The sequence below is a fragment of the Olea europaea genome, chromosome 13, assembly GCF_002742605.1.
Source record: "Olea europaea var. sylvestris chromosome 13, O_europaea_v1, whole genome shotgun sequence".
Taxonomy (NCBI): domain Eukaryota; kingdom Viridiplantae; phylum Streptophyta; class Magnoliopsida; order Lamiales; family Oleaceae; genus Olea; species Olea europaea.
In genome coordinates this window covers 17228820-17300908 of record NC_036249.1, presented here as the reverse complement: position 1 = coordinate 17300908, position 72089 = coordinate 17228820, and the positions used below count along the sequence as shown (strand labels likewise).

The 72089-nt window shown below is 34.2% G+C and overlaps 4 protein-coding genes and 1 long non-coding RNA gene across 6 annotated transcripts in view; 4 read left to right on the top strand and 1 right to left on the bottom strand.

Annotated features, from left to right (window-relative positions):
• Positions 1-451, top strand: part of LOC111408238 — a 2529-nt gene extending 2078 nt beyond the window's left edge. Inside the window, exon 3 of the long non-coding RNA XR_002705308.1 lies at positions 1-451. This exon is cut by the window's left edge and continues 33 nt beyond it. This is a non-coding gene — a long non-coding RNA (uncharacterized LOC111408238).
• Positions 452-25745: 25294 nt separating this feature from the next.
• Positions 25746-28159, top strand: LOC111407748 (LRR receptor-like serine/threonine-protein kinase GSO1). The gene is made up of 3 exons (XM_023037410.1): positions 25746-26900; positions 27306-27668; positions 27755-28159. The coding sequence occupies exons 1-3, from the start codon at positions 25979-25981 to the stop codon at positions 28132-28134; spliced, it is 1665 nt and encodes a 554-aa protein (XP_022893178.1). The 5' UTR covers positions 25746-25978; the 3' UTR covers positions 28135-28159.
• LOC111407747 (receptor kinase-like protein Xa21) lies at positions 28137-30687 on the top strand. Its single transcript, XM_023037409.1, has 2 exons — positions 28137-29748; positions 30110-30687. Exons 1-2 carry the CDS (start codon positions 28377-28379, stop codon positions 30457-30459), a joined length of 1722 nt encoding a protein of 573 aa, XP_022893177.1. The 5' UTR covers positions 28137-28376; the 3' UTR covers positions 30460-30687.
• A 15343-nt stretch (positions 30688-46030) lies between these two features.
• On the top strand, positions 46031-49105 carry LOC111408494. Its single transcript, XM_023038245.1, has 3 exons — positions 46031-46413; positions 46694-46777; positions 48862-49105. The coding sequence occupies exons 1-3, from the start codon at positions 46031-46033 to the stop codon at positions 49103-49105; spliced, it is 711 nt and encodes a 236-aa protein (XP_022894013.1).
• Positions 49106-52607: 3502 nt separating this feature from the next.
• On the bottom strand, positions 52608-56129 carry LOC111407746 (IQ domain-containing protein IQM1-like). Of its 2 annotated transcripts, XM_023037408.1 has the most exons (8): positions 55717-56129; positions 54915-55287; positions 54648-54828; positions 54242-54330; positions 54017-54104; positions 53698-53928; positions 53500-53601; positions 52608-53403 (listed from the first exon to the last, which is right to left on the bottom strand). In XM_023037408.1, exons 2-8 carry the CDS (start codon positions 55262-55264, stop codon positions 52975-52977), a joined length of 1470 nt encoding a protein of 489 aa, XP_022893176.1. In that variant the 5' UTR covers positions 55265-55287; positions 55717-56129; the 3' UTR covers positions 52608-52974. The 2 variants fall into 2 exon arrangements, with proteins under 2 accessions (XP_022893176.1, XP_022893175.1); XM_023037407.1 differs by lacking the exon at positions 55717-56129 and having other exon boundaries at positions 54915-55333.
• Between the last annotated feature and the right edge of the window lie 15960 nt (positions 56130-72089).

Sequence of the window (72089 nt, the reverse complement as noted above, 5' to 3'; positions counted from 1 at the left end):
GTGATACAAAGTTGGATGGGAAGGCAGTGCAGACATTTCAGAAGAATTTTATTCAAGTCCAGAATATACTCGATCAGAATAGGGTGCTAATCAATGAAATTAATCGGAATCATGAGTCAAAGATTCCTGACAATTTAAGCAGAAATGTGGGACTGATCAGAGAACTCAACAACAATATCAGAAGAGTGGTTGATTTATATGGTCATCTGTCAACTTCTTTCACAAAATCTGTGGATGCTTCATCTGAGGGAGATTCAAATGGTCACAAAAGGGGTAGGCCTGCTTAGATTCATAGAAAGAAATGCAGTCCATTTCTCTGATCTTAATTCTTTTACTTGATGTCTTATTATTGTCTTGAAATCGCTTGTTACAAAATAATATTAGCTCCAAGTTACTCGAGCATGATTCGGTCATTGAATTTCTTGCTTTGTTCGTATTTTAGCATGAAGTTCTAATTTTTATTTTTATTTTCATTTTCGTATGCCCATTTTTAGCTTTTTGCAGTTTGCCAAAAGGCCAAGTCTCTGATGTGGATCTTCTCTAGTTTTCTTGATATGTCTCTTAATCCTTTCTTCTATTTTAGTGGAAACTCCTATTCAATTTTCAGCTTAGCCCAGAAAAATTATTCTTCCTTTGACTCTTTTCCCGTGAAAATTTAGTTCTCTCTCTTTTGCATTGAGAAAATTTGGCTAAATATATTTGGTACGCAGTGCTGTAATAAGATATTACTACTCTCCAATACTGGTGCCGTAACAAGATTTTTATTATACTGTCAAATACTGTAATGTATACATAACAAGAGGAGAAAATTAACACACATGGTAAATCTCTCTGCGAAGATGCTTGAAAGAAACAGCTTTAGATGATCTTTTCAGTTCCCCATCAAGCTTCACCACAAGAACAGAATCTCAGATAAGAGATAATTTTATTTTGACCAATTTTTTTCATACTTGCTGATGTTTTTGTTTGTTCCATCCAATGCAAATCTCGTGGGTGCCATTGATAGGGAAAGAAAATATAAAGAATTCAAATTGGGGAATAATCAATAAATAGCCGATATTTGTAGATAATATAAACAACCAGCAAGAAAACAAGGGCCCAATGGTTCACTTTTGGATGGAACTGAACTTATTCAGTACAACCTTATCTTTCTCTTAAGCTCTTTTTTGTTGCTTTTCCACTTTTTATTATTTGAATTTCTTAATAAAATTCTGATCTAAATCTACTTATCACCTAGTATTTAATAAAAATTTGAGCGTATTAATTTCAAGCAGCATAGCTTGTGATTAGCACACCTCACTGTCTAACAAAATTAAGATATATTTTCATTCATTATTAGATAATGAGGCCGTAGATCTCGCTTGTAGTTAAAGTAGTTCTGAGCCCTAATAGATGAGTGCAGAAAAATAATTTGTCCTCTCCTAGCTTTGCCCCTAAGTACCACATTAAATTATTAAGTTTAATGGCCCCGTGACAAACATGTTGATACATAGTTTAAACAAAATTCAAAGAAAAAAACTACACTGCTACAAAATTTTTGACACAACAAATACTCACATTATCATGGGACCTACATAAATATAATATTTCCAAAAAGAAGTGGGTCCTCCTCTTACTGTCAGTGTTCTGCAAGGTTATTGGTCACCAGTTCTCTGACAGTGTAACATTCTTCAAATTCAAATATCAAATGGTTGAACAAAATGAGATCTGCTTTATGGCCGAGGCACACGGATAGTCATAGAAAGTACTATGCAATAATCCCTAGTATTCTCTCTCTCTCTCTCTCTCCCTCCCCCCCCCCCCCCCCCCCCCCCCTCTCTTTTCTCTTTCTTTTAGTCACTGTTTTGCAATGAATGGCCTTTTATGAGTGGCTTCCATTTGAACTTTTTTCTTTTCTGTCATTGATTGTGTATATAGGTAACGTACCAAAGAAATTTTTTTTGTTAATTTATTGATCTTAGGAAAGAAAAATCATTGCTGGAAATGGTTTGTTTTTTCTGTTGATGCCATTTTCTTTATGTCTCTGCGATATCATCATATTGTTTTACCCTTTATTCGGATTTCGGCTATGACCTTTTATCTTTCCTTTCAAACCACCATGATCATCATTCTATTATTGATTTTGCGAAGATCTTTGTGTCATCCACCGAGTTTGTGGAGAACAACTTTCCAACGTTATGCATGCAACAAGTCGCAAAGTGAGTCATTCTTGGCCTGTGTTTAGATTATATTTGTAAACTGTTTATGATCGGTCAAATAATATTTTTTATCTACGTATTTAATGAGATGGTAATCTGGACGGACCTTATAGAAGTGCATATAGTCGAAGAGAGCTATCCCATCTTTGTTTGAAGAAGTATCTTTGGCAGAGAGCCAACGGCTTGTTTTTCCTTTTATTTATTTATTTTTTTTCGAAATTCATTTTCATTTATATTTTAAATCCAGATTGTTCAATCTTATTATAATGCTTTAATTTTCACTTTAATAGTTTATCATCTTTCAATCATAAGATGGATCGCCTTGCAAGCTCTTTCCTTCCACCTAATTTTCCCATTTCGCATTATTTTCATGCTTTTGAAGCACTGAAAATGTGTTTCGAGAAGAAGTTAGTAAGTTTATTTATATATTTTAGTTATTTTTAAGGTAAACTACTTTCACTCATCAATTGAAAAACATCAAATCTATATTATCCAAATACCAAAACACCTACTTCTATATTATTTGTCAGAGTTCGAAGATTAAGGAAGGTGATAAGAGTTCAGGTTGGAGGAGAACGAGTTCGTTCTTGGTCATCCACATGAAATAAACAATTCTAGAGTTTTGGAGCTAGTGCTGGAGCATGGAATCAAGGAGTTCCTTGGTAATTGCAAAGTGGAGGTTAGAGAATAGTAAGAGTTAATCAAGTCTAGACCATACTGTAAGTTTTATCATTTGTAGTGATTTTATTGGATTGTCCTTGGAGTATTTTAATCCCGCAAGGTATTTTTCTCCATCATCAATTCATTGATGTTATTTATTTTCTACAAATTATACCTAGCTAAACTAATTAAGTAGGTATAGGTTTGCATGTGAATTCATTTGGATTAAATATTTACCATGACTTGTTGCATTAAATATTGGTAAATTTAAATTCCGCATAAAATATCTATTCACCCCCCCAACCCCCTCTAGGTGTTGAGTCAAACTACGATATTTCGAAGAGCATGATAGAGATTAGTGCTATGCGGACATCGTATAGGGAGACATCGAGGAAAGTAGTAAGAGTTCATAATATTGATGTCATTCAATGTTATCTTCAAATGGATACTTCGACAAAGAATATTGATAACCTTACTTAGACAGTTCACATGGTGCGCAACCATACTTCGATTTGAGGCATACGAGGCAAAACATTAGATAGCCAGTTGTCTTTTAGCGTCTACTCCAATTTCCAACTCCGAGGAGATAATCTATGTGATCACGAAAAATATATTTCGATTTAAATCCGCAAGTGCACACTTTGTAATAAGTAATAAAGTGGAAAATTGAGTCCGAATGTCGTCTCACAGAGATTGAGTAGTTTAATTTTACCTAACTCGACCTTAACTGAAATTGATTTGTCAAAGCTGATTTGTTGTAACTTAAATTAATCCTAACTTAAACTAAATATGCAAATATATATGAATCGAATGAACTAAAATGCAAAATGGATGTTTGAACGCAAATTTATGTAATCAATGAATATAAAGCGGACTAAGACCACAAATCCCCAAGCAATGCTCACTTTTAACCCTAGTTCCACAATTTGAAAACACATTGAAATGTTGAAGAATCAATGTTCCTAAGTCTATCCAACAATCTCTCTCGAGTAATGTTGAACATACTCTCATATACCACTAGCCTATATCTCTATGACGAATGTAAATTTACAAGAATCCATGTGATTTTGTGAATGCTTAAAGATTCATGCAAGGCATAGAGGTTTATCTTTATCCCCTATACGGTTATATATACCCTGTCAAACTTATTCCCCTTCTTTCGAATGCATGAAATAAACCTCACTACACTCATACAATTACGTGCACATAATCATGAAAGAAATTAATTGTATATAAACCATACAAAAATTCCATAATGTGTTTCGATGTCAATATTGTAAAATAAGAAATAAAAAATTTACATTAAAAAGTTCATCGATCTCCTAGTACATAAAAATCTAGCCTAGCATGGAGAAACTAACAAAATACACAAAAATTTTAAGACAGGGCATCATCGGTGTAAGAATTGGCGTGTAATCCTGTTGACCTTCACGTTTCTCTTCATTATTGTGGTGCAAAATCACCTCCAAGATGTGATATTTTCTTCTCCTCCCTTTAGGGACGGCCCCAGGGTTTTAAAATACTTTCTAACATTTGTTCCCATAAAAATTTCAGTCAGTATAGGAAATCATAATTTTTTCACCGTGATTACCCAGGTAAAACTTGGGCAGTTGCCCAGGCTAAAGTTTTTATCTCAGTAATTGTTCCTTGATGTTGGGTAGTCTCCCACTCTAAATAACTAGGCAATCGTCCAGTTATAAAAGCTCCCAAATGTTGCATTTTGATCCCCAAATTTAGTTCTCGATTCTTTCACATCGTCGTTTCTACTTTCGGTTCATCTTTTGGCTGTTTGCACTTTGGTCCTCGAACTTTCGTTTTCTTCCATCTTGTTCATTTTTCTTCTCTTCTCTCTTGAATTCTGCCATATCCATCAATATATTCCTATAAAACGAAATTATATAGAATTAAGCCATAATCCAAATGCTTTGATCAACAATTAGTCATGTTTTGTAGACCAAAATAGTGTATAAAAATGTACTTATCAAACCTCCAAACTTGAACTATTGTTTGTCCTCAAACAAGATAGTGACTTAACTATACGCAAAACATGGCTTGACAACTTGCTGTGTCTCAGGATTGGAATTCAATAATCATCATAATAAATAGTTTCAATAGTGCAAGATTAAAATCAACCCTTACCTGTCAGATGCAAAACTCAACATGTGTGTGTGAACTCATGTCAACATATAAAACTTATGATTGGTTTATCCCCGACCCATGGTAGTCAAATATATCCTTTCCCCGCTCGAGAAATGCACACCCCCAAACTTATTCCTTTCCCTCAATCATCGTAGGGTGTGTTCTGAAGTTAGGAGTTTAAATAACTGCAATCCTTTCCCTTTCTTTCCATGGGTAGGTTTCACTATTACAAGATCACATGTCAACAAGTAGAGGCTCTCCTAATTTGATTGCTTCAACATTTAGATTGAACAAATCTACTAGCCTCGTATCAAAGGTATAGTTTTATCAACCAAATGTACAAGGGCTTCCTTCATGTTATTGTGTCTTTTATTTACTTATTTATAGATTTCTCCTTTTTTTTAAATTGTCATCTCTCATTTGCTTTCTACATAACCCCTGTAGCGAGTTTTAGGCTGATAACTCCTAAACTAGTTGGTTTTAGGGCACTAGATTTTAAACCCTTGTAAACTTATTCACTCGAGTTATAAAGGCTCGATCAGATGACTTTTTATTAACTTCTTCCATTTTTGCTTTATATATTACTCTTGTAGCGAGCTTTAGATCGGTGATTCCCAAACCAATTGGCTTTAAAGCACCAAGTTTCAAAATACCCTTACATGCTTACTAGCTCGAGTCATAAAGGTTTTGAGAGAAGTGTTATTTTCACATCAATTAGTTTTATGTCCTTTCTTGTTTTTCTAGACATTCAGTTTCCAATACCAACCCCCAACTTAAGACTTTCAACCAATCTTTATCTCACTGGTCTATGCAATCCACACGGTCAAATTCATGGACGGAACCCCCATTTATCTTAAAGTTCTCCTGTAATTGTTCAAACGTCTCTAAGCTACTCTAAAAATGATTTATGGGTTAATACAGTTGAGGTTTTACGATTTTCTCCTACTTTGTTCACGATCCCAATCAATAATCTGACATGTAGAGCATGAGTGCATGCGCAAAGAATGTCAAGTATCACATCAATAAACACAAGTTACTCAAATTCTACACCATATCCACTGTTCTTATGCATACCTAGGGATGTCGACGAGCCGACTCGCGAGCCGAAACTTTCGTCTCGGGCTCGACTGGGGCTTTTTAAGGCGAGCTTTTTTGGCCCAAGCTGAGCAAAAGCTCGATTAAAAAATTAAGGCTCCACCCGAGCTTTCGGCTCGGGCTTTACCTAGCCGAGCTGAGTGGGTCAGTTCTTTGGATTTTTTTATTTTCTTTTTTCTAGGCAGCTGAAATTGGCTACCAAACAAGCTAAAATTGCTGCCAGTTGGGCAGCAAACCTATTGCCTATTTGGCAGCAGTTTAGCTGCCAACAGGCAGCAGATTTTTCCTTTCTATATCTTTTTTTAAACGGGTCGGCTGCCTAGTTGCCAACAGGCAGCAAATTTTTCCTTTCTATATCTTTTTTTTAAACGGGCTGGTCGAGCCACATTGGCCGGCCCGGCTCGAGCCAACTCCCAGAAATGGGGCTCGGCTCAAGCCTTGGCTCGGTGCCTCCAAGCTTCGAGTTGAGCTGGTTCGGGCTTTTTTCGGGCCGAGCCACTGGTGACACGAGTTGACGAGCCCGATTGCCATTCCTATGCATACCTATTCCAATATTCACATCATAGCTGGCAAGGCTACCAAGCCCATACAAGCAAAAAAAATTATAAACAAAATATATAGAATATGCAATTTTTTTCACACGACAATCACACAGAAGGCAATAAATTATAATTAGACACAAAATAGTGATGAATATCAATGGTATCGAGAAAACTATGCCACCTCCCAAACTTATACATCACATTGTCCTTAATATACAAGCAAAAATAATCAAAATAAATTAGTAAGGATCAAAAACTCCCCGAGTAGCTGCGGATAGGTAGAAGGATCAAGTTGGCCCAACTGGTAGACATCATGACAACAATCATCTTTCCTTGTTGCTATGCTTTTTTTTTTTTTTGCTGTTTTGAGAATTTAAAAAAAATATCAATAATAAAAATTAAAGATTAAAATATGTGCTTTGAATTCACACTATGAAGAATTCTAATCTTATAACTTTAAGAAAAACTATCTAACAGAGCATACATCCCTGCAAAAATCCTATAACTAAGAGAAGATAAGTTTTTTCTAATTCTTTTGGAGATTAAAATCTAAGTGCAACTTTAAGAATGCATATCACATCAATATAAGCTCAACATGATGCTAGGATGTTAATGATGAGCCTAAGTAAATTGAACTCGATAGATAAAAATGCCTAGGTTATTAATGCAAGTCTTAAAATACTACCTAAAATGTATTTAAAATCATCTACATGCACGCGTTCCTAATTATGGCCATAAATACTAATGTAATCCCTAAAATTCTACTTGTAATGCAATATGTAATCAAAATAAGTGAAAAGGGATAGAGGAATGAGTTACCTTCCATTAAACGCTCGATTTATAGTCTAGAGCTCGACTTTTGGCCCAAGTGTGTCATGGCACTTTGAATATGGCTTTGGTGGTCCTGCTTAACTTGCTTAATATGACTTTGTTCCATATTGCAACTTTCCTCCAAATTTTAACTTTACCCTTCTCCAAGCAGTATGACTTTTCCTCATCACCCGTTTCGAACTCAACAACGTAAACTTCAATATCCTTTTAAGTTTTAATCACAAAATCAATTTTTGAGCAAATGATAATGTTGAGGGGATGCATGCTAATTTTCTCTTCTTTCAATGCTTCAAGTTCTTTTCACCCGTTATGATTTATTTCTCAATCTTTTCATGCTCCTCTTCTTTGATTGAAGTTTTTCCGAGTTCAACGTCTGTATTCAAAACGTTTGGCAAAGAAACAATGACATTTTCATGAAGAATCGTCTCCTCTTGTTGTACTTGTAAGCAGTCTGGTTGACTTGATTCCCTTAATTGATGTCCATTGGTAACCGGTGGAAGAAATAGTCTCGTAGGTAAATCACCCACATCAAATTGTGGTAAGAAAAATAATGCAACAGGTAAATCACCCAAAACAGTTATATCAAGTTCACATTCTGCTTTTAAAGCTCATAGTCGCTGTCAAATAATGAAATCTCCTACAAGCATATCCCCCTTATCAATTTCTTGAGCAACGAATTGTTGTTGCCTTATGATGAAATCACATATGAGCATCTTGTTGAAATCAACCATAGCCATCTTTTGTCATGCTATTTTTTTTTAACTTGAAAAAGACAGAGAGAAAATTGGAAATGGAACGAAAATAACAATATTAGAATACAGGTAGAAGTCCAAATGGTGTCAAAAACTTGTTCACAAAATATTAATTTCAATTTAAATCCGCAAATGTACGATTTGTAACAAGTAATAAAGTGGAGAATTGAGTCGGAATGTAATCCCACAGAGACTGAGTAGTTTAATTTTACCTAACTTAACCTTAACCGAAATCGCTATGTCAAACTTGATTTGTTGTAACTTAAATTTACCCTAACTTAAATTAAATATACAAATATGTATGAATCGAATAAACTAAAATGCAAAATGGATGTTTGAAAGCATATTTTATGCAATCAATGAATATAAAGCACTTAGGATCACGAATTCTAAAACAATGCTCACTTTTAACCTAGTTCCACAATTTAAAAGCACGTTGAATTTTTGAAGAATCAATGCTCCTAAGTCTATCCAACAATCTTTCTCAAGTAATGTTGAACCTACTCTTATATACCACCTGCCTATATCTCTATGATGCACGGCAATATACAAGAATGCATGTGATTTTGTGAGCACTTAAAGATTCACGCAAGGCATAGAGGTATATCTCTATCCCCCTATCGGACCTTACGATGATTTTACCCTGTTGAACTTATTCCCCTTCTCTCGAATGTATGAAATAAGTTACCACACTCATACAATTACGTGTACATAATCATGGAAGAAATTAATTGTATATAAACCATTCAAAAATTTCATAACATATTTTGATGTCAATATTGTTAAACAAGAAATTAAAAATTCACATTATAAGGTTCATCGATCTCCTGGTACATAAAAATTTAGCATAGCATGGAGAAACTAACAAAATACACAAAAACTTTAAGAAACGACATTACCAGTGTAAGAATTGGCATGTAATCCCGTCGATCTTCACGTTTCTTTTCTTTATTGTGGTGCGAAATAACCTCCAAGATGTGTTATTTTTTCTCTCAATGCCTTCTCCTCCCTTTGAGGATGGCCCTAGGGTTTTAAAATACTTCCCAAGATTTGTTTCCATAAAAATTTCAGTCAAAATATGAAACTAGAATTTTTCACCTCGCCCAGGCTAAAGTTTTCACTTGATGCTGGGTAGTCGCCCAATTATAAAAACTTCCAAATGTTGCATTTTGATTTCCGAATTCAATTCTTGATTTTTTTAGATCCTTTCTCTTTTTTTCTTCTTGCTTAAGTTTTTCACTTCATCGTTTCTACTTTCGGTTCATCTTTGATGAGGCCATCATTAAAGATCTAAATACTCGGTACATTATAAAAACTATCAAAGCGTTGCAGCACTAATATGATTTTATATAGAACTTGGAAAATTAGATGGGGGTATATAGTAATTGCATTACTTGACAGAACACAAATTTTTACCAAGTAATACTGAAATGAATATGAAAGAACTAGTAAAGGTCACACTACAAGAATTGGAGTTCAACTACCAGATATTCATGTTAAGAACATGTTCAAGTCACAAGATACCTATCATGAATGAAGAGCAAGTGGACTCTGAATAATCAACAGATGTGTGATTCCATCATTCCGGATAAAAACAGGAAAACTCCACATGTTAGGGCTATTGTTCTTGTAAACACATAAACGCGTAATTCTTGATCTTAATGATGAAGAGACCGGGATAATAGATATGCTAACCAAAAATAATTTCATCTTTCTTATAGCGTCAAATATTGAATTAGAACTGGTAAAACTTTACTCAATAAACGTGCGGTTACCCTTAAAACATCTTCAACAGACTCTCTAAAAATATGATACTCTTTATTTAAGGAACACATGCTTGAAAATAAACTAGATACTCTTTATTTTTACTTTATAATGATTACATTTAAAAAACTACGAATTTCAATAGTTTATTTCTAAATTATTGGATCATATTTGAATTAATCAACCACCATTGACATATTAAAAAATATTTTAAATAAAAAGATAAATAAAAATCAATGAAGTTTTTAAAAAACTAAACTGAAGAACAGGATAAAGAACATCATTAAAGTGTATTAAAAAATCTACTCTTTAAATTTAAGGATGTTTTATGCTATACATAAGTTACTATTTATAAATTAATTGTGTCTTGGAAATGCTTTGACCTTGGTTGTATCATTGATTACTTTGAGTTGCAATCTTGATTGCAATTAATGCAAATATGTGCTGACAAATCAACCCACAAGTAGCGGACCGTATTTCTACATTTTCCACCCACTTTTGACAAATTCTGAAAAAAGCTATTAACTTATTGTGGAAATTTGACAAGGTGTCAACTTTTAACTTTTCATTTATAAAAATGTCACTTTTTTAAAGTCTTTGCAAGATTGTCAATTTTTGACATTTTTGCCCTTCTAGATAATTCAAATACCCTTCATATCCTTCGTTAAATATAGATTTGACTAAATGAAAAACTAGTACAAAAAATTTTAAAACATCACCTCTCATCTCACTGCTCAATTGTTGACAATTTATCTTCTAATTAATGAAAAAATTGATGGAGATTTTCATTTTCCTCTCAAATTGACTCTAGCTCTCCTCTCTTCTAACTTCTTGTTTCTCTGCTCCATCTGGATCGACGACGATGATGGCCACTCCCTTTGGCAGTTAGGCTACTTCTCTTCTTCTTCTCTTTCCTTTACTCTTCACTCTTTCACAAATCAAAACTTGTCGGCCCTATTTTTCAACCCTAACCATGCTGCCACTATGCCACGTCCGTCATCTGTGCGATAGTGTTTCACTCGCACCTCCGACCAGCTACCTACTGCCAATAAAGGCGAAGTGAAGATTGTTTGTCTAGCTCTCCGACTTTCTTTAAATCTACAAAATCGAAAGGAAAAGGCAAAAATGGTGATGTTCAAATTAGGTTTTTGTTCATGTGTGATATTTTAGCTTTTTACACAATTCATTTTAGGTATGTGGTATGTTTGCATGTGAATGCTTTTGTTCTTCAAATTTTGATTTGTTTATGGATTTTTAGTTGTGCACATTTTGCAACATATGATGGCCATGGAGGTTGGTTAGCTGTAAAGTATGCTGAGAAGCATCTTCATGTTAATGTTCTTTCAACGGGCTTATCGCGTGAGCTGGTTTGTTTGTTTGTTTGAGAATTTAGTGTTACAATTATTGCTCGAATTTTTATTTTAGAAAACTGCTATATTTTACATTCCATTTTGTAATTGTCCTTTCATGGTTTGGCGTTTGATGAAAATTTTCAATTGGATGTTAAGTGTTCAAAGAAGGCAGTTTGATTTAATTGTCCTAACGTTATAATTCGAGTAGTGTATTTTATGTACTCCGATCCAACTATCGAGAATGACAGAGACAATCTGTCGGGAACGACATATGAACTGCCGGACTATAATGCTGTATGTCGTAAATGGATTCGTAATTTGCTTGTAAAGTTGAACGTGCATTTCTCTGTCCGGGAACGAAGTAGGAATGGTAATGACGATGTAAGTTGAATATAATAATGTAAGTCAATAATTTGATGGGGAACACTGCACGTTGAGCGAATGTTACAAAATGGTGTTTATCATGCGCTGTTAATTGAGTCTACTATTTACAATTTTGCAAATTAGAATTTATTTGGTGGGGATTGAAAAAAAAATTAAGTGGACAAGAAAAAGATACAAGATTTTGCTTCCTCCCTTCAAGTATTTTGAACGACCATAGAGTTAGAGGGTTAATTGTACTATATCAAAGACATTGTGGTGTAAATTTTTCCTTATGTTTATTTTTCTTCATTTCTTTTGCAGTTTACCATTTACATTAACCTGATCTTTAATGCTGTGCACTTTTTCGTTAACTGTGAGAATGAATAAAACATCTGTCGGGACCGACAGTTGAACATATCGGGATGTTGTGCAATTGAAAAATGAAAATTGGAACATTTTATAAGTTTCTCACTTTCCAAAAATGAGAGAATTGGTATATTTTATAAATTTCTCGCTTTGTGAAAAATGAAAATTATAAGTTTGACCAATACAAGTGTCTTAGTTTATAAATGGAAATTATAGAGATTATAAGTTTCTCATTTTTTGCAAATTACAAGTCTGACCAATACAAGTACACTTAGATATTCAAGGTATCACACCGATTGTCTATCAAATTAAATTTGAGATGTGGTGGAAATAAGTTGGTAGTTGGAAACTAATTGACCTTAATCAACCATCCTCTTTGCCCAATTATAAATACCAATGCAAGACTTCATGTTCATAAACCACCCCTTAAAAGACTAGAGGTGCTATTGTGAGACTCTCATATTGAAACAGTTAGTTGATACGAGATAATGGGTTCATTCACTTCCAGTAGCAAACCATTCAACCCAATATGCATCCACCGATACTGGGTTCATCAGCTGAATTTCCCATGTTTTATTGTTGGACGACGAGGAGGTAAGCGTTGAGTATCATGAATCTCAAATTATTACTCATACCTGAAATGTTGGAATTGCAACGATAAGAACTTAGAATCAATATGTTGACATTTAATAGCATGAAAGTGGCACTGTATAATACGTAAATATGTACAATAGCAAAATGTCAAATTAAGGGTTTACATCATTTTGAAGTGTCCAAATTGCCAGTAAAACTATATAACCCGACAGTTTGTAAATGTCAGATTCGACATTTCAAACGTCTAACCCAACGGTTTGTAAATATTAAATTCGACAACTAAACTGTTGAAAATGTCGGGAAGCAAACGGCAGTGGGTGAAAATCAGGCTTCTTCAGCACAGCACATTAAGTACAGTTATTACTATTGATCTACTAAATGATAAAATAAAAAGGTCAGATTGACCTTATCATTAAAGAGACATTTAATGAAAACAGTATTTGGTTTGATTGGAAGAAATTACTAAAAACATTAATGGTGATAATAACATTTTGTGAAGGACTCCAAAACCAAAAAATCAATGCATAATAGATTCAAAAATTTCAAATAAATATGTCCATGTTGTATATAACATTTACAAAACAAAAAGCTATAAGAGTAAAGTATAAATAATTTGTAATTACTAACCTTTCAAAATAGATGAAGAATGTAACAAAAATATCTTCTTGATCAATGAAAATGAAGAAAATAGAGAAAAGTTAGGGTTTGTAATTTATGTTTCATTTTTAAATTTTTTTTACCCTTTTTTATTAACAAAAATTCATATTAATTAATAAAATGCACATTTATCCATGTTTTGTATATAAAAATTAAACCATCACATCAAATCAATGCTTTTCCTTCAAATCAAGCATTAAATGCTACTAAAAATGTGTCATTAAGGGTAATTTGGACTTTTCACCCTAAAAAGTGACATTTTTGCTCACATAAAGTGAAAATGATAATTTTTTTGGAACTTTCATTTTTCGTGACATTTTTGTAAATTCCCCTTAATTATTTGGGAAAATTGCAGTCAATGCACCAAACTTTTCGTTTATTAGTAGACTTTATCTGAACTTTTCATTTCTACCACCGTGAGTACCAAACCTTTAAAAAAATTGCAGCTCAAATTTAAATTGACATTTTTCGTTAGTTTTACCCCAAAAACTGTCAGTTAACCCTAGAAATTAAAAGTTTAATAATTTGACCATATAAGACAAGGGCATTTTGGATAAAACGTATTTTTCCTATTAATCAAAAATTAAAACAATAAAATCACAACCCATCCCCTTCTCCTTGTCCCCAAATCAAAACTAGTCCACCCAACCAGCCATTCACCTTCGACAGCCAGCACTACCCACCGGTATCGCCAGCACTACCTACCAACATCACCACCACTACCCACCCAACAATACTCATCAATGAGAAAAGCTTAATGATCTCATAAAAACCTCGATTCAGGTCGATGAGAACTGGAGGTGCTGGACGAGACACGACGCTTCATGGCGCGAATGAGGGTAATAAATCCATTGGTTATAAAGGCCAAGAATGTGCGATTTGATGGACCTTAAAGAGGTAAATCCATGAAAGCTGGCGGGCACTACGTGTCCAGTCCTTCTCCGACATCGACATTGCCGCCGTCGTGGAGGCACTGCGGATATCAACCATAAAAAAATTGGAAGTTTCTGATGAAATTCATAGTTCGGTGAAGGAGGCATATGTAAATGGGTATGGAAAAGTAGCAATTGGTTGGATTGGTGCAAATTCTCCCCCATAGTCTATTGCCTTACACAACTCAACTGCTCTGTGACTTCCCATTTTTTAAGTCGGATTGGTCGATTGTATGGATTTTGAGGAAGATTTTGTTAGATTATGGGGAATTTGTAGATTGAAAGTGATATATAGGTTTTGTGGAGTTTAAGGTTTTGAGAGAAATGGATGGTAGTGATAGCGGTGTTGGGTGGGTAGTGGTGGCTGCCGACGATAAATGTGGTGATTGGTTGGAGTGGTTTTGATTTGGGGAAGAAGGAGATGGGGATGGGTCTTCGTTTTATTTTATTTTTATTTTTTTAAAAATTTTAATTTATAGGGTCAATTGACGGTTTTTGGAGTCAAACTAACGGAAACTATCAATTTAGACTTGAGCTGCAAATTTTTTAAAGATTTGGTACTCACGATGACGCAAACGAAAGATTTGGGCAAAGTCTACTAATAAGCGAAAGGTTTGATATCTAGTTGCAATTTTCCCTAATTATTTAGACATTTCAAGTCTGCCAAGAAAAACTTGCATCCCACTACAGAATTATCGGCCAGCTTCATTCGTCCTTTCACCTAAAGACTTGCATCTCTAAATAGACTTTGACTTGAGATTTTTAATAATATTATAAGAATTGTTGATTTTGTTTAAAATTTATAGTAAATTTTAGTCTACACCAAACATGGACTAAACTTAATGAAATAAATACGGTATAGATAGTTTAATAATAGTTTAAATTTTGTTTAGATGAAATAGTTATCGACTCTAATGGAAGCATTTCAGTCACATAAAGAATGTAGGGCAATACAAGGAGGTGGAAAGCTATCATAGTTACAGAAACAAAATACATAAATAGTAAAATGGAAATTTTTTAAATTTTATTTACAAAATAGATGAGAATAAAAATTTTTAAATATTAACAAAAAACACTAAATTCTTATCAATGATATGTGACTTGGTGCTCGTACAGCAGCCAAAAACTAGGACCATTTTTGCAAATATTGTTTCATATATGTGAAATTGACATTTAACACATTGAACAATTTATTGAATGTCTTTAAATTGTACTCACCCCGTGTCATTTATATAGACTAGTTTTATTTTTCATAAAGATTAAGAAATCTTATTTCATTTTATTAAAAAATAATTTTTGCTAAAAACATTCCTAGTTTATCCTTATTTATATTTGTAAATTTCAAGATTAAGTAAGAAAAAAATTATTATAACTAAACAAATTGAATAAGAGTATATTAATAGATAAACAAAACAAGATATTTTTTTTATAAAGAAACATGACTAAATGATTAGAACAAAAAAATAAGGAAATGTGGTCTATATAAATAGAATGGAGGGAGTACAATCTTATTCACACCGTCTATAACAATTCAGCACGCCTATCTTGATAAAAGTCATTGTCCATTTGTCATAGTTGACTTTCTTGAGGGAAGCAATTATAATTCAATTACCAAATACATGTATAAATTAAAATAGGTGAAAATAACGGATCTACAAAGTTAGAACATCTTGTTATCATTGACTTTGGCCATAAGAAACTTAAGGGTTTATTTTTTTTATTTTTTTATTTTTTAAAGAGTGCTATACCTCTTGTTGAGGACTCCTAAAATGAGGATAATCCTATACCAACTTAAATATATCGAATATGCTTAATTGTAGAAACTTACATAAGTCGAACTCTTAAATCGGAAATTATTAGGACTTCACAAAAATCGTGGAAAAACAAGACAATTTAGGAGAAGAAAAATATAATGTTATTCAACATTGTGATCATCATCGCTCTACGTGATAGTGGGTCGCTTGATTCATTGTCAAATGCATTAAAATGTATCACAAGCCCGTTGGATAATGAATCAGGTGTCCATTGTCATCTAAACTAATAATGATTACCTCTAAATAATGAATAGCATTACTCGAAGAAAAAGCACATCCAGGCATGTATGAGTTTATGATTTTTTATTGTAGTTTCTCCTCCAAATTTTTAACCCAAAAAATTAATGGTGAGAAGCGTTTCTTAGAGCTGTAGTTTATATTTGTCGAAACATTCTCAACAAATGTTCAAACACGCGATTAAACTTGGTCTAGATCACTGGCGGAAGGGGAGTGGGGCATGGTGGGTCAAGTGACCCACCAACATTTTGATTTTTTGACCTTTTTATTTTTATTTTTATTTTTTGCCTTTGAAAATTGTGTATTTTCTTTGAAGAAATAAAGATTCAAGATGAAGTTCAATAAACTTAATGAGTAATTTCATTTCTAAAGTACTCCATTTTTTACTTTAAAAATTCCTCAATAAGTTGTTCAAAATGTAAGTTGAGACATATTTTCAAAGAAAAGCACTTGTAAAGTAAATTTTATACTCTAACCAAATATAAACTTGTCAACTATTGTATCGAATCCCATCTAACTTAAAAAATACATTTTTAAAATATTCATAAACAATTGAGATATGCCTACATGTCTCCAATATTGTCTAATGCAACACCACCTATAGTTTGAAATGTTGGCTTTATTGAAAATTCTAGATAATCTAGGTGTATATTCTCTTTGATTTTAATTATCTTGCGTCCTCAAAATTCTTTTCAATTGAAGATTTTATTAGAGGCTAGAGGTTTCTTATTCAGAAAATCCTAAGCTTAGTTTAGTTGAATTATCGTGGTTTTAGCATGGTATTGTTGCAGGAGAATCAGATCCTCTTACAAATATGGAAAGTATACTCATCATTCTTAAAAAAGATCATTTTCATAATCTACCCATTTATAAAAGGAAAAATTGTATTCATCCGCTCTACATAATTCATGTTGCTGCCTTAGTTTAAACTCAAGACAAGTGATAGAAAAAATGAGTTTGGATTAAATTTATAGATTGTTTTCATTGTGTTTAAATTGATTTGGAATTATTATATTATTCACATTTTTTTTTTTAAATTTGATTGTGCCCCCTAACTCAAAATGTTTGCGTCTGCCACTGGTCTAAATTATATTCGTTTGGGTTTGACCTGTAGTAGCTAGGGAGTTTTCAAAATAAACTAGTATTGTTGGGAACAAAGAAATTCTCAGCGATAAGGAAATGAATTATCATAAATAAAGGAGTCTTTATTCAATCAATGGTCGAGAAGATTTGATTACACTCTTGGGGTAGCATAAACGTCAAGGCTAGCAAATTTTGTGCTTTCTTACTACATTATGTTGATATCAGAGTGCAACCGCAACCTGCGATTTGTGAAGTTCAATCATCAAAGGCTAACATGGTGATGCTTTACGAGAATCTCTTCAATCCTTTCATTCCTTAGAGTCGAATGAGTGATGATTCGGATGGGAACTACTGTGACACCTGTTTTTTATGATGAAGTTGAAATTGATGATTATCTGGATTTTGCTGACAATGGGCAAATCAAATGGCTGGAATTTTTCATTCAGAATGTTTCTTTAAATTACTTTTTTCTTTATATATTTCCTATTTTCCATCTTTACTTGCTTAGATTTTGCTTCAATTAAGACTATTCCCATCGAATAATTTGACATGTTTGATTCCTAATGGGTGATAAATACCCCCTTGTCTATAGGAATTAGGCATTGAAGATTGGGATCCGGTTTAAAATATTATTGATAATAGTAGAAAATTTGATATTTGTTTAATGAATCAACGAAATATTGGCTCCAAAAGTTCAAGTATTTGTAGAATCAACAAATAAGTAGCCTTGTTCATCATTTTCGTATTCCGCTGCATCATATATTGGTGCAGGGCAAAAGCATAAAATGAAGAAACAAACACACTGTTAAAGTTCCGTTGACTTCAAAGAAATAGCCTAAAATACGATCATCTTCTAATTTTCATTGAATCTAGAGAATATCATAAATCTACAAATAAAAAACTCTTTCATTCGCGGACGGACATAGAGAATTCGGACTTGTTGGTTATAAATATCAAATACCAAGAATTTGATAAATTTGAGAAAATCTCTACAATTATAAATTTTATTACAATTCAAAAACAACGACATGCTAACAAACCTTATTTAAAGCAATAACTAAAAGTTGGATAACGATCAAACTCTAGATAATGACTAAAATTAAAAGTTCTCAAAGTTGTATTCCATATTTATTTACTAAAAAAATACTAACTAGAATATAATTAAAAATTTCCAAGTATAACTGAAATATGAAACATAGATAAAAATTGCATAAATTAAACGGAAGCCTTCTTCATTTTATCTTTAACCTCATCAATACCTCATTTTGCAATTTAAATTCTAGTCTAATCCTCACACTTGTTCTGGTCATTGCTTGCGTACAACGTTGGGAATTAAGTAGGCATGCAAAGCAAAAATTTAAAGTTTTGACTTTATAATGTTATTTGGGATAACAAATAAATATCATTGGTTATCTAATCTTACAGATTTTTTTTATTTTTTTTCCTGACACAATAATCTTACATTATTATTTTCTTTCGTCCAATTAATTTTTGAAATGATCGAGTGACATTGCTTCTTCGTCTCGAATCAAAGAATCTCCTAGATATGATGCAAAACGGATTTTATTCTATCTTTGAAGAGAGATTTCTTTATGAAAAATATGAATATCTTTGATACCGAATAAATGATCAACATTACTGTAACTAGAATTGTCACGAGCCTTCACGCTCCACAGCTCATGCGTAACTCAGTATCAATCAAATAAAACAAGCTCGCCAATCTAACTCCAAAGACTTATTTGTTCCTCTTATTTCTAAATAAGCCGAAAAACAAAAAACAAAAAGGGAAAATAAAAAAGAAAACAAATACGAAAGTTTGTCAAAATATTTGCCCTTGTTGGGAGTTTGTTGTACAAATTGGTTTGATAATCGACAAAAATTTAAGCGACATGCACCAAATGTAAAAACACAAAACAATTGTTCACTCAATTCAACAAATGTCTAATATGGGGACTCAAGAATCAGCCCTTTCCATTACGTGGATCGATCATGATTTTGTTCAATCGTTTGCTAATAGTAGAAGACCAAGGTCCATATATATCTAACCAAGGTATAAATCTCAGCCCTTGATCAAATCCAACGGTTCAAAATAGCCATGAACAAGCACCATTGGTGAATGCCAAGCTACCAATTGAAGGTTGCCACGTGAGCCATCCATTGATCCCACTAAGCAGCAAGAGTAATTACCAAAATGTCCCGAATAATGTCATATTTGAGTAACACACTTCTTCAACATTCACCTTGATTCTCTAATACACCTGCTCTCTCTTGTTGTATCAATATGGAGAACTGATAAGCAATATCTAAACTTACCAATTGAAAGTACTTTAATGCCCATATTTGATGGATTTTTAGCCATATGAATTTTTTTGGCAGATTAACTTCATTGAGATGTTATCTAGATGAACGAAATTTCGTATCAATGGTTTTAACTAAGTTAATATGATGAATGTAGTGATCATGAATTTAATAAATAAATGCAAGTTAGAAGAATAATCAAGATGAGAAAGTTTGGTGTTATGATTTCACCTATCAAATACGATTTTTAGTTATATAATTATTTCTAATCAATTTTTCCAATTTTATAAGCAAGAATCTTAATTTAATTCTACTTCCTCTCTCAAATGTCAAGTATGAACTATTTCTATATTTTAATTTTAATATCATTATTCCGAATTAAAATCTAAAAATTACCAAGTTCTAGGTTCTTACGTGGAACATGTTTCAAAAGAATTATACTTTCTCTTGAAACCTATGATTTCTTAGGTTTTGTTATTCTATGATTGCGCCTAAATTTCCCTATCTCAAGAGCCGAAATCCAATCATTCAATTAGTGGGCATTTAATTGAAAGCATTAACAATAAATAACACAAATAAACATGATTGAAAAAATCTCTAAGAAATAACTATAATAAAATCAAAGCATAATCTCAAGTTTGTTACATAAACCCTAGATATGGAATTTAGATCATGACAAAAGCCATAGAAATAATCAAATTCAATTAAAACAACATAGAGAAGATAATAGAAAAACTAGTTTTTGTGGATCTTCAATCTCTTTTGCCATGTCGTTCTTGATTTTTTCTTGATTTCTTGATGATTGCTCTGCTGAATTGTAGTTTAGAAGTATTCTGTCAATTGATATTTATCTCATCTTAAAGTCTCTAGATAAAATTGGAGTTGGATTGACATTAAAAAGAGACTAATATCTTCAAAATTCTTTTTCTCGTCCAGAGTGCCTCGGCACCACAATCATGACGCTACGGCGACATGTTATTGTAAAAATTTAGCAAAGCTGGCGTTACGGGTCCTACTTTCGAGTAGAAAATTAGCGTTGCCCATCCTTCAATACTTTTATCATAATTTTTTTCTCCCGATATCCGACTGAGGTTTGTTAGAAAGATAACGCAAAAGGGCTACAAGTGTGTTTTAGATATCAATTCCCAATTCGAATATTTACTATGCCAAAAATGGTTTTCAATCATCGAATAAAAATTTGGAACATACTTGTGTGGTTGAAAATCAATTTGTGAAGATATTTTGATTATATCTCACTCATTTTTTACTTCTAATTGCATTCAAATGACTCTTACTAATCTTCAGTTATCATTTTGTAGTTCGAATCAACTATTGAAAAGTTACAGTTGAGTCCTCAAACTTTATATCTCATTTTTCGTCGTTATTCACTTCTTTCTTTTAATTTAGCCTCCAAACATCAAGTTTCGTCTAATCAACTTCAACTTCACCTTGATTCATGCCAAAATTTTATTTTCTCCAAGTTCTACATCATTGACACCAATTCACCTAACCTATAAAACAATACAAAAACATAAATTAAAATGTTCTAAAACTCTTAGATTCAAATGACATATCAAGATTAAGTAGCGTTAATATGATGAATGAAGCATACTCATCCAAGATTATAGATCTATATGCTTTTTGATTCATATCTTCAATTTCATCAAGTTTAGCTTTGAGTTCATCCAAAAAAAGTTTCAGGATCTTTAAGGGCTTTAGCCACACTTTGTTAGACTAATATAACCCTTATTTTCTGCTTTCAAATTGAATAATCCCTCTTTTCATCAAATTGTGAGCATTTGACCCTCGAACCTATGGCAGATTTTGTAAAATGAAGGGTTGTATTTGAGATCATTTACATCATCAAATAAGCATAATTTTTTTTTTCAAAATAGAAAAACCCTTTTCTCAATTTTAATCAACGAAACACAGATTAATAGAATGAGAAGAATCTTGAACGTCACAAATGATTTTATCAAATTTTAACAAAACAAATATGAATAAAATGATTTTTACAAGCAAGATACACATACCAAATATATCAAATGTTCAAAAGCAATATAGCATAGATCAATTTCAAACAGAGAGAGTCTTGTTTTTACGTATGACAAGAGAGAATTAATTGTTTCAATGGTCGCTGAACTTAGGTCCATGTATTTGATTGATCACTGAAATTTAAAATATCGAGTTTTGGTCATTGAACATTGATCCATATTTACGATTGCTCATTAAAGTTTAAAATATCGAGTTTTGACCACTAACTTTTGAAAAATATTGTACGTTGCTCACTAACATAAATATTGAATTTTGAAAAATGTTGAGTTTAAAGTGAGTAATGTAGTCTTGAGTAATCTGGCCATATTCATCACCAATGTTTAGGAGATGATCTACCAGGGAAGAAGGCTACCAACAATGTAAAGTGAAAATTACTTTCAAAAATCAAAGAAAAAATCCCAAAAATAGAGGAAGGGACACAATAAAAAAAATCAAATTGTGTTGAGGCAGTAGCAAAACAACTATAAGCATTGTTACTGTCAGACTAAGCATTGGATATTTAATTTGGAATTTAGACTTTTGGGGAGGGTTATTATCCTATTTAAAGCTTGGAGATTGAAACATTCAAACTTAAGGAGAATCATCATGCATTATGTTAGTGACTTTCATTGGTGAAACTCAACCAAACTTGATGGGAAAGGGAAAAAGTGCTATGTAATCAACCTTACAATAAATACAACTGAAATGTGATTGAAAAACAAGTCTTGGGGTGTGCATCCCATGAGAGAGAATGAAAATATTTGTCTATTAAGGTCGAGATATAATCAATTAAAAAATTTATGATAATTTGATTGACTATGCACACATCCACACATCAATCAAGCATGTAGCAAGTGAAGAATTAGTTTTAGTTGTATTACTTATAAACTCTTTGTGAAGTATCAAACGATTTCAATACTTGATGTGAGTTTGAAAAAGTTATCTAATATATTTATAATTTTTTTGTTTGCTTGTTGTTAGTAGATAGTCTTGCTCGGGGTAAACAAGATTATAAGTTTGGGGTATTTGAGAAGTGCATTTTGTGTGCTTATTCGGACTTCTATTTTTATTTAAATATATATAAATTGTAGGGCAGTCCCAACTTGGATACAGTTTATATGGAAAGATGCTATTTAGAGCTTAATTGAAGTTGATTCAAAACAATTGAAGATAAAAGGATTGCAAGAGATTAATTGGAAATATTAATGGGGCATATGGTAAAAATTCATAAGTTTCGAGAGTTAAATTTGACATTTGAAAAGTTTGAGGACAAATTTGCAAACTTTGGAACATGTCTAGGGTCAATTATTATGATTTTGAAATGAAGAGGACATAACTGCAAAATAGAAAAAGATGGAGGAATAAAGTTACATGAGAAAAGGAGTTCAATTGAAAAATGAATTTGTTTCCTTTTATTTCTTAAATTCTTTGGTAGAAACAAACTTGAACTTTTTAGTAGAAACCAATTAATTGGTTTGGAAGGATTTTGCATAAATCTTTTCTATAAATACATATCTTAGTCCAACAACTAAATGGTGCTTGTGGAGTTTCATAGTACACATATATTCAAGTCAAGGTTTTGGGATTCATTATACATATATTATTCAAGCCAAAAGGATGGAAAAATCAAGAAATCAATCAAGGAGCCAGGGTTTCAAGGATTTCACAGGAAGGGGGGATTTTTGGTTCAAGATTTTCGTCTTTTTCTCATTTTTCTTTAATACCCGTTGATTTACTTTAACTCCATCTTGTTTTATTCTTTTCCAATGATGTGTAATTAAGTATTTAGTTAGAATGAATAATTGTAAACTAGTTTTGAACCTTAATTTTAATTAAAAAGTTTTAAATATATAATTGATTTTGTGAATTGTTTTTGCTTCTATTCTTAATGATTGGATTAAGTGGCTAATAATTCATTGATTTGTAAATAATAATTACGTAGAGATGCAAATTATTTGTTTAGACATGAAGTAAAGGCCGTTAATTAGTATAAAATATAGAGATACTTATGTTAGTTATTGCGAACATTACATGAATTCATAGAATATAAGCAAGTTTAACAAAGATTGATTAACATAGATCGTGAAATTGATTTAGTTAAATAGACTCAATGAGAATTCGAGATGGGTAAATTAAATATATTAGGAGAATTCGATGGGTACACATAATCAATTCTATAAAACTTGGAAATTGAGATTAAGGGGATAACTATGGTAAAATTATCAATCCTAACACTTAAACCATCATGTTAAAAAATCACTTTTATTTGTTTTAGTATATTTAAAATAGAAAATTACAAAAGAAAGACATAACCACTTTATTTGTTGTCAATCAAATTAAAGTAGGGAATAATTGAATCAATTGTTAGATTGTAGTCCTCATGGAAATGATATCCGAACTCATAGTGTCACTTTATTACTTGTTACCATTCGCAAACTTACGTGATATAAAATCGGCAACACTTAGAAAAAATAAAAGAACTTAGAATAGAACGATCTTAACAAGAACTGTTAAAAAATAGTATAATCCTTCTAAATTCTTATCAAGAAGCCAACGAACTCAGCAAAGCAGCAAAGGGATCAGTGAAATGGTACACTGTTTTTCAATCTTGCATTTGCGATTTCGATATATTTTGGCTGATTACTAACCTTTTTTAAAATAAGAACGAGTGTCTCTTTAATTGTCATAATTCTCAATGATAATATTTCAATTCGTTTTATTATATTGGTCAACTTTTGACAATTTGCATTTCTATGGGTTGAAGTTCTTTACTGTCAACTGAAATATAAAATATTGTTAATGATATTTGAATTATTTGAAAAGATCCTGTGGGACAAGATTGGCTGTCAGTATATTTCCAGCCCAACGAACATGGTGCGAGTTTCTTAATACATCAGGCTTTCACATTACGCCTTGAGTTGGTTACGTAGGTCAACTGAATATGCAAACAACTCATCCATGAACGGGCCATCTCTAATGCAACAAGTTCATACTAAGCTGCTATTTGGTGAGCATTAAAATAAAATTTCCAATAAAATATGATAAAAGTTGATGAAATGTATAGTTAAAAAGTTGTGGATCCATGAGATATGCGTTTAAAATTAATTGTTGATTTTGATTTGAAATTTAATGTACACTGAATAAGGGCTAATAATATTTGCATGGCTTTGAGAAGAACTTTCGGAAGGTTATTGATCGGTCCGAAGCTGGGTTCATGACCTCTGCTACAATTATGCTGAGTTCCATCGAGGTTATGGGCAAACTAGACGACCCTCCTGGTTTCTTGGCTGTTAGGTGACTATTTTTGCAACTGGCCAAAGCTAGCTAGGTTAAAGTTCGACGTAGACAGGTCATTCTACGTGATTTCCTTCTTAGCTCCACTTGAGATGGAGACATAACAAAAAAAAAAAATCAGCATTCAGATAAGATTAAATTTTGCTGCATATATTGTTGAATTTTTCATTGAACTCATTTCAAAGCTGTTCGAGGAGTTCAACTGCAAACCACGTCCAAGTGAATTATTGCACTTACATAATTCTTATCTTTTTTAAATAGGAAATTATATGTATGCTTTGGGAGGTGTCCCCACTACAGTATATGTACCAATGTATATCAATATTCATAATAATAATCCATAATCATCCATCAAAATCAAGGTGAGGTCAACGATAATAATTTAATGTGTTTTATTGTAGTGGTGAACTTTCAAGAATTTTCATTTAATACTTTCAAGTTGAGATTTCTTGTACTAAAAACTGTCTCATAATCCGAAAATATAGAGGGTGTGCTAGACATCCCCATGTAATTTTTTATAACTTAACCTCACTATTTCTTTACATTTCAGGGACAGAGCCATTTGAATTTTAATTTTATACTGAACTGATACATAGAAAAAAATAAAAAAAAATAATAATAGTAAAATGAGCTTGGAGGCAGGCCTGCGCTTTATTCGGCCCCTCCCTTCGCGTGTTCTCTACATCGTCTATCTTGTACATACGACCTACATTTAATGCATTTTACTGTCTAACTGGAGATATTCTTATCTACATTCTCATTTTGCTTGTCTAGTGCATAACAATTCACATTGTTACGCTGAATATTATGCAACTGAAATAGGAAAACATCAGCTGACAAATATATACACAAATTGTCAATGATGCCTATCCTACTTTTCCTAACTTCAGTTCCCCAAGCTCTCTGAACCCAGAAAAGTCAATATTTATCTATTATAAAGCCTTTTGGCTGCAGCAAGAAGGAAATTGTGATCATGGTAGCCATGCAGACAGCTTATCGATTTCCTCCTGCAATTTTGTTAGTCCATTTTCTAATGGCCTGCTTGGCTATGGCAACTAACAATATCACCACCATGGATCGATCTTCTCTTCTCTCCTTCAAAGCCCACTTGAATTTAGAGCCTTCACACATTTTATCCAATAATTGGTCGGTTTCTACTTCTGTCTGTGTATGGATTGGAGTTACATGTGATACTCTCAACCAAAGAGTGACTGCTTTGGATATTTCTAGCATGAATCTTAGTGGAAACATACCTCCACAATTGGGGAATCTGCCGTTTCTTGATTCTCTCAACTTGAGCAGAAACTATTTTAAGGGGAGTCTGCCTCGAGAATTCATTCAACTTCAACGAATAAGAATAGTTGATTTTGGGTTCAATAGTTTGAGTGGACGAATTCCATCTTGGTTTGGTTTCTTACCTAAATTACAAATGTTGAATCTCAGAAATAACAGTTTTACTGGTTTCATTCCACCTCTTCTGTCTAATATATCGACTCTGCAGGAGTTAGATCTCTCTTTCAATCCTCTACAAGGGAAAATCCCAGAAGAGATTGGAGATCTTCATAACTTGAGAACACTAAAATTACAATATAACAGGCTCTCTGGCATGATACCTTTGGCGATTTTCAACATTTCGACTATGGAAATTCTTGCCTTTACAGGGAACAGCTTATCTGGTAATCTTCCTGTTGACATATGTCATGGAGTTCCAAGACTCAAAGGGCTTTATTTATCTTCAAATGGATTTGATGGTGAAATTCCTTCCAGTCTATCAGAATGTTCACAACTTCATCTTCTTGATTTATCATACAATAAATTCAGTGGATCCATACCAGGAGAAATCAGTGACTTAAAAACACTTGAGATTCTTCGGCTCAGATCAAACTATTTGACAGGTACTATTACTCTTTCTGAGAAAAACTAAGGTGGGATAGTTGATATATTTCATTCCAGCCTTGCAAAATTTCTCAAAATCTTGGTCAATACAACATGCAGATATATGTAGGTTATGTTGAACCGCTAGATCTTAAAGCTTAAACTATTAAAGAATCTCACATTTCTCAAATTTAGTCTTCAACACGTCCTCTCACATGCATGCTGCATCTATTTATTCATCAAAGGCGACAATTATTATTATTAACGGGTGTTAGGAAGATCTTTCTTTTCGACTCTGACTCCAATAGCATTTTTTTTATTTTTTATTTTTTTGGCTTCAGAAGTAACCCATGTCGCCTTAAAACTTTAACTCTTAGATTTGGGACACATTTATTTATCTAAATTTCTATTTTATCGTTTGACAGGTGCAATCCCACAAGAACTGGGTAATCTTCAGAATGTAGCGAGGTTAGCTATTGGAGGAAATTTTCTTACAGGTTCTATACCAGCCAGTATCTTTAACATTCCCTCGCTGAAATATCTTGATATTTCAAGTTGTAACCTGTCTGGCACTCTCCCAACAGATATATGCACTGATGGAACCCACCTTGAAGTTGTTTATTTGCATCTTAATCAATTATATGGCCAACTCCCAACAAGAATACATCAATGCTCAGAACTTCAGATCTTATCATTAACCAACAATTCTTTTAGTGGGCAAATTCCAGGAGAGATTGGGAATTTAACATTGCTCACTGCACTATATATTTCCACTAACGAATTAACAGGTATGCCTTCCAGAAACATATAACAAAGAATTCTGTATCCCTATAATTTCTATCACATTCTAAACATCTTTATGATTTTAATGTAGGTGAAATCCCACAAGAAATTGGCAATCTTTACAATTTGGAGTATCTTGATTTGGGCCATAATTACTTAAGTGGTTCCATGCCAATGGGATTCTTCAATCTCTCAAAATTAATTTTAGTTACACTTTCAAATAATCAATTGTCAGGCAACCTTCCGGTGAGTTTTGGTTACGGACTACCAAATCTTGAAGAACTCTACATGACTGGAAATAGTTTCAGTGGAAGGATACCTGATTCCATCTCAAACTCCTCTAAACTCAGTATAATAAACTTTTCTTTCAACAATTTTACTGGACCATTATCCGACTCTTTTGGAGAGTTGAGATTCCTCGAAATTCTGTACTTGAACGGTAACAATTTGACTAGCGCATTCCAGACTTGAGCTTCATATCTTCATTAACAAAATGTAGATTTTTAAGAACTTTGAGTGTTAATGGAAATACTTTGAGTGGAATTCTTCCGGCTTCTGTTGGGAATCTGTCCAGTTCTTTTCAATATCTTTACGCTGTTAATTGTGATCTGCGTGGCACCATTCCATACGAAATTGGAAACTTGAGCAATTTAATAAGTTTAAGCCTGTTTCAAAATCACTTGACGGGATTGATACCATCAACTGTGGGAAATATGAGAAGTCTTCAAGCATTAGTTCTTTTCGGCAATAAGCTAAGTGGATCTATTCCAATGTCCATTTGTGAGTTAGAGAAACTGTACGGATTATTGCTGCAGCAGAATCAAATGTCTGGTGCTATTCCAGACTGTATAGGGAATCTTACTACTCTGTATTATCTTTATTTAGATTCCAACAGATTCATCTCTGGCATACCTGGGAATCTATGGCAGCTTAAAGATCTTCAAGAGCTAAATCTTTCTTCGAATTTCTTGAGTGGCTTTATCCCCCCTGAAATCGGAAAATTGAAGGCTGCAAACCTTGTTGATCTGTCACTGAATCAGTTCACAGGTGTTATTCCAAGCACAGTTGGAGGATTACAGAAGTTGGTTAATCTTTCTTTGGCAAATAACAAATTGCAAGGATCAATTCCTGACTCAATTGGTAAGATGCTAAACCTGGAGAATCTTGATATATCCCACAACAATCTTTCTGGTACAATACCCACGTCCTTGGAAGCACTTCGATATCTTACATATTTGAATGTTTCTTTCAATCGTTTGAGTGGTGAAATTCCTTCTGGTGGTCCTTTCAGAAACTTCACGAATCAATCTTTCTTGTTCAATGAAGGTTTATGTGGTGATCCAAGATACAATGTCCCCCCATGTCAAACAATTGCTAATAACCAATCAAAGAGAAAAGCAATGTTTCAAGGTGTTTTTACTGTGTTAGGGACATTAGCATTGATACTTTTTCTAGCTTTGACATATGCTTTTGTGAGATACAGAAGGAAAGATACTGTCCTAACTGAAACAGACCCTTTGTCTAGCATAATACCATTAAGAGTTTCACATTATGAAATTTTCGAAGCAACTGATGGTTATAGTGAGAGTAATTTGCTTGGTACCGGAAGCTTTGGATCTGTTTATAGAGGGACTCTTAGAACGGGAAAACTTGTGGCTGTAAAGGTGTTCAATTTGCAACTACAAAATGCATTCAAGAGTTTCGATGTAGAATGTGAAGTTTTTCGCAATCTTCGCCATCGAAATCTGTGTAAAGTCATAAGCTCTTGCTCCAATCTAGACTTCAAGGCCTTGGTAATGGACTACATGTCAAATGGAAGCCTTGAGAAGTGGTTATATTCACATAACTACTACTTAGATATGAAGCAGAGAATCAGCATTATGATAGACGTAGCAGCCGCATTGGAGTATCTCCACCATGATCACTCAACACTGATAATACATTGTGATTTGAAGCCAAGTAATGTACTGTTGGATGACGATATTGTTGCCCACTTGAGCGATTTTGGAATCGCAAAGTTATTGCATCAAGGGGAATGCATTGCACACACTATTACCCTATCAACGTTGGGTTATATTGCACCAGGTGATTTCCTTTCTTTCTCCCAACTTTGTCCGAGGTTCGTACAGTCTAATTCTATTATATACTTATTCATCAACTGCGATGGAATTAAATTTTTTTTCCACTTTTTAATCACACATTTTCCAATAAATCACTATTTCAAAAATCATTTTTTCCCACAAACTCTTTAAAAGGGAGACAAACAAGGGCTAAAAGATCATTCTATCCTACTTTACAAGGGTCAAAATTGAGTGTGTGAGAGGCATGGGAAAATCAACTAGATGGTTAATAACTAGCATTAATGTTTGTCTTCGGCATTCGGTTTTCAAGCCTTGATTCATTTTCTTGTCAAGAAAATTTGATCAAATTCATAATTTCGTTGTAGAATATGGATCGAGAGGATTAGTGTCAACAAGTTGCGATGTGTACAGCTATGGGATCATGTTGATGGAAGTTTTTACAAGAATTAAGCCAAGTGATGGAACATTTTCCGGAGATTTGAGCCTAAGAAGCTGGGTAAATGGTAATGTGCCGAATGCAGTTTTTCAAATAATAGATTCCAACATATTGAGTTCAGACGAAGATCATTTCCATGAAAAGTTGAGTTGTTTATGTTCCATTATGGAATTGGCTTTGAATTGCACCATGGAAAGTCCCAAGGAGAGGATCAACATGAAGAATGTTGTTGCAACATTGAAGAAGATCCAAAATCAGCTTCTTGCATATTATGCATAGACCTTGTGTTAAAGAGAAATGTTAACAAATCTTTTATCCTTTTGTTAGTATTTATCTTTGAATATTTTGGTTTATAAAAGCATTGTAGTTGAGATTAGGAAAGCCTATGTAATGTATAAACTATTCAACAAACATGTGCTAAAAAGGGATTTTGATGCTGTTGTAAGCATATATCGAAGGTGTTAGCAATCGTGTGAAATAATATAAACAATTGGATATTGATGCTCATTCATTCTCCAAATCCTAAGTACCTGAAAAGTTTGTCTTTCTTCCTCATCTAAAATATTGAGTATGTCGTCAGAAAAATACCTAGTTAATTCTACGACATTCTATTTGAACCTATATTTGTACATTAGGTAAGTGAAGAAGTATTAGAATATTGATTAACTTTACAAGCAGTAATATAGTTGAATAATGATAAGTCATTATCTTCGACTTCTTGTGACGATGGACAAGTCCTTGGTATGAGATGTCGTCCAACATTTTGGCCTACATCTTATACATTTCATATAAACTTTTCTGTATATTACTATGTAGGAAAGATACATGGCCATGAGGCCCTGGCCATGTAGCATCTCTCTACTGTGTAACTAGATATTCAAAATTTAACATGTTTAAAAATTTGTTTGTAACAAATTTGTACACTTTCAAATTGAAATTGGAGTCCATTACGTAGGCTAAAGGAAACAATATAGGGAAATCCTCCCAATATTTTGTAAACTTAAACTCTATCGCTACTATGATATCAGATAAAATGGATAATGTTCTACGTGTTTTGAAATTTTTAGCAATATAATAAAAGTGAGTGAGAAAGAGTAGACTAGTGAAATATCATACGTTCGAACGTACATTCATAACGTCAAAAAATATTTTCAAAAATTTTTCTCAGTAAACGAAATTTCTCAATCATGTTATTGTAAATGCGATTCTAGATCACTTGAGTATCAGGTATTGTAATAAGTAGTATTAACATTTTTCATTGCCTTCACAAGAACATAGTATAAGACAAGTAGAATTTCATCTATGACCTTCATTCGTGACAAATACTATAGCACTCAATCTATTTTCTTCACATAACTAATTGAATAATTGTTTTCTACAAGGAGAATTTGCAATACAGCTAAGAGTTTCCCTAGATTATTTTTTTTCCCTTCTAACGTCACTTTTATTCAAGTATGACAATAATATAATTATTAAATTTTTAAATTTTTTGTTAAAAGTTAAATTATTGGAATATATTTGGTAAACTAATGTTTTTATTGTTTATCATATTACTTAGATAATCTTAATTGTCATCTTCTATTAAAATTAATGAAATGTCATGGAGTTTTCCATCAAAATGATTGAATTCTTAAAAAAAATAAAAATAAAAATAAAAAATTGGGTGGGGCCCTGTTACTTGTCCCAGCCCCTACCCAACCAGAATACTCAATTAAGTGAGTAATCTCTTCTCCATTTGGGGTAGGGTCGCGAGTATCGGGTCTGATAGGTATTTTTGTCATCCCTAAAATGTCGGACTAATTTATCAACTACTAAATTTTACTCAGTGTGTAATCGAATGTAAACTAGGAATTCTATTTTCAAAATTAAATTCTCTAATAATGATGAATAAAGAATTAAAAATATTTGAACCTTTATGAGAAAATTTAATTACTTTAAAGCAATATTTTTTGTACACCAGCTACTTTTTGTTTAGGTGGTGTGCATTAACAACTATGTAAACCTATGATTATGACTGGGACCACAAGTCACATGTAAATGATAAAACACCGGTAGATTTATTTAAATCATTTACTATCCAAACCTTTCGTATTTTATACAGTAATAGCATCAAAATGAATAGTATTTCTATGCACGTTCAGATGAAATGTATCGATACCCCTTTTTTTTTTTTTTTCAAGCTTTTAACTTTATCTATATGGCATTTACGTTGTGCTCTAGCTTTTCATCCACTGCACCCCTGATTACTAGTTCAAAGTGCTTCCAACACTTAACAATTTCTTTCTTCGGTTGTTACTTACATTTCTTCAATATCATTCAAATCAATTGGATTCATGCTCTCATGCCTATGATCATTGTCCAAGTCATCAAGAATTGAATACCATTAATCCAACTAAAATCGTGATCTAATAACGAAGTGAAAGCTGATTTACTTTTTGGTTTGTTAGAAGCACCATACATTTTGTTAAAGTCACTTGTATCAAACAATCCACTATAATTTATCTGAAATTGGAATAATGATTGGGTGAAAATAACTTATATAAGAACATTTAAAAATTATAATTACATATTTAGACAGTATGAATCGCGTTTTAGAATATTATAAGGGTAATTAGCACAAAAGGTCCAATAGTCAAATCTTATTTTGTAATGTTGATAATTGAAAAGAGAGAGAAGTTTTGATGGAATAATGAAATTATGCAAAGTTTACTTTAGGCAAGTTAAAAAAGATAGAGCTATGATGGAGGAATCAATATGAAAAAGAATTTTGTTAATGGTTCATAATGAAATGTTAACTAATAGACTAAAGCAAATATTATAAGAAGCAAACGAAGGATGATCTATATGTTTTAGAAGCTGCCCTCGTTATATCTTCATAATCAAGTTAGAAGCTAAAGCATTATGAAGCTTATTATACATTGTTGCTAAGCTCAAACTTCATGGAAGAGTTTCACACAAGTAGTGTTTGAAAACAAAACAAAGTTACAAGTTAAAAGTCTCACAAATTATTGTTATCTGTGCTACCAAATAAAACAAAGCTTTGGAGGTGGTTATAGTAGAATCATTTAGATGGAAAAGACAAAACGAGCAAATAAAAATTTTATGTTGTGGCTTTGATGTTGTCTTCAAACTGATACAGCACTAATAGAAAAATTAATGAAGAAACTGAAATTCAATGAATCAGGAAGAAGAAATCAGAGAAAGAAAAGGAAGAAAAAGAAAATAGGGGAAGACGAATGAGAAAGAGTTGGAATTTCGCCACAAGCCACCAAAAGTCTTTATTCAAGCTTCAACTGAAAAATTACAATGCCAAAATAGGTTTAAATAGTAAAGCAAACCCTAACGAGACTGGACCCGAGCCCATACAAGTCAAATTCTCTAAATAAGAGTCCAAGATAATAAATAAAGTTTAACTAGAAAATAAAATAAATAAATATTGGATGTCCTCATCAACTCTCTCGGGGTGGGAGAAAACTCGACCCTGTCGAGTGAATATCACTATAGGCTGTCGTCAATCTCTCAACCATAAGCTAAGTGGCTGGGAAAGCGTCTTCCGACGTCTGTAGAAATATGACAATGGAAATCTGAATCTGGTGTCCTCACCAACTCCTCCCGAGTGGACGGGATCCTGCTGACTCCGATAAAGCTCCAATAAATCTGGATCCAATGCTGTAGTGTCTCTCTGGAGATCCATATGCAGTCATAATCTGGGCGACCAACCCAACGAACAAGGAAGCGCTGAACCTCTCCATTATTAGTTAACACGATTTCTTCATCTAAAATAGCATCAATTTTATCTTTGTGTGCTGTGAGAGGTGGTAGTGGTTTAGATGGAGCTAAAGAGTCAGGATCAAGGTCCACAAAAGGAAGTAACAGAGGATCATCTGAGGGAATGAAATGGCCTTTATAAGCAACTAAGTCCTCAACATTGAAAGTAGAGTTGTAACTAAGGTGTGGTGAAATGTCAACAATATTGCATTTGGACCAACTTGCTTTAAAATTTTAAAAGGACCAGCACTACGGGCTTGCAATTTGAAGGCGGGTCCATGTAGACACCGCTCAGGCCTAATGCGGACCATAACGTAATCCCCAATGTTAAACTCAACGTGTCATTTATGCAAATCAACTTGGAGTTTATATTTTGCATTACTGCCTTCAAGTTGTTTATTGGTCTCAATATGCAAATCATGAAAATGTTGTGAAAATGCTTCGGCTGACACTGACACTCTAGCCTGCAGATACATGGGAATGAGATCTAACGACTTCCTTGGCTTAGACCCATGAACAGCTTCAAATGGACTCATACTTAATAAACGATTCATGGAACTGTTATACGCAATTCAAGCTATAGGAAAGATCAAATCCCAATTTCGAAGACTTTCTCGGACCAGACATCATAACAAATTACCAACTCTACGATTAACTATTTCAGTTTGACCATTAGTCTAAGGGTGGTAGGCCGTAGAAAATTTAAATTTGGTACCCATCTTTTGCCACAAAGTTCTCCAAAAATGGCTAGTGAAACGAACATCCCTATAGGACACAATGGTTTTAGGAAGCCCATACAATTTAACAATCTTATTAAAAAATAACATGGCAACCTTGGACGCATCTGAGGTCTTACTACAGGGGATAAAATGAGCCATTTTTGATAAACGATCGACAACCACAAAAATAGAATCATGTTTCTTTGGGGTGCGTGGAAATCCTAACACAAAATTCATACTAACATCTTGCCAAGGACAAATGGGGATGGGAAGAGGAGTGTACAGACCTGTGTTTTGCCTCTTCTTTTTGGCCAATTGACAAGTTTTACATGTACTAACGATTTTAGCCACATCTTTCTTCAAACTAGGTCAATAGAATTGGCGTTCAACTTCCTCTATAATCTTATCACGCCCAAAGTGACTGACTAAACCTCCTGCATGAATTTCCCACGCTATGAAATCCCGCACTAAAGTTCAAGGGATGCACAATTAATTGGCTCTAAAAAGGTAGCCCTCCTCAAGTCGAAAACCATCTGCGGTATCTAACTATCCACCTTGGAAATCAAAAAAAGATATCCTTAAAATCAGAACACGTCTCTTAATCCTCCTTAAGCCTTTCAAAATTGATGATCTTAACTCTCATGATTGACAAAAGGGGGACACGACGACTTAAAGCATCAGCTGCTTAGTTCTCCACGCCCTTCTTGTGTTTTAAAATAAACGAAATAGGCTTGCAAGTATTCAATCCAACGACCATGCTTAGAGCTCAATCTTTCCTGGGAGTTGAGGTAACGGAGGGCCTCGTGGTCTGAATAAAAAACAAACTCCTGGGGCAACAAATAGTGGCGCCAATAGCGCAAAGCTTGGACAACCGCATACAGTTCCTTATCATAAGTCGAGTACCATTGTTTGGCCTCATTTAACTTCTTACTAAAGTAGGCAATAGGGTGACGATCCTGACTCAAGACTCCTCCTATACCAACCCTGGACGCATCTCACTCGGCCTCAAAGACTTTGGAAAAATCTGGAAGACGCATGACAAGAGCCTCCGTCGTTCGTTTCTTGACCAACTTAAAGGCCTTAGCCACTTCTTGTGTCTAATGAAACTCCACTTTCTTTATGCATTCCGTAATAGGTGCCATAATATTGCCAAACCCCTTGATAAAGCGATGGTAAAATGTAGGTAAGCCGTGAAAGCTCCTGACGTCATGAATAGTCTTAGGTTCAGGCCAATCAAAAATCATCTGAACCTTGGCAGGGTCAGTAGATACCCGTGTCGAAGAGACAATGAACCCTAGGAAAACGACTGTATCGGTGAAGAAAGTGTACTTCTTGACTTTAGCATATAGATTAGTTACATGTATGGTAGAGAAAACTTCTGTAAGGTGGTCACAGTGTGGCTCCTTAGTCTTACTATAAATGAGAATATCATCAAAGTAGACAACAAGAAACTTACCCTTGAAAGATCGAAGAGTTTGTGTTATTACTCGCATAAAGGTACTCGACGTTTTGCTTAGCCCAAAAGGCATGACCAACCATTCATAAAGACCATCTTTCGTTTTAAAAGTGGTCTTCCACTCATCAACTGGGCAGATTCTAATCTGATGGTATCACTCTTCTGGTCAATCTTCGAAAAAATTGTAGCACCAACCATCATGTCTAGCATATCGTCAAGTTTAGGAATGGAAAAACGATACTTCATCGTGGTCCTATTGATGGCATGACTATCCATACACATTCTCCAAGAACCATCTTTCTTAGAGATCTATAGTGCGGGAACTGTATAAGGGCTTAAACTCTCACGAATGAACCCATTGTGAAGGAGTTCATCTACTTGCCTCTGGAATTCAGCGTGCTCGGTGGGACTCATCCTATAATGAGACAAATTTGGAAGGGACGCCCCTAAGACGAAATCTATGGCATGTTGAATGTCCCATAGAGGAGGTAGATGATCGGGTAAGTCTTTCGGAAAGACATCTCAAAACTCTTGAAGGAACGACTGAACTTCAGTAAGGCTCTCTATTGTGGAGTTAGATGAAACCTCCATAACAACCAAAGCAAACACAATTGAGTCACCAACAAGTGTACGCTCAAACTCCATAGGACTAATGATATGCAACCCTTTTCATTCCACACTTTTCATTGTCTCGTGTGAGCCAACAGGTTTTGGGGACAGTGGGTTAAGGTGAATCTTCTTTCCATTAAATACGAAAGAGCAGGAATTGGATTGACCATAGATGGCTATATCTAGGACAAATAACCAAGGTCGTCCCAGAATGATGTGCCCAACATCCATCGAAATGACGTCACACCATAGATGGTCCTTATACTCGAAAAACTGGATAGGGACTAGACAATGCTCCTTGACAGCTATAGAAGAAGTATCAACCCAGGAGACGCTATGCGACTGAGGGTGAGAAACTAGCTTCAACCCTAGACGGGATACAATAGCAATCGAAACAGCATTAATGTAGCTGCCACTATCCACAATAACTTTACAGCCCTTATTATTAATCTTAATGTACATGTAGAAGATGGCATGACGACGCCAATCATTGACACCCTTAGGCTGGGTAAGAGTGCAATGGACGACACCAACTCTAGGTGTATGTGGGATAGGGAGCCTAGTTTGAATACAATCTAAGAAGGTATCTTCACTATCTTCCGAGTCATCAAACTCTTCCAACTTAGGTTCATAAACCTAGTCCTCTAATGGCTCGTCAACTATACCTTCACGCTCTTCCATAACTAGGGTTCGGCTAGGACACTTAGAAGAATTGTGACCAAAACCTTTATAGTTAGAGCATTGCAAATGGGAGGACGCCCTTGAAATCTCAGGACCTTTACCTTTACTATCCGATGCAAGGGTAGCATTAGAAGGAGGAGGCCCTAGAATAGACTTAGGGGATGGAGTGGATGCAGAAGAGGTTGTAGTGTGGGTGTCACTACGAGTTCTTTACGATGTCCTAATCACCAACTCGTAATCCTGAACGAAAAAGTAGGCACGGTCAAGAGTGGTGATGCCTCTAAGGACAAGCTCATGCCTAAGATCACCCCTTAGGCCCTGCCTAAACCTACTCAAGGTCATCCTCAACGACCTAACATCTCATTCAAAACTCATCAAACTAAGCAATGTATTCTGTCACAGGTCGATTGCCTTGTGTAAGTGCTTTCCATTGATCAAACAAGTTACCCTTATAAGATTGAGGTATATATTTTTCTTGAAGGTGACGCTTCATTTTATCCCAATTCCTAACAGGGTGCGCATGATGACTTTTCAGGAGATCCTCAACACTTTTCTAAAAGAGTTGAGCTGTGCCAGTTAATTTTAGACTGGAAAATTGTACTCTCCGATCTTCTAGGACCCTATACCAGGCGAAGAAACGATCCATATCTCTAACCCATTCATTGTATACACTAGGATCTAGACAACCATCAAATGTAGGGGCATCTAAGACGTTTCTCGTGGTGAGGGCGAGACTGTGTACCATGACGGTGATGTTCCCACTCTGGTCTACGAACCTGATTTCCATTCATACGATCATGTTTGCCATGGTGTCGACCAACTTATGGATGACGGTGAGGTCTATTAATGGGCACTTCAGAGTTTTCAGCTTCAGTCAAATATGGGGTTGGATCAAGGGTGTTCAACATAGCGGCTAGGGCTCTATTCTCCTCACGAGTAGCAGCTACCTCAATTTGGATAGCCGCTACTTGATTTTGTAATTATGCCAACTGTTGGGTTAGAGCCTCAATTTGGGAAGGGTCCATGACAAAGGTACTAGAACTAGAGGTAGTAACACGATCACTACTGAAATGCATATAAAGTAACACTATCCAAGTGAAATGCACTACTGAGATCAATAAACAATAGGTACCAACAGTAAAATAGCAATTTTTTTATTTTTTTAAGTTACTAAAAATAGGGATTACATAGAGCCGACCGTGGCAAGCTAATAATATTGATGCTAATAAAATAGAGAGCAGAGATACAAATGACTAATCAAAAGGTTTAATCATGTGGGGTAATCGGGGAAACAATGGAGGTTAATTCACAAATTCCGATCAAGTGGATTTTAAGGTCACAATTATCAAATAACAGCAACACAAATAATGTAAATGATGCAATTGTAAATAAAGCAGTAGTGTCAACTAAAAACTAGATAAGAGCAGTGGCTCCCTAAGTTCAATTGGTTTGGGTTGCTACGTGTGGATTTTAGTCCAGCTTATGTCCTATGCTCCAACGTCAAATGTCTTAACCTTTTGAAACTACTCCAATTGTCTCTCGTGAAGCAACAAGCAATTGTTTGTAAAGATGGCAGGGATATAAATTTGTATTCGCTGATGTTGATGGATAATTGGCGATGGTTATGGTTGCTGTGATTATGGTCTTCGGCACTAGAAGGGTGATCGACGGTTAATAGTTGGGCGATGGTGAGTGGGGTAGTGTGTTGAATGCAGCTGCTAGTGGCTTCTTGAGTGTGGTGCAGGGTGGCGGCTCGTGGCTTTTTGGAAGTGTAAAGGCGATGGAAGGTGGTGGTAACAGAGGGGTGGTGAAGGCGGTAGGTGGTCGAATCGCTGTTAGAGGCGAAAAGATGTGGTACGGTAGGGAGATAGAAGCACCGGTGCGTCACCGACATGAGTAGTGTCGACGAGTGACACGACAGGGGCTCACCAACAAGGAGGACTGACTTCTGGACAGTGAATATTGTAGAGAGAGATTAGGAGTCGGGAAGTGAGGTTGTTATACGAGTCGGGTAATAGCTTAGGTTAATGGGTACTTTTGAAAGGCTACTAGGCTTAAGTGGGTTAAATAGTTAATGGGCTCAGTAATGAATTATGGGCCTGGGTTATGGGAAGGAGTTAAATGGGTCAGTGAAAACTATGGGCTAAGATTAATTGGTTGGCAATATGGTAATGGATCAGGTATTAGTCATATGGACCTGTTTATATGGTAGGCATTTGGGCTGTAGGCCATGTTATAGAGGAGGGCAAGATTAGCCAAATGAATTTGGCATGAGCAGCAAAAAAAATTGAAACGACAGAAGAATATTTTTTTTCAAAAACTGATGAGAATAACTAAAATATTCGAGCGTGAATAGTACCCATGAACAGTAAGATGAATAGCTTCTTTTTTTTTTTTGGGAACAACTATGAAGAAGTTGGAAAAAAAATAAATCAGCTGCTCACGCTAAAAGTTTATTTGTTTGTGCTGTTCCACAAGTTCTTGGGAAAGAAATAGGAAGAAATTTTTGGATTGAAGATGAGAAATTACCAAAGTTTAGGCTCTGATACCAAATTTGATGCAGCACCAACAGAAAAATTAATGAAGAAACTCAAATTTAATGAATCATGAAGAAGAAATCAGGGAAAGGGAGGGAAGAAAAAGAAAATAGGGGAAGAAGAATAGGAAAGAGGGGGAATTTCGCCACAAGCCACCAAAAATCTTTATTCAATCTTCAAATGAAAAATTACAATGCAAAAATAGGTTTAAATAGTAAACAAACTCTAACGAGACTGGGCCCGAACCCATACAAGTCCAATTCTTTAAATAAGAGTCCAAGATAATAAATAAAGCTTAACTAGAAACTAAAATAAATAAATGTCGGATGTCCTCATCACAAACTAGTATGACGATGATTAGTTAAGGTTTCCTCTTGTTATGACTTGATCATCTATCAGATGGTCCATTGTAATCATAAAAAGCTTCCTACATTCATAAAGATATTTAGAAGGAATTATTGTGAGATAAAAATATAGCAAAAAGAAGATAACATCATATTTAAACAATCATGCTATGATAGCTTACCAAGTTGGATACCATCTCATGGATTAAATTAACATCATATCCAATCTCATTAAGATTAGATCTCACTTCACTTACCTGCATAATATTACATGCATAATATTAGTAAGAGTATAAATCAAAGAAAAATTTAATGGATTTTGTGTGGCTAGGCAAGTATTAACCAGTAATTAGGGTTGATTAAATTGTCCTTTTGATGTCTATTCTAAAATAGAATACAAAAGCAGCAAATGGCACCATAGAAAAATAATGTTATATAATAAATGTCAGTTAAAGAATCACCTCAATGTAATATTATGTTGAAATATAGAGTTTGGGCCTCTTTCAAAGTAATCATCACTAAACTAGAAAGAAGTATCCCGAAAGCAAAATATAATTTAAAAGAATGATCAAATATTTTAACAGAAAAGTTATTGTTGGCCTGAGCTATATCATGTTCATTTTGTAGCTATAAATAAAAGAGAAGTTTTTCATGAAGATATTTGATTGCTCATTTAAATTATGGTAGGCTTTTGGGAGAGTTCTTTCTAAATTTAGTGATAAATATTTTGGAAGAGGCTCAAGCATTATTGCTAATATTTGACTCCCTAGATGTATCTGCAGAAAAAAGTGGAGATACTAAGAGTTGGAATAAATAATTTTGTATATTGTTTATAAAATTACAAATCATAAAATTGTTTACTTGCTTGGAATAATTTTAGCTAGAAGGATGCTAGTCTTCAAATGATGATAATGTAGTATTGCATGAAGTCCAAATGAAGAATATCAACATATAGGTTAATTATAAGTTATAACCTATTTAGAATTAACAGAATTTATAAATTGGGTGCAATCTTGAAGTAAGAACACAAGCGAATTATAAGTCAAAATCCCAATGGATCTAGTTATATAGTGTTCATACGTAAGAGAATAGAACAGATGTTCCATAATAAGTAAACATGAAAGTTCGAATGAAGATGTAAAATTTATGTAAGAGTGAAACTTCCATCAGTGCGACACATTTTGTAAACCACGAACATTGGGATTTCATCGTTCATAAGTTCAAATACACATGTGTCACCTATTTGAAGCCGTTTCTCCCTCACATAATCCGCCCAACCAATGGTGAACCGCTACACATAACCATTGGTTCTTAGATTCGTTCGTACTAGTCAATTATGATGTGAACTATCATGGATTTGAGCACTCTGAACAAATTTTGGTAGATACAATCGAGCAAAAGTCCCATGTACATACTACAAAATAGAATGACAAATCTATAAGTTGTTGGTGACATTAAAGAATAACCTACCAAATGAAAAAGGATAAAAAAAAAAAAACCATCATGTGAAAAATATGTAAACATTTTATGATTTTTTATCAATTATGAATATATGAAAAAAAAAAGTATATCCATAAACAGAGTAGCTATAGGATGTTAACTAAATTAAAAATATGCATACAGAAAATCGAAATATGAACTCAATCACTATATTCACATAAATATAGAAAATTAATGGAAAAAACTTAAAGAAAGCATACAATGAACTCATCCAATGTGAAGATCAAATCCATAGGAACAAAAAGAAAGTCTAGAAAAGATGTTCCATCAAAATAACAAACTTTAGGCAGTTAGAATTCAATTTTGCAAGAGAAGGTAAAAAAATTTGGCGTTAAACTCATGCTTAACAAGAAAAAACATATTCACAGGTCATTTGAAAGAAGTCAAGAACACATACACAACACCATAAATTCTTTAACAGTTCCCAAAGCGCTATTATACATATTTTGGGATCAAAGCGTGCAGGCTGAAAAAGGAATTTCATAGTGAAAACCACATTTGAAGAAACTGAAAAACAAATTCATAGTAACCTAACGATCCTTAAACATTACTGCACGTATTTTGGGGATGGCTCCTTCAAAGATGAAATGAAGAAAGAAAAAGGAAAAACCCTGAAAGCAGCATAAATTAAACAATGCGAATCCAAAATCTAAAAAATGATAAATTAATATACGAAAAAAATAAGATATCGAAGCATTGATGACTAAACTTACAAATTTATGACTCAATTCCTCCAAGATCCGTCAAAGTTGAAGAATCCAATTCCTCCAATCCCTGTGAAAATTGATTCTTCAAAATGCGTAGAAAAATGATGATGAGAAGATGGTTGCAAGACTGAAAGAGAGATATATACGAAAAAAAGAAGAAATCGAGGCACTGATGACTAAACTTACAGAATATGACCTAATTCTTTGAAGGTCCATGAAAATCGATTCTTCAAAATACGTAGAGAAATGATGGGGAGAAGATTCTTCAAATAAAGGAAGAGAGATGACAGTGAGAAGAGTGGAAGAGAAATGATGGTGAGAAGAGAGAGAAATGACGGTGAGAAGAAATAATCTTAACAAAATAAAAGAGGGATACAATTGTGAAGAGATGGGGGAGTTCCGTGAAAGGCAAAAAAAAAATACCTAACACATTTACATTAATTGTAGAGAACCAATAAGGCCGTGTAGAAAAAAAAGGGGATGAACAATACCTCTTTTATTTTGTTAGAAAAAAATAGGGACAAATAATTGAATGAGCTTCAAAAGGTTTTACTTCCTTCACTTTTCGAAGAGTAATTTATAAATTGGAATAAAAAAAATGAAAAACAAATAAATTAGTAATAAAATATTTTTTTCCAAATGAATTTCTATTAATCCAATCAGCAAATAAAATTGAAGAGATATAAATTGTAAGAACTTCTATTGTGATTTTTAAATGAAACCATTCCGAATATTGTAAAACTGCACTTATTGACCCAAAGAGAAAATGACATAAAAAAATGATTATGAAATAAGAAATAATCCCTATTTTATTCTTGAATATCCCATAATATTCCTCTTCACTCATGAAAATCATTATTAATATGCTATTTACTGTTCATTTGTGAAGTATTTTTATTTTCCCGTTTTATCCTTCAATCCTATTTTAATTTTTCCACTTAATTAATATATCACTACTACTACAAAATTAATTTTGTAAATAATCTAATAAAATTGTTGACATGATTTAGAAAATTTCCTAACAAACTTTTAAATTATTTTTGGTGTAAAAAGAAATATCATTCAAAAAATTAGAAATTTTGGTAACAAACTAATTTTAAAAATTCATCGACAATTATACAGTAATCGAATCCATAAATGTTCTATATTCTCTCAAACTTCATTTCGAGAACTATATTATAGACACATCGAATGATCTAAATGAATATCGAAAATAGTTAAACGTATATAAAACGTGTGTGTTCAAAAATGCATATAACTCGTCTTTTTTCGTAAAAAATCAATTATTTTCTTAATGTTATTATTTTTCTGTGATAATTTCTCAATATAATTTACATCATTTTTTAAAAAAAAAGTGTATGACGTCAATTATTTTTTTGATGTAGGTTAAATATTTAGAACGATAGATAAAAGATGCCGTAAAAGGAAGAGAATAACTATAATTGGGGATGTGGAAGGGAAAACAACGGATGTTGTTGGGTGGGCATCATTTTCGAGGTAAAAATCCGTTGTTTTCCCTTCCAAATCCCAATTATAGTTATTCTCTTCTTTTAATAGTAACATAAAATTGAGGCGAAATAACATTGATTTGTTTTATGTATTCTTCTTCTTTTCCAAATTCATTCCTTGAGTGATTGATTTCGTTACGGACTTGTTTTGCTTTGATATTGGCTCTTCTTTAATTTTTTTTTTTTAGAATTTATAACCAATTAAAGATTACATAATTAAAAGCATGTCAATAATTCTGAAAATTAGTGCATATTTAGCCAATAGGTAAATTTTGAAAACAATAATTATTATCTAAAAAAAATAAACAAACTATTTTTTCATTTTACTCCGTATGAAGAAAAATAGATTTGTATAAAACACAAAATCAATTACCCAAGGAAAAACAATTTTTGTACCCGGTTAGGAGTGAATGGCACATCGATATGCATGTAAGGGTCAAATGGGAAATAATGAAATGCTTCCTCAATGAATAGTAATTGACATGATAACAAATTCCTACAATTGGCTGCCATAATTTTTGCCTCACTCACTCATCATGACGCATCTACTGAGCATATGGGTTTTTGTCCAATTTGGCGTTGAAAATGGCTATTTGTCCAAAAACAGTGAACACGTATAGAAACTGGTCCGATCCCCTTTCAATTGGCATCCCTCGACGACCCCAATCTACAAATTGCATTAATCAGCATGCAATTGAAGGTCAAACGACGTTGGATATGGATTTAATTGCTTCAATTAAATCAGCCAAATGCAACAATTTTGGATTTGACCTCACGGAGTACGATCGTGCGACGAGGATAATTCTCTATCAATTCGTGAGTCTAATGTGTCCTAACATATGAATCAACATGGGGAAACTCAAATTCAAGCCCAAAAAAAATCGGGAAATAGTTCAATTTTAGAAATTACAGCACTCATTTGCCAAATTTTGGAGTCAAATGGTGTTGCTTACACACTTGAAGAATAAGGAAAAGAAACTGGATGTCATTTGTAGTTTTTTTAAGAATTGAGGACTGTAGTTGTAATTAGTTATTTGTTATTTCCTTTCTTTTCTTTTCTTTTATTTGAATGGAGGATAAAATCGTTCAAAATTGGTGAAAATGATGTTCAGCACCAAGAATGTAGAAGGTAGGAGTAAAAATGTCAAAAAAATGAAAGGTATGGACGTTTTGTACCAATTACCCATTTTCACAATAATATTGAAATGTATGAACATTTTGCGCTAATTACCCATATTACAATTATATGTTAAGAATGTGGAAAAAATGTGCCATGACAAAAAATGAAGTGGAGAGGGCGTATTTATAGGAAACAAAAATTCCTTAAAAAAACATATTACGATTGTTGGTCAATGATCATATTGTTTGAAAAAAATGATAGTTTGAACAGGTCAAACATATTTTTTGTGCCCATGAGTCAAGCTGGTTCATAGGCAGTACTCCTAGTCTAAGATCGTAGGGTTTCACGAACAGAGAATTTTTTTTAAGAGATTAGCTCAGCCCATGACTCATCCCTATACAAGCTTAGTGACTTATTGACTGAACCTACGAGTGATTCAATCCTTTTGCCACCCTAATTTCAACATACACACATCTCCTTCCAACCATCAAGCTCTATGGCTCGACTCATGGACAATACTCATGGTCCAGGCTTGTGGGTGGGTCAGCCAAAAGAACTCATACTTGGCTTGACTCGTTAAGCTGTAATATGAAAGGCTCGACTTGTGAAAATTTTTGAGTGATTGGCTCAATTCTTGAATCGACCTTACACGAGCCTAAATGAGTCACTAATTGAACCCAAATGAGCTAAACCAACGAGCTGACGAATGGCTCAGTCCATTTAGCACCCCTAATTTCAACATACAAATCCCCCAACCATTCAGCTCTGTAGTTGTCACCACTCCACCGACGCTAAAAACAGCCCCCCAGGCGTCGTCATCACTTGTGTCTTCAGAAGCCGCCACCCAAAAATCAAAACACATTCAGATAAACCTCTCAAACCTAAGAAAACTAAAGCTAAAATGGAGGGTTTCAGATCCAAATCCCTCAACGATGAAAGCCTTCAAATTGAAAGTTACAATCCCAGCAACTATGACTACACCTCCCATGGAGTTCCCAGTTACAAACCCAATTCAAATCCACCTCGGCTTCAAGATCTAAGGTGCTACAGTGCATCATATGCATCATCTTCATCGGCACAAAACAATGCCCAGATGGATATTGTGCCTGCAGATCAGTGGAAATTCAAGAAAGTGAAGTCAACAAATGGAGCAGTTTCGAAGAATTGGAGTTTTAATGACCCAGAATTGCAGAGGAAAAAGAGGGTTGCCAGTTATAAAGTCTACACTGTTGAAGGGAAAGTTAAGGGATCTATCAGGAAGAGCTTTAGGTGGTTCAAGGAGAGGTATACACAAATGGTTTATGGGTATAGATGATCTTTCTCATACTATGAGAACTTCTTTGTTTTTATTTGGTTTAATGCTTTAATTAATCCCTCTTTTGATGAATTATATCAATTTGTGTACTATATATATGTGGTGTTCTTGAATATGAGTGTAAAATTAAGTGTATTGTATTCTATATAAATTAAGTCATCTGTTTGATATATTATTGAAGAAGCATTTTGCACAAAGTGGGGTTCTTTTATCAGAGAAATAATTGATTCTTCTGTCGTTGCATTCCAGTTATAAGTTAGAGGATACATTGATGTGTTTTCTTACTCATTACTGCGTGATAAAAGCAATCTATTATTACTTATTTTTGCTTTTGTTAGTTTTTGTTGTTCAATCTTAAAGATGTATTAGAAATGGAAGGTTGAGCAATGCCTTATTGCACTATCTCCCCAACTTAGCTAAGCTAATATATAGTGTAAGAGAGTTGAAGACTGGCAGCTTCTCATCTCGAGGTGCACACCAATTTAGGAACATAAGGGAGAAGTCAATGGAAAACTACCAAATTCCATAATTGCGAGTTAGTTGTTAAAAATATTAGTTGTATGCTATATGAGTTGAATAAAAGTTGTTAAGCGAGTGCACCAGATGAAAGATTTGGGCAGACCTGGCTTTCTTTTTTGTAAAATCACAACAATATGTATATTCATTTCGAATTGTTACCAACTACAATGTGTGTCTATACATTGTCCGGTATTCATTAAGAATAACGAACCAGTGTAATAACATGACAAATGGCTAAAAACAAACATTGTAGACTTGAACAAGAAAATTCATAGTTTTCAGGTTATCTACTTTTCTAGGAAAGTTTGTGGCTTTCCTGCAGATTGTGGTTTGTGGTCTTTAATTGAATGAAAATTTGGCTTCCCTGTGAAGATCCTATGCACAATATGCTCCATGATTTTATGTTTTTGGCTCGGGTTATATGCAGTGCACAGAATTGAGAGGGATTTGCACACACAAAGTCAAGTCAGGTCAAGTCATCTATTGTTATTCATTAGTGATGCAGTGCACAGACTTAGGAGGGATTTGCACGCACAAAGTCAAGTCAGGTCAAGTCATCAATTGTTATTCATTAGTGAATGTTAAGTATGAGGGACTGAATAGGACTAGACAAGATTAAAGAAGACAGATACATATGAGATTTCTTCCCTTTATCCTGTCCAATTCAGTATATGAACATGCCTGCATATCCTTACAATTCCTTCTATTACAAAATTTGTGTGCCTTTTTTTATTTTTTTTTTATTTTTTTTTTAAAGAATATCTAATAGATTTTGTCAAGAATTGTTACATTCGGGGATTACATTCGGGGAAATCTGTACATATGATATCTGTTAAGGGAGTTTTCTACAAGCTGATTGAATATTTTTCCAGCACATTTTGGTTTCTTCAGTTTAAACATAGCTATTATTCATACTTTCTTTCTTTCAACATTTGAAAGTTCCATTTGACTTTAGGATTGAATACTAAACTGCATCTCTTAGGCCATCTCCAACCACAACACCATTGCACCATTTTGCACCATTTTTTGGTGCAAAATTGCTCCAATCCAACACCAAACTTTGCACCATTTTGCAGCAAGCTGATTGAATATTTTTCCGGCACATTTTGGTTTCTTCAGTTAAAACATAGCTATTATTCATACTTTCTTTCTTTCAACATTTGAAAGTTCCATTTGACTTTAGGATTGAATACTAAACTGCATCTCTTAGGCCATCTCCAACCACAACACCATTGCACCATTTTGCACCATTTTTTGGTGCAAAATTGCTCCAATCCAACACCAAACTTTGCACCATTTTGCAGCAAGCTGATTGAATATTTTTCCGGCACATTTTGGTTTCTTCAGTTAAAACATAGCTATTATTCATACTTTCTTTCTTTCAACATTTGAAAGTTCCATTTGACTTTAGGATTGAATACTAAACTGCATCTCTTAGGCCATCTCCAACCACAACACCATTGCACCATTTTGCACCATTTTTTGGTGCAAAATTGCTCCAATCCAACACCAAACTTTGCACCATTTTGGTGCAAAATGGTGCAAAGTGAATAGTGTTGCACCAAATATGGTGCAACACTATTCACTTTGCACCAAAATGGTGTAAAGTGTAAAATTCCCATTTTGCCCTTATTTTACATTTCCCAAATAAATTTGTTGAGGGTATCTATGTAATTTGTGCTATATATTTTTTAATACAATAAATTATTATTATTTTTATTAATATTAATATTATTTGTGTTTAAAATAAATTTTAAATGTAAGACATAATAATTAATTAATTAATTAAAAGACGAAAAAAATACATCAAACACGATTATTTATTAAAGTTAACACGAAATATATTAAATAGAGCTACATACATACTATAATCTAATTTTATTTTTATTTTTAAAAAGATACATAAAAAAGTGCATAATAATGCATAACATGATTATCGAGGACGAACGTAATGTTGATGCACCAGTTCAAGAATGGACGGAAGCGTCAAGTCCAAAAGTTGAGTTAGTTAAAGACGAAAATCGACATTTTCAGGAATTCCTTGCTCGTCATAGACAAATCAAGGATAAAAAAACTCACATTGCACTTCGAAATGCATTAATCGATCATTTGTGGGATGAACATATGAATTCTGAAAATTAAATTGCAAAAATTTAGCGACTTCGTAATGTCGTCTATCCAAATTCGAAATGTATTGTACTATTTTCTAATGGCATTATTTCATATTTTCGTTGTTGTAGTATTTTTATTAATTGTTCTATATTTTTTATATTTATTAATGAATTTAATCTTTTCCGTAATTTAGCGTAATTATTTATTTAGTAATTTATGTATTTATGAAACAATTAAATAAATAATATTTCAAATAAGTAGATTATAAAGAATAAAAAAAAGGGAAGAAAATGGTTAAACACTATTTATTTGGTGTGATTTTTGGTGTAATGGTTGGAGATGAATTTTAGTTTGGTGCAAGATTTGGTGCAAAATTTGGTGAAAAATGGTGCAAAATTTGGTGTTGGGTTGGAGATGGCCTTAGGCCATCTCCAACCACAACACCATTGCACCATTTTGCACCATTTTTTGGTGCAAAATTGCTCCAACCCAACACCAAACTTTACACCATTTTGGTGCAAAATGGTGCAAGTGTAAAATGCCAATTTTGCCCTTATTTTACATTTCCTAAATAAATTTGTTGAGGGTATTTATGTAATTTGTGCTGTATATTTTTTAATATAATAAATTATTATTATTTTTATTAATATTAATAATTATTTGTGTTTAAAATAAATTTTAAATGTAAGACATAATAATTAATTAATTAATTAAAAGACGAAAATAATTAAAAATACATCAAACACGATTAATTAATTATTTATTTAGTAATTTATGTATTTCTGAAATAATTAAATAAATAATATTTCAACTAAGTAGATTATAAAGAATAAAAAAATGGAAGAAAATGGTTAAATACTGTTCATTTGGTGTAATTTTTGGTGTAATGGTTGGAGATGAATTTTAGTTTGGTGCAAGATTTGGTGCAAAATTTAGTGCAAAATGGTGCAAAATTTGGTGCTGGGTTGGAGATGGCCTTAGCTGCCCCAACTTGTTATGATATTCTATATTGCCCAAGAAATGGATCTTACCCTAGGCAGGATGCTTCAAATCACTCAACTCCAGTAGGACAATTCAATCAGAAACTTAAAATACATGGACGATGCTTCTGATTTGCCATAGCCTAAGATAAGGGGCCAATACATCAACAAAAGATTTGTCTCCAGTCCAAGATTTCTTCTACTATGTGAAATGCTAGTACTCGAATACAGAAATGAAAGCTCTAATCTACAATCAGAATACTACTAATCGCAGCTTACCATGGCATCCTTGCCCAAGGAAATATTAGTAACTGGACTCCTCCTGATAAACTCTCAGCATTTATAAGTTGTCCCAAACTCCTCCTTCGAAAAGGATCTGCTGGTGATCCGCCTTTCCTACCTTCTTCCTCGTCTGCAATGAAGGTTGCAAAATTGCAGAGTGCTGAAATATCTTCTTGGAATTGAAACAACCATTACACTGAGAATATTAGACAAGAATAAGATAATGGGATTTGCAATGAATTTGTTGTTGTTTGCATCTATCACTCTTCTTAATAATATACAGAGAGGATGAGAAAAGACTAAAGAGCAATACTTGGAAATTACCTTACGTAAGATACTATGAAACAATGAAACAATCATAGGAGAAGAGGAAAGGAGAGAGAAGAAAAGAAAGGAAGGGAAAAAGAGGGAGAAAATATCAATTTATTTCATATATCAAAATTGTTTCTATAACAATACGAAAGACCCCCCTTATAAAGATTCTCAAAAATCCTATTCTAAGTTGGAAATATCTAATTAACTCCTATTAAATTAAACCCTAATTATATTTTTTAAAATACGCATCAAAGTTGAAAATTAAATATAATAATATCCCTTTTAATATTCCATCATTTCTTCTTAGCTAATAGAATTCGACTTCAACGAGATAGACTGCAACTTTTTGACCAAGGAGAGTGATCATTTTTTCTAAACAAATAAGGATAACCTTCATATGTCAACAATTGAATTTGAAAAACATTCCCAAGCATTTGATCTGATCAAGGGAGCCGATCTTTTATTTTACTCAAGTAGTGAAAAAAAACTCAATGAGTAACAACATGTGCATCTCATTCACAAAAACTATCACGAAATCCCAAGAGCACAAAGCATTAGCACTGTAGACTAGCTTATAGAAACAAATAAATGCTATAAGGTGGTTTCAATGTTTCCCGATAAGAAAACAATTCTGCTAATTTTTTTAAGTGTAATGACCAATCAAATAGATTAAGTTTAAGTGAGATCCAATTTTGTTCTTACATGTTTTGGAAATTGTACCAGAGAAAATGTAAAAAAAAGCATAAAAATCATCATGAAAGCATATGTGTCTAAATTGTGCGTCAAATGCAAGTTCATAAATATCATGACGGAAAATAATTTGGCTTTGAAACTCGACATGAAAATCAAGAGAAGACGGAGCTAAAGCAATATGGTGATAATTAGTAGGTAACAATCTAATATCGATTGAAAAACTACGTAAATGAACAATGACATTGGAAAATGAAGGCAAGGGATACACCTTATTTTGTTGTAAGGTGTAAGCCTCAAAATAAATACACTAATCCTGGTATAGAGTGGATGATGCTAATGTATTAACCATGTGTCATCTTGGGGCTGATGAACTTTCTATGCTTTGCCCCTAGTGAAATTGACATTCTTCGCACTGATGATGTTCAAGATGTGTGTTGCCTCACCTACACTAAGGTGCACTTTGAGGGCCAAAATTCAGATGACATACAATATTGTTACATCAACCAATATTGGTCGATTCAGAGAGAACCTGATAGAGGCGAGTTAACTAGTTAGTTCCTTTGAACCAAACAAGACATTGACCCAAAAAAAAAAAAAAAAAAAAACGACATTTGCCCGGCAACCCTAAATTAATGGTTGCATTGGTTCGTTTTAAACATTTTAGTTACTGAGAGGTTTGAAAAATATATTTTTTCCAAAAAAGGAAAAAAAAAACCACCTCATTCTAACTACATGGGCTTTTATGTTTTGATCTTTTCACTAGGCATGATCTCCATCTCTCCACTTCCCTTTCTTTAGCTCTCATGTCCTTAGTTTCAATAACCAGCAAGTTTTTATTTTTTCATTTTATTATTATTATTATTATTTTGGATCTCTGATATGAGTAATGCTCGTTGTACATAACCGTGTACACACGGAGAACGGATTTACACCCCCTCACATCTTCGTGTGTACACCTCACGATATACATATAGCATTATTCATCTGATATAGATGCATACTGATGATAGAACATAAAATATAACTATAAAAAGTTTGTGATTTACTATTTTGAACGTGTTTCTTGTTATGTTTTATTGTAATTTGAAATTTAGACCTTGTTTGGTAGTCAATTTTTATTCAAAATGCATTTTTCTGTCTTCTTTTCAACTATACATTCTTTATTAAAATAATATTGCATGTAAATAAAAAAAAATCCATATTTCTCAACCACACATTTCATAACAATTTACTATTCTAAAATACATTTTTACATAAAAATATCTATCAAACATCCCATAAGTAGGAAATTATGAAAGTGAAATTGACTGATTGGTTCAACTGTCTTGTCATCCAATGACCCTCCTCGTTATCCAAACCCAAAATCCTAGCCTCGCTATTTATTTCACAATACAAAAATAAAATCAAAATTTCAACTTATTAATTCTTGACTACTTTGTTTACAAAAGAAATGAAAAAAACAATCAAACCTGACCTCCAACTAGCTAAAATGAGTAAAAAAATGATTTGGCACTTAATTGAGCCATTAACAAACTGAATAAGTGAATAAAATAATGAAGAATTGAGTTAGTTTCCTCATTCGACAGTCAGATTATATCAGGAAGGGCAGCCCCCATGTCCTATAAAAGCTTAGTTACCTACAGGAACAGGTGTCCTCGGACTAGGCAATCCCATGTATGACAATCGTGGAGAAAGTCGAATCTTCGGACTTGGTCGAGGAGACGGGATTGGACCATGGTAGGTAAGTGGTCCATTAGCCACCCGAGGTGAAAGGTTAACTTGTTCAAGTGCTCGGAATTGTAACTCAGCAGGGTATTCCCGAACACATCCAATGCGCGGTCCAGCACCAGTAGTCCATTTGCGGGACATGCGCTTAGACAAGTTAAACACCGGCTTATCCTTTTGATCACAAGATGAAATTTCTCGTTCCGTGGTCAAACCATTGAACTCAGATGCGTTAGTATTTTCCGATAGTTTGGCTTCAGAAGTTGATCTCCGAAGCGATTCCTCATTAGGATCCTTATCAGAAGGAAGGTAATCATCGTCAGCTGCACATCTCTGAACAAAAGAGAAACCACCAAGTGTTAGACAAAATTGGTTAATCAACTAGATTAATATAGGTAAGTTTCAGTTTAGAAAATATGGAGCAATTACCTTTACATTAACAAGATCTACCCGGTGCTCTTCCAAGAAGCTTATGAATTCCCTGAAGTTCTCTTCGGTCGGGTGGTAGTGTCCACTGTATGGCCAAATCGCCTGCAAGGACGTTACAAAATCATCAAACTCACATCTAAAAAAGAAGCACATATTAGTCTGCATTTCGAACTATGGTGATCAAATACGAATATTTACCTCAAGAACTCCGTCATGAACGATTAATCTTCCAGCGGCTGTGATGGCCCCACCAGCTAGAAAACTTGAATGCTGAAAGAGACCTTTCTTCTTCTGCCCAACGTACAAAATTCTTGTCGTGCTAAGAACAAATATCCATTTTGAACCCTCAGCGGTCTCCACAAAGGCACCACTTGCTTTGTACACAAGCTTCCCATCTTCTATGATGACTTCATATGGTTCTCTCTCGTTCTTGCAGAAGAAAAAGTAGATCACACGTCAACTTTACGGCCTATATGCACAACATAACAATATAAATTCTGCGATAATTTGAACTTACAGGTGCTAGATATTTGATGCATTGGCGATGCAATATGGCCCTTGGACACTTCTCAAGATTCACTTCTTTTCCGTCTCCAACATCGAGCCTTCACATAACATAATCAATATTGTACGGAAAGTCAGCAAAAAATATTATCTTTATAACAAATTACAAGAATTGGAATCCATTCTTTAGGAAAGGGAGTCTTTAATGCTTATTAGAGGGGTTGAAGAGGTTACTCACCAATAGAAGAAAGGTTGCGCACTTTCACTTTTGAACCAAACGTCGTAATAGAGATGCAAATTGTGTCCATACCGATGACGTGGATCAATCTACAATAAAAATATAATGACAAATGAGAAACAAAATTAATGATTGTGTAACAACCATTATCCAAAAATGCTTTTTCTCAACATATTCATTTTCAACCACAATTTCACACAATTAAATATTTTGTACGTATACCCACAACTTTTCCAACTTTTTAACTACACACTCTCCAAAAATTTACTGTTCAAGACTTTGTTTTTGCCAAATAATGGCCATCAAACAGGAGTTTAATACGACCTATTGAAATCGTAAAATCAATGATTTTCTTATGAAAACTTCTATTGGATAGATGCATTTGAAAGATTCAGGGGAGACTTACAGCTTCAAGCCAGTGCTGTAGGGCCAGTTGTTGAGCCTTCTCATCCTTTGACAATCCTTTTCCAACCTTGGCCGCTCTCGTCCGGGCTCTAGCCCACCGAGAAACTGCAGTTTCAGGCTTCTCATCGTTGAAGAATGAAACAGAGCTCCGCTTGAGAGCCGCAAAGTCTAAAGCCTTCCACCTATAAACGTCAAATATAACCAGTTAATGGCATATAACATACACGAACAAATGACGATATATTCTAGACTTGTCTTAAAGACTAACCATAGCTCCTCGACCACAACTGCACAATCTGCAAGGTTTCTTCGAGTCCGATAACTCTTGTAGACTTTTTGAAGCTTGACTGCTGCTGCATCAAGCTCACTAACAGGTCTTGGAGAAAACATTATGGCTGGTTCCGGGAGTTCGCTAGTATCAACTTTCTCATTATCAGATTCTGGTTTTCTTATTTCTTGAACTAAATTTTTGAATGAAAGAGTCGTTTCAAGGACTAATTTTGCAGGCTCGAAGTTCCCCAAGTTTATCGAATTCTCTCTAACCATCTTTTTGCATCTTTTTGCCGTTGTGATGGCAATTGAATCCGCTTTATCAAAGCTGTTCGTTCTTAAAGTCATCCCCGGAGTTTCCTGAAGATAAACTGATACCAAATGCCAAATCAAAACAACTTCTTCGTCTGATAATTCCTTCCCAAGCCGAAAAAAGCAATAAAAACGGAGATTACAAAACACGAAAAATGACAAAAACTTGCTTCAATTACAAAATATAATTGAAAATCGAAGATTTAATCCATCAATTCATCTGCAGAAATGTCTGCACCAAGTTATTTTATTTTTTTTCCAGCATCATAAGCAATACATAATTCCCAAGAAATGCTTCCTAAAAATTGACACTTCAATTATTGAGAAAGACCAATCTTCATCAAGTTAAAAGCTAAATTTGACCAAAAAATTTTTGACGCGACCAAGAATACCAATCACAATCATAAAGGCAAAAACAAAACCTTGGCAATTGTAATTAAAGCCATAATCATCACGGGTTTTTACAAAGATAATCATAGATTACTCACCAGAAATGTAAACCCTCTTGCACTCTGGAAAAGATTTTATTGTAATATGATTCTGAATGAATATATCCCCGTTTATATACCCTGCTCGGCTGCTCCAATGTGTGAAATGCTGGAAAATAAATTCAAAAGTAGAGTCAACTGGACCTTTAAACACGGGTATGAATTCTTTCTAGTATCAGTTTAACAAAGAAATTTCTATATATTTTCTTGAAAGAATGGAGAAAATGATGGGTCTGGTTCAAATTTGTACCAATTCAAAGCTTCGATATTTGAATCACTTTTTGTGGAACAAGAAATATATACACACCATCCTATTCATAAAATATACACAAATATAGAGAGAGGAGTGAGGAGGATGGTCAAAGAAAGTAAGCCCTTCAAACGCGGATTCCGGGAAAAAATACAGAAGAATTATTGACAACCCAGAAATCAACAAAAACGTTGGAGTAAAAATTTTATAACATGGTGAAACGAAATTGGCATTTTTGGGGTAAATTTAGGCCAAGTCCCGACCTTTGCTAATTGTGAACATAGGATCCCAATGAAGGAAAAAAGTGCTTCTAGAGGAATATGGTTGTATATTATTCCCCCGTCCCTCCCATTCAAGACGGAAAGCGATACATGATCCCTACTTCCAAATTCCATGAACCCTCTCAAAAAAAAATTAAATTTTATTTTGATTTTAGGTTTTAAAATTTAGAAATTATATTTAAAAAATAAATAATTAATTAATTAATTAACGGAGCTCCAATTTAGAATACTTCAATCCTCGCTTCATCCTACCCTGCCTCTAAAGAATATTTGATTCCAAGGGGAGGGATGGCCACAACCATGGTCAAGCCACAAACCCGAACTCAAATGATGTGGGAATTTCTTGCTTTGTGAGTTGATGGGGGAAAGGATGGAAATCGAGCGCTCTATCCCTTCATGTTTATTATTATTTAAAAAGAAAAGTTGAATTTCATAAAGAAAGTAATAATAAAAATAATAAACATATAATATGAAACCGAGCAATAGACAAAGCAAATGAATGCTTGATTTCACTCGAACTCGTACCTATCCCTCTATTGTCTTAAGAGTAGCATGAGGCAACATGATGGCATGAAATGGCTAGCGGCCCGTGTCATCACTAACGATGAGGGTGCTTCAACACGGACATGTCTCATTACCATCTCTACATCAGTGATTCTCAACTAATCGAAAAATGTTATTTAAGCTATTAAATTGAATAATATTATAGACGATTATCATGTGATGTAGTAGGTAATATAAGATGAAATGCAAATGTTAATTAAATATGTAGATACGTTACTCACTTTATTGACCTTATCATTTAATATCATCGCAAATGAGAATCATCTTTAATTTGTACATATAGCATTACTCTATTGAATTAACATGTGAAACTCACAACATGTCTCCTAAAGGGTAAAAATGTCTAAAGTTCGTGTTATTTTTGTAAAATCTTCCTATAACTGGTCGTTCGTAAAACACATTTATTTTCTAGTAAAACCTATACAATTCATCGCGTGGGTACTGCATGTTAGTTTACTGTTAATATTTTTATTCTTTTAGGAGACATCACGTGGGTGTTGTGTGTTAATTTAATTAAAACATAAAATGATATTTTTCGAGATGAGGATGACTTATGCACACTTTTCATAGGTTGAGTTAGAGATGACACAGTTAGCAAAAGTTGGGACCCCAACTGAAATTTACTCTTTTAACGTGCCAACACAAAACGACAGCGTATGCTGATGCTATGGTCACGTCTTTATGTTTCTCTAGGCGAGTCAATGATTATGAGAAGATCTTTTCCTTTTCTCCTTTATTGTTAGTGTTACCGGGTTAGAAAATCCACATTTGTTAAAGAAAGGTGCACTTCGAGTAGGGGTGTCAAAAAAACTCGGCGGCTCGACTCGAGCACATTTGTTAAAGAAAGGTGCACTTCGAGTAGGGGTGTCAAAAAAACTCGGCGGCTCGACTCGAAAAAAGCTCGAGTCGACCCGGCTCGTGGCTTGGAACAACCTGCCCGGCTCGGCCCATAAAAGCTCGAGCCGAAATTTTTTGGGCTCGTAAAGAAGCTTGACCATTTTAACCGAGTCGAGCTAGGCTCGAGCTCGTTGACATCCCTAACTTTGAGTCGATGCTGCAGGACATAGGATTTTTAATTGTTTTCGAAAGTCTACAATCTAATTATGCTTTAACTATTAGCGTTCTAGTGTTAAATGATACCGTAGTCTTTGTGAAAGAAATAATTGTTGATTCCTATCAGTCTAGTTCCTCGGAATTGGAAAAAAAAAAGTGGCCATAATTTTTCTTCGTTTGCTAGTTCTACCCCAACCTCTGTGAGCCACGTCGATTATATTTCAAATTTTCATTTCTTATACTAGTAGAGATGATGATTCTGTTTAGTAAAATTAACTACTTTACTTTCAATAAAAATTATAGCTTGGTCGTACGAAGATGAATATCCTCTTTTTGAAGTTACTCGGCATTGTCGGTGCTTGATTTCTACTTCTGAAAAATCAATTAATATTGAATTCTACTTGAGGTTGGGCAATAATATTTTATTTATGTATTTATTTTATTTTTTGTATGGTGGCTATTAGATCGAGTCAAAAGCCTACCAACATACTAAGGCTAAATACTAGGGTTTTAAATTCAATGGGCAATTTTATCTATAGTTGATAACTTGATAGAGTAGCCAACAATATTGAAATGAAATAAATAATTAATAAACCAATTTTTTAATACTATAATATAACTCGTAAAATGGTTCAAAAGCATTGCTTTGTATGAAATTTCCAAAAAATGTTTACTATATCAACGCACATGACCGTATTAAATGGGAAATATTGATATTTCATATTCCAAAAACCAAATTGCATTTCGTTGACTTTATACTGTAGTTATTAAATTACTAGTCAATCCAATTTGATTAAATTTTTATTTTAATTACTTATTTTTCTTCTCATATTGCATAATTAATTAATTTCGGATATTTTTTGCCCAAGAAGAATGATAGAATATATAAGATATTTTGATGAGGTTGACCAATGACCATTGCCATCTGCAAGAACTCAGATGTGAACAGAACTAATTTTCAAAAATCACGACTTCAAAGGCAGCAGCCTCCATTCAAATACATTATATTAGAAAATCAGATTATCTGTCTTAAAATTTACTCATTCCTCTATCTAATAATAATAATAATAATAATAATAATAATAATAATAATAATAATGATTATTATTATTATTATCATTATTATTATTATTATTATTAACTAAAGAAATCAAAAATTTTGCATGTTACTTTTTATCATATTCCACTAAACCAAAAACTTCATATCATTTGATAATTGACGAGTCAATTTCATCAATCGAGTGTTCGCAAAATTCCAAGTTCGTCGTTAGATTTTTCTGACCCATTTAGTTGCTCAATTTTATAGTTTTTTTTACTAACAATTACTCATTATAAAAATTCAGGTATAACCTGACATAGTATCCGTTTATATGTGCCTTAAGATTTCTTGAATAAAATGTGGACAATAATCTTTCCACAAGATAAAAACTTAGCTCCCGTTTGGTAGCAATTTTTCATTCCAAAAAATCAATTTTTTGACCTTTATTTTATTATTTCAGCAGTCATTTTTTTATTTCTTCACTCACAGATGAGACCCACTTTTTTTCTTTAATGATAAAAAAAATCAATTCTCATAATCAATACTGAACAGACTATAACATTTTTCACCGTCATTATAGGGAGTTAGGATTATGATTATTTTACATGAAATGTCGAATTATGAATTATGGTTTTACTCCAAAAAAACATTGCAATGTTGGACCATTCTTGTACTCTAATTTGGAATGCCTAGTCAGATAGTATGTTAGTGTTTTTACAAGCGAGTGAACAATGACAGAATCTTTATAAAATTAGATAAAATATTGAATTAGATATACTCGAAAAATTTTAAAATCATTCAAACACAAAAGATTAGATTGTAGGTACGGTAGTAATGAATCTCGTAAACGTGCATGTAACAATCAATAAAATATAAAGACAATAAAAAACTTCGAATATTCAAAAGGTTTTACCGTATTGATCGACATCATTCTCACACGCGTATGAATAAAAATACTAGATATTATATGATAGGTAAAGAATGACAAATTGCAATAATTAATGAAAGAATAAATAGGATTAGTCAACTAATTATCTTTAACTGTTTTCCTAGTTGTCTGAATTTTGCCCTGTTGTCTTGTCTTATTTAACATGTGAACAATTTTATACAAGACAATTGTGAAGAGAAGTCGGATCACAGACCCAAGAAATAGTTGCCGAAAGTGGACACCTTGACAAAAAAAAGAAAAAAAAATACCTAAACAAGACAACAAGTACAAGTCCTTTTTGCTGGCTTCAGGCTAAGTTAAAAAGTATTTTATTAAAATTTAAATTCAGGCTAGCCTTTATAAAATTTTTCGAAAAAGAAAGTCAACCTTCAAATTTGGCCAATTATTAACAATTTGCACGGGCGATATTTGATTATTCAAAGAAGTATGTTACACTATCAGAAAACTGGTGACCAATACCATGACAGAACACTCACAACAAGAGAGGGGCCCACTTTTTTTTGGAATATTATATTCATGTGGGTCCCATGACAATGTGAGTATCTTTCATCCATTGTATCAAAAATTTTCTGACAGTGTAGCTTTTTTCTTATTCAAAATAGAGTGTTACTTAGTTGGTATGTCAAACTTGCATGGTCGTATCTGGATTTTCCATTTTTGGTGTTGTAGGAATTGAATCTTCAATTTTTATTTCTCAACATTTATTAGAATTAAGGTATATAGGCCTCCTTTCTCGACATAATAAAGTAGTTTTATGGGGTAAATAGGGTCATTCTAAGAAGAGATAGAAGATTGAAAGGACGAAAATGATATAACTCCTCGACAGTTGGAATTTGGAGCGACCTAAACCGCTATTTAACAAATTTATGAATGATTTATAAAGAGGAATAATAGTGAATCCTATGAATTATGTGGGCAATAATGAGCAAAAGTTATAAATGAGTAATTTAAATTAATGTTTGATTTTAACTGAATTTATAAATCATTTAAAAGTTTTACTAGTTTGCTCCCAATTTTATAGTTTTTTTTACTAACAATTACTCATTATAAAAATTCAGGTATAACCTGACATAGTATCCGTTTATATGTGCCTTAAGATTTCTTGAATAAAATGTGGACAATAATCTTTCCACAAGATAAAAACTTAGCTCCCGTTTGGTAGCAATTTTTCATTCCAAAAAATCAATTTTTTGACCTTCTTATTGCAGCAGTCATTTTTTTATTTCTTCACTCACAGATGGAATCCATTTTTTTCTCTAATGATAAAAAAATCAATTCTCATAATCAATACTGAACAGACTATAACATTTTTCACCGTCATTATAGGGAGTTAGGATTATGATTATTTTACATGAAATATCGAATTATGAATTATGGTTTTACTCCAAAAAACATTGCAATGTTGGACCATTCTTGTACTCTAATTTGGAATGCCTAGTCAGATAGTATGTTAGTGTTTTTACAAGCGAGTGAACAATGACAGAATCTTTATAAAATTAGATAAAATATTGAATTAGATATACTCGTAAAATTTTAAAATCATTCAAACACAAAAGACTAGTTTGTAGGTACGGTAGTAATGGATCTCGTAAACGTGCATGGAACAGTCAATAAAATATAAAGACAATAAAAAACTTCGAATATTCAAAAGGTTTTACCGTATTGATCGACATCATTCTCACACGCGTATGAATAAAAATACTAGATATTATATGATAGGTAAAGAATGACAAATTGCAATAATTAATGAAAGAATAAATAGGATTAGTCAACTAATTATCTTTAACTGTTTTCCTAGTTGTCTGAATTTTGCCCTGTTGTCTTGTCTTATTTAACATGTGAACAATTTTATACAAGACAATTGTGAAGAGAAGTCGGATCACAGACCCAAGAAATAGTTGCCGAAAGTGGACACCTTGACAAAAAAAAGAAAAAAAAATACCATTATACAAGACAACAAGTACAAGTCCTTTTTGCTGGCTTCAGGCTAAGTTAAAAAGTATTTTATTAAAATTTAAATTCAGGCTAGCCTTTATAAAATTTTTCGAAAAAGAAAGTCAACCTTCAAATTTGGCCAATTATTAACAATTTGCACGGGCGATATTTGATTATTCAAAGAAGTATGTTACACTATCAGAAAACTGGTGACCAATACCATGACAGAACACTCACAACAAGAGAGGGGCCCACTTTTTTTTGGAATATTATATTCATGTGGGTCCCATGACAATGTGAGTATCTTTCATCCATTGTATCAAAAATTTTCTGACAGTGTAGCTTTTTTCTTATTCAAAATAGAGTGTTACTTAGTTGGTATGTCAAACTTGCATGGTCGTATCTGGATTTTCCATTTTTGGTGTTGTAGGAATTGAATCTTCAATTTTTATTTCTCAACATTTATTAGAATTAAGGTATATAGGCCTCCTTTCTCGACATAATAAAGTAGTTTTATGGGGTAAATAGGGTCATTCTAAGAAGAGATAGAAGATTGAAAGGACGAAAATGATATAACTCCTCGACAGTTGGAATTTGGAGCGACCTAAACCGCTATTTAACAAATTTATGAATGATTTATAAAGAGGAATAATAGTGAATCCTATGAATTATGTGGGCAATAATGAGCAAAAGTTATAAATGAGTAATTTAAATTAATGTTTGATTTTAACTGAATTTATAAATCATTTAAAAGTTTTACTAGTTTGCTCCCGCAAAGATGAATTTGCTCTTGTTAAGACAACAAGTACAAGTCCTTTTTGCTGGCTTCAGGCTAAGTTAAAAAGTATTTTATTAAAATTTAAATTCAGGCTAGCCTTTATAAAATTTTTCGAAAAAGAAAGTCAACCTTCAAATTTGGCCAATTATTAACAATTTGCACGGGCGATATTTGATTATTCAAAGAAGTATGTTACACTATCAGAAAACTGGTGACCAATACCATGACAGAACACTCACAACAAGAGAGGGGCCCACTTTTTTTTGGAATATTATATTCATGTGGGTCCCATGACAATGTGAGTATCTTTCATCCATTGTATCAAAAATTTTCTGACAGTGTAGCTTTTTTCTTATTCAAAATAGAGTGTTACTTAGTTGGTATGTCAAACTTGCATGGTCGTATCTGGATTTTCCATTTTTGGTGTTGTAGGAATTGAATCTTCAATTTTTATTTCTCAACATTTATTAGAATTAAGGTATATAGGCCTCCTTTCTCGACATAATAAAGTAGTTTTATGGGGTAAATAGGGTCATTCTAAGAAGAGATAGAAGATTGAAAGGACGAAAATGATATAACTCCTCGACAGTTGGAATTTGGAGCGACCTAAACCGCTATTTAACAAATTTATGAATGATTTATAAAGAGGAATAATAGTGAATCCTATGAATTATGTGGGCAATAATGAGCAAAAGTTATAAATGAGTAATTTAAATTAATGTTTGATTTTAACTGAATTTATAAATCATTTAAAAGTTTTACTAGTTTGCTCCCGCAAAGATGAATTTGCTCTTGTTGAAATTACTCCACATTGTTTGTGCTTGATTTTTGCTTCTGAAAAGCCGATTTATACTAAATTTTGTATGGTGGTTATTAGATCGAGTCGAAATCCTATGTACTAACATTCTAAGGTTAAATACTAGGGTTTAAATTCAATCAACAATTTTATCTATAACTGATATAGTAGCCAACAATTCAATTGAAGCGAAAGAAATAATTAATAATAGCACTTTTTTCTTTTAAAATATCAAAATCAAAATTTTTTAATACCCTGTAAATAATTTTAAAATCATTTTTTAGTATGAAATTTCCAAACAAAATCTTTTCCATGTCAACGCACATGACCGTGTTAAATGGAAATCTTTGATACTTCATATTCTAAAACCAACTTACATTTCGTTGATTTTATATCAAAGTTACTAGTCAATCCACTTTTATTTAATTACTATTTTAATTACTTATTTTTCTTCTCAAATTGCGGGATTAATTAATTTCGAATATTTTTTCTCAAGAAGTATGATAGATTATATTAGATATTTTGATGAGGTTGACCAATGACCATTGCCATTTGCAAGAACTCTCATTGAACAGAAATAATTATCAAAAATCAAGATTTCGAAGGCAGCAGCCTCCACTCAAATTCATTATAATAGAACATCAGATTATTTGTCTGAAATTTACTATTATTAATATTATTATTGCCTAAAGAAACCAGAATTTTCACATGTTACTCGTTATCCCAGTCCACAACTCAACCGAAAACTTCATATCATTTGATAATTGATGTGTCAATTTCATCAATCGAGTGTTTACAAAATTTCAAGTTCGTCGATAAAATTTTTCTAAATCGTTTAGTTACACAAGTTTATAAAATTCAACTTGTTTAGTCAGATAGTATGTAAGTTTTGTTCCATACGCATAAGAATAAAAAATACTATATATTATATGATAGGTAAAGAATGACAAATTACAACAATGAAAGAATAAATAAGATTGGTCAACTAATTATTTTTATCTGTTTTCCTAGTTGTCTGAATTTAGCCCTATTGTCTCTTCTTATTTTAATATGTGAACCGTGGCATACAAGACAACATATACAAGTCCTCCTTTCAGACTAAGATAAAAAATATATTTTTTTATCAAAATTCAAATTCAGGCTGGCCTTTAAAAAATTTGTTGAAAACCAAAGCCCACCTTCTAATTTGGACAATTATTAACAATTGAAAAAAGTCCAATGTACAGGCCCCTCTCACATACTGTGTGAGGGGGTGGTGGGGTGGGGGATTATTTAAAAAAAAAATTACCCACCCCCCTTGTAAGGTTTCTGGCCTGAACACATGGCCTATACAACCAGCACGTTCCTTAACAATTTGCACGGGTGATATTTGATTATTCAAAATAGGATATTACTTTAATTCGAGTGTCAAACTTGCATAGTTGTATTGGGATTTTCCATTTATTGTGTTGTAGCAAGTAGATCTTCATTTTTTATTTCTCAAAGTTTATTAGAATCGAGGTATATATGCCTCCCTTTCTGACCATGATAAAATAGTTTTACGGGAAAAAATAGGGTCATTCTAAGAAACTTTATAAGATTAAGATAGAAAAAAAATGATATAATACCTCAATGTTTTAAATTTGGAGCGCCTAAACCTTTGTTTGACAAATTTATGAATGATTTATAAAAAAATTAAAATAGTAATGAGTCCCATAAACTGTGTGGATAATAATGAACAATAATTATGTACGTGTGATTTAAATTAATGTTTGATTTGACTGATTCTATAAATCATTTAATAATTGACTAGTTGTAATTGTAGTTTCAGCAAAATCTCAATCGGATTATTAAACTTTAATTTACCTCAATTGAGCCATTGAATTCAAATTTAGTTTCAAAATTTACTATTCGTTAAATAATTTTCATAATTTCGTTCAGCAAGTAATTTTAATCAATTTGGAAATTGAGAGATGACAACGGGTGATATACTGGTAAAATCAATGGCACAAGTGAAATCAATGACACAAGCCCCCGTTTGGTCCTCATTTTCGGAAAATGAAATAGATAGAATAGTATTTTTTTGGATAATGAGTGGTTGAAAAAGAATAAAAAGTTTTCGATTTACGTGTAATATTATTTTATGAAAGATTATGTGGTTAAAAAATATAAGAGAAAAAAATGGAATGTAATATAATAAAATTTAATGATCTAATTAAAATTTCGATCACAGAAGAAAAAAATTAGACGATAAAATAGGCTGACTATTCAAACCTGAATTATTTGTTATCCTTTTAAGGTCAAACTTAGACAAGTGATTAATCAACGTCACGGTGACTTAGATCCAAAGGAGGATATAGAGGGGATTGGGCAGGGCTACTACCTGGCCTTTGTACCTTCTTTAGCCGATAATGTTTAGTGTAAATTTTTTCGATTGAGTGCGATTTTTCTCGGGACTTATAGAACTTAATCTGGGTATGGGTATGAAAGCTATAAGTGCTTATAAGTGAAATTGAGAGATTTGTTCAAATTTGTAGATGTGTACTAGAGTTGTCTTTTGGGATAATGAGAATTAGAAACCAACGTGAAACAATGGCGCATGAAATTTGTTCCTCTCTTTGCCAACCTACCCACAAAGAAAATCCAAAGGTCGTCCCCCATGACATAACCCAGTGATACAAAGGACAGTAATGAGGTAATCTTAGCCTTATTGACAGTCGCAGTGTGAGGATTCGATTTCTGAGATATAGAATTAGACTCTTTGTGAGCACCAGTGTACGGATAAACTCTTGTTCCTTAATTTATTGGAGCAAATTCCGCAATTTACCTCCCTCACAATGTTCTAGGGGCAGGACGGTAGGGATTCTCGAGATTGGGGTTCAACCTTTTTTAAAATCCAGGGGTTTTTTCCTATAATCCTGAAAAGGCTAAAATAAATGTTAGACCCAAAACTCAAAACCCCAAAATAATTGCAGATTTTCTAACTTAATTAGGGATAGATACTATAGAGATGAAGTTAAGACACCTTGATCCTTGAGAAAGAGGGGTAGATGGGACATGAGTGCATTAAGAATTAATATCACGGATTTATAGTAGCCACCTCGATGTTAGTGTCAAATTCATTTGTTGATAAATTAACGTTTGGGCCTACATTGACTTTTATCTTCTACGAGGAGGCCCGTGGATGGCTTGTTTCTTATTTTTGTCTTGAAAGACTAAGTTCATCCATTTTCAAGTTCTTGCTATGTACAGACGAAGGAGGCTTGATTTGACCAAGAGGGAATCTCCGTTCAGCTTTCTTGATTTTGCAATGTATATTATTCTAATTGAAAAGGAATATTATTTCATTTATCTTGTATTCTTCAAATAGAGATGCAAATTACATGCATTTGGATGTTGGGTTCCTTAAAAACAAAATTATACTCTCCTCTTTCATTTATCTTGTATTCTTCAAATAGAGATGCAAATTACATGCATTTGGATGTTGGGTTCCTTAAAAATTAGGGAAAAAATCGTTTATACCTATCCATTTAATTATATTTTATGATATACCACAATAAATATTTATATATCATATAAATTATATATTACATAAAATATCACCAAAAATACTGCTTCCTAAAATATCTCAATTAGACATTTTGTAACTGAAAATTGAATATAAATTAAATATGGGCACATAATTCGCCTTGCATTAATTATTACTGCTAAAAATTTGTCAGTGAATTGAAAATTAAGGTTGAACTCCAACATTGAGAGTCCACATCGCCTTGCTTCTAGAACTTTGTAAGGGAGATAAATCGCGGAATGTGTCCCAACAGGTCAAGGAATAAGAGCTACCTGTACACTGCGCTTATAAGAAGTTCAATTCCACTTAAATATGGGCACATAATTCGCCTTGCATTAATTATTACTGCTAAAAATTTGTCAGTGAATTGAAAATTAAGGTTGAACTCCAACATTGAGAGTCCACATCGCCTTGCTTCTAGAACTTTGTGAGGGAGATAAATCGCGGAATGTGTCCCAACAGGTCAAGGAATAAGAGCTACCTGTACACTGCGCTTATAAGAAGTTCAATTCCATGTCTCAAGAATCGAACTCCTACACTGCGACTACCAGTGAATTGAAAATTACATGGGTGACCAATTGCTACAACACAGTGCAAGCAAGATCAATTGCAAGTTTTCATCTGCACGGAATAGATTCTCAGAAATATTGATTGTGATCATCTAGTTTTATGGATTCCCAGTTTTTAAAGGTTCCCTGAATTTTCACAAATCTATGCAATTTTTCAATCTGTGATGTAGTAAATGTGAAGTAAATGCTGATCATTTGGATTGCCACCAAAGAATGAGGCAGTCAAATTCATGGATGCCGTTTGTTTCCACCACATATTTATGTAATATTTCATTTGGGAAGTGCTACATGTACATAATTGTCTACTTAATGGTATCCATAATTATACGTGGTACTAGATCTAACCTTTAATTCAAATCTTACATTTGCACATCAACAACTGGATGATTGTCACATCATATTATGGACACCATTATGTATAATAATTATGTACAAGTAGAATTTTCCTATTTCATTCTGTGATGTAGTAATTTTTTGATTGATTATATGTACTGCATTTATTTGATTGGTTTTTGTGAGAATTTCATTAAGAATTTTGAACTAACTCTGTGAAAACATCATACGCATTGTTTATTTCCTCTTATTTCGGTTTTGGTTGTATGTTGAATGAAATGTTCTTTAAAAATTCTTTATCAATAAGCGTACAGCCTGTGTTGTTAACAATAATAGAGCACTCATCACCTTTGTTGGCTAAAAGTGTAATGTGAAGCATCAAACATATTTTATCCATTTTATATTGGAACCTGATTATATTGCGACAATACATACCAACCTATAATATTGACTGAATGGGAATTTTCTAATTTCTTGAGCGGAAAAAGTGGCATTTGGTGTGATTTTTTATTTTTTTAGTTTTACTTCAAAGCCAGTAATTATGGAATAGAAAATTTTGAATAGTATGTGTTGACCTCCAAAAATGGCTCCTCCACGTGGCCAACTTATAGCTACTCCACGTATTCCTCCCTACGAAATGAACAAACGGTCAGGCGCACACGGTCGGAACCGACAGGGGTGGTGGCGGCCGTATACACTCCGACGGTCAAGTCAGGTTTGGGTGGTCGGAATAGTGCCCAGGGGCTACACAAATTAATCAATAAAGGGGGAGGAGAATATATAAACTTGTTATGGAATGCTATGTATTGAGAGTTTCATTACCTTTGCCTCTTGCCAAACCTTGTGTATTTATAGGTGGTATGAACCGCTGGATGTGGAACGCGTGTGTACATCTGACGGTATGAAGCGTTTGCTCATAGGCGTCAATCAGCCACGCTTGTAGAGTGGGCGGACAGTTTGTTTCCCCCGAGTTGAATTGACATAAAATTGATAAGTCACATCAAATAGCCTCATGGAGACGTCAAATCAATTTAAGCTTTAGGTGCAGGACAAATCTTAAATTGGCGACGAATCTTCTAACCGGGGTCCACTTGATCTCGACCTCGGAGGTGAGATGCTTTGGCAGATCAGTAGTAGGAATCGATATATCACTTCGGAGAAGCTTCGGGAGGGTCATTTTCAAGTCGGAGTAAATGGTGCTGCGTAGGGTCTACTTGATCTCGGCCTCGGTGGTGAGATAGCACTTCGGTATCGAGGCGCGAATAATCGAGGCGTAACAGTGGTCCCCCAAATCCGGGAATGAATATTTATATTATGCGTGGATTTCTTTTCCTGACCGGGCCGCGAGTTATGGGACCTTTTTGGGGGTCGATTCGTCGCAGCAGCCGAGGTTAGGATAATAGGCAGATGCGGGGCATTCGCGTCAGGCGCGTCCCAGCTTTGTGAAGTTGGAGAAAGAGCTTATCTGTCGTCGATGCGCTGACAGAACAGGTCGACGCTTGGGGATAGCTGAAACTTTGTAAAGCATGGGAGGAAACGTGGCGTCCGAGGCGATGACCCAATGGGGCGTTCGCGTCAGGTGCGTCCAAGCTTTGTAAAGTTGGAGGAGGAACTCATCTCGCACCGATGCGTTGACGGAAAAAGGTCGACGCATGGGGAGATGGCTGAAACTTTGTAAAGCATGGGAGGAAACGCGGCGTCCGAGGCGATGACCCAGTGGGGCGTTCGCATCAGGTGCGTCCAAGCTTTGTAAAGTTGGAGGAGGAACTCATCTCGCACCAATGCGTTGATGGAAAAAGGTCGACGCGTGGGGAGATGGCTGAAACTTTGTAAATCATGGGAAGAAACACAGCGTCCGAGGCGATGGGCCAATGGGGTGTTCGCGTTAGGTGCGTTCAAGCTTTATAAAGTTGAAGGAGGAGCTCATCTCGCACCGATGCGTTGAGAGAAAAAGGTCGACGCGTGGGGAGATGGCTGAAACTTTGTAAAGCATGGGAGGAAACGCAGTGTCCGAGGCGATGACCCAATGGGGCGATCGCGTCAGGTGCGTCCAAGCTTTGTAAAGTTGGAGGAGGAGCTCATCCGAGGCGACCCAAACGTCCAATGATTTGACAACTGTTGCGTGTTTCCAAGGTGACAGTTGGGTGCCATGCCCATTCTCCTAAAAGGCTGCTGCGGCTAGTAATTATTATTGACGGCTGGTTGTAACCGAGGTGACGCATTTCAATTTAGCGTGAAGGTCACAGCGACATCTTGGGCGTAGATCAAATCTAGCGTTTCATTTCAACGGCCCGGATTGAGGATGCGACGAACGGCTTAGATTGATCGCATTTGAATTCAACGGTGGAGATTGGACTTGTTTTTCCTATAAAAGGAGGACTCTGGGGTTTTCTCAGACTTTCTACCTTTGCAAGACTAAAATCACAATTTGCTCTCAAATTTCTGGCAATTTTCGACGTTTTGCAAGCAACTCCGGCGAGAAAGAACGATACTTCCGGCGATCCTACACCATTTCTGGCTAGGAAAAACTTCCAAACCCGTAAGTTTCAACACCCATTTGGACTTTAAAAAATTTCTTAACGAATGGCCTCGGAAGGGAGTTCTGGTTTGGGGAGGGGCTTAGAAATAGTGAGGGTGGACGAGCCCATTGTGGTGACCTCCTCAAAAATAGCTGGGGCAATAATGGGGGGGAGAACATATGGAAACGACCAGATAGCCCCCCAGATACTTCCGTGCATTGGGGGGCGTCGGACTACCCATCAAAATTAAGGGAGGCCGACCTGGGTAGACTTAGGACAGAATATAGGATCCCAGATAGTGTAGACTTGATCCTCCCCGGGCCGGAAGAGAGAGCCTGTTACCCAAGGCCGGGCTGTGTGGCCATTAGTGAGGCGATCCTTAGGGCTGGACTTAGGCTGCCTATCCACCCATTCTTTAGGTTGGTGCTTAGGTCTTATGGGCTAGCCCTGACGCAGCTCAATCCAAACTTTTGGAGCCAGATGGTGGGCTCCTGGATGTTGTGGAAAGAGGCGTCATTAGGGGTGGAGATGCCCCTTTCCGTTTTCCAGACCCTCTATATACCCTAGGTTACTGCCGGGGGGGATAAGACCCGGGGTTGGTACTACCTTACGTCATGGGGTTCCCACACTCCATTCGTGATCGATCTGCCGAGCTCCATCAAGGAATGGAAGAGCTCATGGTGCTGGGCAGCGGGGCGATGGGACACAATGGAGGGGGACCCCCTAGCGCCTCTTACAGTCCCGGCGAAGTTTTCAACACTTAATGAGTATAGTAGTTGCTCCTTTTATTTTCTCTTCGGCTCGGCTTGTGTCTAAAGGTTATGTTTCCTTTCGTAGGTTCTCTTCCTCGGTGCGAGCTATCAACAGAGGACTTCGACACTATCTGTGTCATTTATCAACTGCCTCAGAAGAAGAGGTCCTACCACAGGCTGATCCGGAAGAACATCCATTTCATCACTCACGACTTAATGGCGTCTCAAGGTAATAGGACCGAAGCCCATACTTTTTTATTCTGAACTCCCTAGATGTACTAATTCCTTATTTGTTCCTTTGCAGATAACTTCAACAAGAAGCTGCCAGTACGCCCCGACTTCAAGACCATCCAGAAAATGATGGCTGAGGCACGGGCACTGAAGGCCTCCTCCTCTTCGTATAAAAAGCAAATGGAGGAGTTGGTGGAGGCCAGTAAGAGGCTCCAGCCTTCGACGGAGGAGGAGGTTCAGGAGGACCCGGATGCTGACCTCCGAAGGAAGGGCAAGAAGAGTGCCGCCCCTCCCAGACGCCCAACTGTGGCGAGGCCACCCCCAGTCTTGAGGCAGACAACTATTCCCACGGGGGTGCCCCTCCCGGAGAGAAGCCCCGCTCCAGCAGAGCCTGTCGCTACCCCGGACACAGCACCCCTTGCTGTCGTACCCATTGAACAAGTTCCGAGGCAGCAGAGGAGAAAAAGGGCCCGCTCCACCAAAGAGGTTGATTTCCTGGGCACCAATCAAGAGGAGCCCGTAAGGGAGGTGTTGGAGGCTCTTCCTCCAGAGATAGCTACGGTGGCAGTGGTCCACAGCAAATATTGGACCAAAGAGTGGAGGGACCACACCGCCTCCTGCACGGCCGAAGATTTGGTAGCAGCGAACAGCGCCTGCGTGGCCCGAGCACTAAGCACAAGCATCTAGCTCGAGGGCTTGGTGAAGGATCTAAACTCCAAGATAGAGGACCTCGCCAAGCGCCTCGAGGAGGCGATGCATTATGGGGATGCTGTGCGA

What these genes read in the sequence shown, in the direction of transcription:
- LOC111408494 (XM_023038245.1), top strand. Translation starts at nt 46,031, where the DNA reads ATGGAGGGTTTCAGATCCAAATCCCTCAACGATGAAAGCCTTCAAATT. An exon ending in TTTAGGTGGTTCAAGGAGAG is followed by an intron (nt 46,414 to 46,693) that starts GTATACACAAAT and finishes GTTGCATTCCAG; the next exon opens with TTATAAGTTAGAGGATACAT. An exon ending in TATTACTTATTTTTGCTTTT is followed by an intron (nt 46,778 to 48,861) that starts GTTAGTTTTTGT and finishes ATTTTTAAAAAG; the next exon opens with ATACATAAAAAAGTGCATAA.
- LOC111407746 (XM_023037408.1), bottom strand. Translation starts at nt 55,264, where the DNA reads ATGACTTTAAGAACGAACAGCTTTGATAAAGCGGATTCAATTGCCATC. An exon ending in GCGCAACCTTTCTTCTATTG is followed by an intron (nt 54,105 to 54,241) that starts GTGAGTAACCTC and finishes TGTTATGTGAAG; the next exon opens with GCTCGATGTTGGAGACGGAA. An exon ending in TAGATCTTGTTAATGTAAAG is followed by an intron (nt 53,404 to 53,499) that starts GTAATTGCTCCA and finishes TCTTTTGTTCAG; the next exon opens with AGATGTGCAGCTGACGATGA.
- LOC111407747 (XM_023037409.1), top strand. Translation starts at nt 28,377, where the DNA reads ATGAGAAGTCTTCAAGCATTAGTTCTTTTCGGCAATAAGCTAAGTGGA. An exon ending in GTTGGGTTATATTGCACCAG is followed by an intron (nt 29,749 to 30,109) that starts GTGATTTCCTTT and finishes ATTTCGTTGTAG; the next exon opens with AATATGGATCGAGAGGATTA.
- LOC111407748 (XM_023037410.1), top strand. Translation starts at nt 25,979, where the DNA reads ATGGTAGCCATGCAGACAGCTTATCGATTTCCTCCTGCAATTTTGTTA. An exon ending in CAGATCAAACTATTTGACAG is followed by an intron (nt 26,901 to 27,305) that starts GTACTATTACTC and finishes ATCGTTTGACAG; the next exon opens with GTGCAATCCCACAAGAACTG. An exon ending in TTCCACTAACGAATTAACAG is followed by an intron (nt 27,669 to 27,754) that starts GTATGCCTTCCA and finishes ATTTTAATGTAG; the next exon opens with GTGAAATCCCACAAGAAATT.